The 60,948-nt window shown below is 55.4% G+C and overlaps 1 protein-coding gene across 1 annotated transcript; it reads left to right on the top strand.

Annotated features, from left to right (window-relative positions):
* Positions 1 to 5,199: 5,199 nt before the first annotated feature.
* Positions 5,200 to 36,918, top strand: KCNH2 (potassium voltage-gated channel subfamily H member 2; the record flags this gene model as incomplete). Its single annotated transcript, XM_080818793.1, has 15 exons — positions 5,200 to 5,275; positions 8,080 to 8,310; positions 22,322 to 22,486; positions 23,523 to 23,963; positions 24,487 to 24,698; positions 29,301 to 29,729; positions 30,199 to 30,586; positions 30,927 to 31,126; positions 31,558 to 31,810; positions 32,974 to 33,167; positions 33,422 to 33,521; positions 34,121 to 34,393; positions 34,466 to 34,652; positions 34,920 to 35,097; positions 36,352 to 36,918. 15 exons carry the CDS (start codon positions 5,200 to 5,202, stop codon positions 36,499 to 36,501), a joined length of 3,477 nt encoding a protein of 1,158 aa, XP_080674919.1. The 3' UTR covers positions 36,502 to 36,918.
* Between the last annotated feature and the right edge of the window lie 24,030 nt (positions 36,919 to 60,948).

Genomic DNA, 60,948 nt, shown 5'->3' with positions numbered 1-60,948 from the left:
GGCAGGAGTTGGAGACGGAGGTGGAGATGGGCACTGAGGGGAGATGAGTGGGTGCGGAATGTGGTTGTGTAGAATTAAGGGAATCACTCACTGTTGGGGCTGGAAGGGATCTCAGAGATCAGCTTGTTTGGTCTCCTCATTTTACAGGTAAGGAAAGTGAGGTTTAGTGATCCTCCTAAAGTTACACAACAAACAGGCCCCTTTCCATCACCTCTGACCTCGTTCAAGTCTTTTTTTTCTTTCTTTCTTTTTTTTTTTTTGACCTGGTTCAAGTCTTTGACATCCCTCTCCTGGACTACTGCATATCTCGCTGTAGCAGATTGTAATTTTCCAAGACGGTCATGCCAGGAGATACCGCCAGACTTGTCTTTCTTATGTCATTGAGAAGTGGGGGGGTCTTTGTCCCTCTCTTTGCATCTGATAGGCCATGATTATGGCAGACGTTATTTTATGTGACTTTTGAGGCTACGTTAGTAAAGGTGATACAGCTGTTGCCTGGACCTCTCTTGGGACACTTGCCCATCAACCCAGCCACCATGCTAGGAGGAAGTGAGGCCAGCCACAAGAAAAGCCTTGTAGGTGTTCTGGCCCCAGTCCTAGGTGACAGTCAGCATCAATCACCAGATGTGAGCGAATGAGCTTTTCAGTCCTGATATGCATGGCACAGACACAAATGGTCCTGGCTGAACCTGCCCAAATGACAGGGACTTTGGCAAAATAAATACTGTCATCGATTTAAGTCACTGGAGTTTGGGATGGCTGTTATGCAGCAATAAGTAATTGAAATACCTCCTTTTCGCCTCAGTTTCCCCAAACTATTATGCACATTTCATTCATGCAAGAGACCTTTATCAGCTACTGACTCTATGCTAGAATTTATGCAAAGACAAATATGATTTCTGTGTTCGTGGACAGTTATGTCTGAGCTGCCACCACTGTCCCTGTGCACAGACAATAAAATCCATACTCCTCAGTCCTCTGCTCATGGCTCTGCCTATCGCTCCAGTGGCGACACACCAAACTGTTTTGTCCCCAGATCTGATCTTCATTCTCTGGTCTCGATGCCTTTGCCCATTGTTGTCCCCCTTCCACCTGCCGTGGTTCTGCCCTAATGAAGCACGTCTAGTGAAGCCTAATGAAACCCCATCTCGACCTTCAGAGACTGCTCTGAAATCGCCCCTTGCAGGCCCTCCCAGCCTCTTCCGGTTGAAAGTAAATGACACCTCCTTATAATAACCCCACAGCACTTAAGGCAGACTATACCATTTCTTTCTCAAGCCTGGTTAGACTGGGAATCCCTGGAGGAGGGAGCCTGGCCTATCCCTTCTATCCCCACTCACCGTGGGGTCTGGCGCACAGGGACAGTGTGCAGGAAGCCTCCGGTCAACATACGTTGATGGGGCTAGTAGGAGAACTGGAATTAGAATTCAGGTCTCCTGAGTCCTAGCGTCCAGCGCTTACTTGCTTCTTCTGATATCACCATGGCGGGGAAGAAGTCCCATCAACAGTGGGTAGCAGGTTTGCCAGGAGACCTTGATTATGGGCTGGGGGTTGACAGGATTGCGGCAGGGGGCCTGCAGATGGCGGTGACTGGAGGGACCTCTGGCCCCCGGGTAGGGGTCTGGGGTGGGTCGCCCTCCCTCCTCTGTCCCTCCCTTCCCATCCTTCCTTGCTTTCAGCAAGCTCCGAGTCCCTGCTTCTGGGGGCGCAATATGCTGTTACTCTGATCTTACTTTCCTCCAACCCCAGTTGATATCTGAAGACACCCCTCTTCTCAGGACTCAGTTGCACAGAAAAGTAAGCCCCCCCACCCCCCAGCCTAAGCTTCCCCTTGCATGGCAAGGGACTGCACTCTGTTCTACCTCCCTGGGGGGTTCTGAGGAACCATTCCACCATAAGATGTCTTTCCTGCGCCCATCTGACTGGAACTGTTTCCCAGTCCCTTGTGGATGTCACTTGCTCTCCTGGGCCCTATTTTGGCTGTGTCTTGCCTGACCTGTCCCTTGGGGGTCCACCAGGAAGCACAGACTTCAATTTCTTATTTCCTTTCAGGATGTTCTGGCTTGACTCGCTCACACTGAGCAGGAGCAGAGAGTGGGGTGGGCAGGATGTTTTCCCCGCAGACTTTTCTCCCTAAACTGTCTCTTTCTGGGAGCTGGGAGGAGCCTACTTGTCTTGCTGTCAATACAGCCTCTCCCTTCCCTCAGTCACAGACAGGCTTGGGGGAGGGGAGAGTTCTTGCCTGGAACGTCCTTGCAAATGGCTCTGTGGGCTGGAAGTGGGGTGGGTGGACTCTGGTTGCTTTAGGTTTTAAGGTTGGGCACTTCCCTCTCACTCTCGGATCTGGGGGTAGTGGAGGCGGGAAGATGGTGTGGGCGGGGGTGGGGTGGGGGGTGGACGGCTGCTTCCATCAGCTTCTCTGTTGTCCTTTACCTCTTGGTGCCTGGTACCTGTGGCCCCAAGAAGGATGTCTTCAGAGACACCTCACCCCCATGTCACAGCCTCTCTTGCACATCCTTATCCTTGGCTCTGGGGCGGCTCAGTGGGACTGCCTTCAGACCCTCTTCTCATCCTCCAGGAAGTCAGAAACTTGCATTGGGCTTGACTTCTGAGTGAGAGAGAGAGAGAGAGAGAGAGAGAGTGTGTGTGTGTGTGTGTGTGTGTGTGTGTGAGAAAGAGAGAGAGAGAGAGAGATTTGCCTCTCCTTAGCCTGATGGAACAGCCCTCTTCTCACCTGCCTCTATACTCTCAGGAGGAGGGCTGCTCTGTCTGGTCTCTTCTCTTTTGGGGAATCAAGGATCCCTCTGATTTCTGCATCCTCCCATGGGATGAGAGCAGAGGCCTGTCCCGGGAACGTGGTACCACAGTGTGGACAGCTGGTCAGGCCAGATGACCAGCTCCCTTCCTTTGGCCTTAGTCTGGAAATAAGGGAATGCTGCAGATGTCCCCCCCTCCATGTCCTTTCTCCTGGTGCCTGTCCGTGCTGCAGGCCCTTCTCGGCTCTCTCAATTCCCCAGCCTGGAGGGGAAGGCGCCCAACTCAAACCGGAATCAGCCTGGACTTAGGGCAGGCAACCCAGCATTCAGGAGTGGTCGCGGGGTGGGGAGGCGCAGGGCAAGACCCAGATGCCCCGTCACAAAGGAAGGGGAGTTGTGCTCTGGAAGGCCCAGGGCATCTTGGAGTGAGGGAGCTGCTGGAGGGAGGTGGAGAGGGCCGAGGGGATGACTGTACAGGCAAGAGCCTCTGGTCTTTTTTAGCATCAGCTAGTGGAGCCACCTCCTTCTCTCCCACTGGCTGCCTCCCTGAGTCACTGCCCACCCACCAGCAAATAAAAAGGAGGTGTCATCTGCTGGCCAATGGCCCTGTCTGGCCCCAGTGTTTGCATCTTTTTGCTCCTGGGTGGAAGGTGAGAGTCTGGGTAGGGTGGTCTCACCAAGACCTCTTCCTCTGGGCCTTTCTCCTTCCAGACTCTGCTGCTTCTTTGCCCTTTGTTCCTCCCCTCCCCCTACATCCCATGATGGTTCTCCCGGGTGACAAGACCCACCCCCTTGCTCCAAGGACAGAGGCAGCTGCAAGCCCTCAGGGGCCCCCACATGGCCCCATCCATCTAGCCGGGTCTCAGATCTGGGCTGCAGGGGAGGGGACCCACGGCGGGGCTGGCCGCTCAGCTGCCCACGCCTCCCCACCGGCCCACTCAGCTGTCAACACTCTGCCCCCCCTGCCCTGGCCTTCGCAGGGCCCTGCCTGGCTGCTCAGGCCGCGGACACGGCGCCCCAGAGACCCTCCCTTAGACCCAGGCAGGCGGTGGGCAGGCAGCGGGCAGACACCCTGCCTGCCCTTGAGCATCCTCAGGCCTCGTTGCCTAAATAAGGGAGCTGCAGCTGGAGCGAGCCAGCTGGCCGGGGGGGGAGGGGCCTGCGGCGAGGCCAGGGTTCTCCGAGGGGCTGGGCCGCCGCAGCGCCGCAGGGCCCCGAGCCCGCCGCGGATTGGGCCTGCACCGCGGGCCCGCGCTGCAGAGGGAGGGAGCACAAGGGGATCCCCAAGCTGGAACCTCGCGCTCAGGGGCCTATCTTTGATCCCGCAGCGAGGAGGCCGCAACTCGTGTCAGAATGTTACCTCTCTGTGCAGGAGGGCCCCCGAATAACCCCGGGGAGGGCTGTGCGTGCGTGCGTGTGTGTGTGTGTGTGTGTGTGCGTGCGTGCGTGTGTGTGTGTGTGTGTGTGTGTGTGTTGGGAGGTCGCCCCTGCTCAAGGTGCATGCCCCTCCGGCCTCACCCGTCCTTATTTCAAATCGCGCCCCACCCGGGGCCTATGGATTATCTTGCCCTTTGCATTTCCCGGGTCTCCCCTGGCCCTGGGCTTGTCCTCCCAGGGCCCAGGTCTGGCCCGTGTCACCCACATCAGACTTTGAGCGCATGTTGTGTGTACCCAGAGGGTTTTGGCGTGGTGGGCGACCAGGGCATTAAGGGACCAGCACACTCCAAGTCAGGTTCCTCAGCCCTTCCAGTCGGGGGTGGGGGTGGAACCCCCGGTCCCCTCCCTGGCCGTCTCAAGGCCAGTCGTCGCACCTGTCCTCACTGTTCCCCTACCTAGGGGCCCCTTCCCCCTCTGTGGAGCGCGCGAGTCCCGGGGGCTCCCGGGCTGAGCGAGGGGCTGGGGTGGGGGAGCCCTTGGCGCTGCTCAGCCAATGGGAAGGGCGGGAACGCGGGGTGTGGGGGGGGAGAGGGCGGTGCTGCGGGCGCGCGGCGGGAGGGAGGGGGCCGGGAGGCGGGGGCCGGAGCCCGAGGGGCGCGCGCCGCGTTAACCCTTCCGCCGCCGGGCCGAGCCGCAGGCGCAGCCGGAGCCTCGGGCGCCGGAGCGGCTGTCGGCGCGGCGGGCGGGACCCGGGAGCCCGGCGCTCGGGCGGGCGGAGCGCAGCGCGGGGACGCGGCGGAGCGGGGCCGGTGGCTCGGCGGGGGCCGGCAGACAGGTGTGCGGGCGGCCGGGCGGCCCGAGCTCAGGCGGCTCCAGGCCCGGCCCGCGGTCAGGAGCCGGGAGCCGAGCGGGGACCCCGCGCCCGCAACCCAGTCCCGGCCCCGCCCGTGCTCTGCTTGGCCGCGGGGTGCGGGGATCACGGCCGGGCCGGGCCACCCGAAGCCTGTGTTGGGCCGGGCCGGGCCGGGGTGGGTGGGGGCCCGCCCGGCCCGCCCATGGGCTCAGGATGCCGGTGCGGAGGGGCCATGTCGCGCCGCAGAACACCTTCCTGGACACCATCATCCGCAAGTTTGAGGGCCAGAGTGAGTGGGGGAGGGGGCCGGCGGGGAGGGGGCGCTGGGGGCGGGCCGAGCTCTCCCGAGTGTGAATGGAGGGGCGTGCCCGAGGCCGTGTGCATCGGGCTAGTGCGAGTCAGTGGGGGCCCTTGGCCTCAAGCCGCGGGCCAGGGGTCGTGAGGGCAAGGCTTGATGCCGAGGGCCGTGGGTTTGGGGCCAAGGGGACTGTATTGGGCTGCAAGGCGGGAGGTTCAGCTCAGGCTTTCGGGGATCCGGGAGTGTGTGTGACATCTCAAGTGTGCAGGTATCCCTAACTCCCAGTACCTGGGTGTGGATGGGGCTGTGTGGGGGCAGGGACGGGAGGAGGTAGAGGGTCCCAACCGTGAGACACTTAAGTACTGTGCCTGAGCCATCTTGACTGTGTTTGTGAGAGGCTGAGAGCCAAGAACTTAGAGTGAGCGTCTAACCTGCTCTCGGGATGTGTGTGTGTCACCCGCGAGTTCGGTCCTGCATGGGCAGTGGGGAGGAATCTTCAACAGAGCAACAACTGTGGACTCCCAGGTGAGAGTGTGTCATGGCCTGAAGCGGGGCTTCAAGGATCTAACAGGCCCAAGGCAGTGCCCCCATATTGCTGATTTTCTTGTCCTGAGCCCCTTTATGGGGGCCAAAGCACCCCTAAGGCTGGCCCAGTAGGGGAGGCTTCCAGAAGTGTCCCAGGCTAGGTGAATGTTCTGGCGTGGGTGTTTGATCCTCCCAGCACACGTGTGTCTGTCTCCAAGGCTGCATGTGCCGTGGTGGGTGTGACTGCCAAGGGCCCTGAGAGCAGGGAGCGGGTGACATTCCTTGCCCATGACCCCGTGAGCACAGCACAGTGTGTGCTTGTAACTGTGGGGCGGGGGGGGGGGAAGGGAGGGATCAGTTCGATGGGCAGCATTGTCTGAAGCAGAGGAACAAGGTGATCCTGAGGGGGAGGAGGAGACAGACCGTGGTGGAGGGCCACAAGTGGGGTCTTTCCTTCTCACCAGCTCCAGAAGGCCGAGGCGCTAGGTCTAGGAAGAATCTGGGCTAGGAACTGGGGGCTCGGCTTCTGGCCCCACCTCTGCCACTGACTGCCATGTGACCTTGAGTGACTCTCTTCCTTGTCAGAATCTCAGTTTCCACATCTGGAAAGGAGGGGGTGGCCGAAGGAGCCATTCGGGGCCCTTCTCTAGTGGTATTCCAGGAGCTCCGGGAAGGGGTGGGGGTAGGGCTTGCCTTCGAAGAAACTCGCTCTTCTCTCTCTGGGCCTGGGAGCTGGTTTCTCTTCTCCAAAGCTGATGTGTGTGGCTGAACTGCCTTGGGCTCAGGGGGAGTTGGAGGCCAAGTCAGGGGTCTTTCCATGGGACAGGGAACCCTGACTCCTGAGGTCATTGGCTGCCTGGGAGTTTTGGGGGCCTGGTGAACTGACCTAAAGATGACCCAACTTCAAAAAGTAACTTCCTGGAGCCAGGGTAAGGGAGGGCTTAGGAAAGCAGCCTCCCCGGGTTGGTGAGGGGAGGGGGGTTGCTGCTGTAGCTGCAACCCTTGCCCATGGGATTGCCCAGGGCTGCAGCCGGAGGGCTGTGTCCCCTGGAAAGGGAAAGGGCAGAGTTCCAGCTGCCACCCAAAGCCCCAGCATTAAAGGCCAAAGTGGCCGGAAACTTCTGTGTTTATAAAAAGCTCTTATCCCAGATCATCTTCCCTGGCACCAGCTGGGTCTGCTGCCTGTCTGCGGCTCACCTGCCAGCCTGGGTCTTGGGACAGGTGTTGGGGGGAGCCACGTCTAGCTGAAATGGGTCTATGGGGCACCTCTCCTTGATGGTGCCTCACTTCCCACCAGGCAGTCCCCTTTCCTGGATCTGTCTTCTTACAAGTGGACCACTATCTCAGGTCCATCCCTGGTTCCTGTATTTCCAGGGATTGGAGCTGCGGGTCCCCTTCCTTGCTCCCTATGACCTTGGGGTTCTGCCTGTGACCCTCAGTGTATTTCTTCTCCTGCCAGACCTAGCTTCAAAAGCTGGCTCCTTTAAAAGCTGCAGGATGTGGGCATGGCTCTGAACTTCTTTCGAGCCTCAGTTTCTTCCTCTAAGAAACAAAGATAATGATGAGTACCTTATGGGGTCGTCGGAGTATTAAATGAGAAGAAGCATCGCAGGTGCTCACGTGGTACGCCCCTCGTCCCCTTTGGAGAGCCCACTCTCCAGCCCTGACTGCCCTTGGAGGGGCGCGGGAAGTCCGGGGAAGTACTGACCTGCTGGGTCCGCAGATATTCGGGGGAATGATATCCTAAGGATCCCTCGGGGTAAGGAGTGCTCAGTGAGGGACCCCCCCGCCCCCCCCCCCCCCGCCCCGTGTCTAGAGAGCAGGGGTCAGGAAGAGAATCCGGAGGACCTGGTGCAAAGGGAAGGCTGTCCGCCATCTCTGGCCCTTCTCAGGCTCCCTCTCCAGGCCCAGTGTTTATCCGTCCGCCGCGGCTGCTGACACACGCGTTGCTGACACCCGCCCAGGCTGGCCTCGGCCCCGAGCGCGGAGGGGGCGGGGGGCCGCTGGCAGGCTGCCCGGGGGAAGCCACGCAGCCAGCCCGCGGGCCGGGCGGGGGAGGGGGCGAGTCGCCTGGCTGGGTCGGCCGAGGCACCTGTGTCGGGGGCACAGCTGCGCTCGCCCCCTGCTGGGGACCCCCGTCCTCGCGGTGCTCCCTGGAGCGGGGAGTCCCCGGGCGGGTGGCTGTGTGTGACAAGAGAATACGGGGAAAGGGCTGGGAGCCCCCGAGGCAGGGGTCCCTGCTCACGTGCCTGCTCATCCCCGCCCCCCAGGCCGCAAGTTCATCATCGCCAACGCTCGGGTGGAGAACTGCGCCGTCATCTACTGCAACGACGGCTTCTGCGAGCTGTGCGGCTACTCGCGGGCCGAGGTGATGCAGCGGCCCTGCACCTGCGACTTCCTGCACGGGCCGCGCACGCAGCGCCGCGCGGCCGCGCAGATCGCGCAGGCCCTGCTGGGCGCGGAGGAGCGCAAAGTGGAGATCGCCTTCTACCGGAAGGATGGTAGGCGGGGGCGGGGCCGCGACGAGGGGCGGGGCCGCGAGGGACGGGGGCGGGACTGTGAGGGACGGGGGCGGGGCTGTGGGGGGGCGGGGGAGAGGACAGCGGGATCCGGGAGGCTAGAGGGTAGAGGGGGAGACAAGGCGAGTCCCCTGGGGACGTGACCCCATCGGAGGCCACTGCTGTGGGTCAGGTGGCAGGCGCGGGCTGGGCATTGGGGCTGCAGGACGGCGTTGGTCTCCTCCCCTCACGCACTCTGGCGGGATAATTTTCGTGGTGGCGAGGGGTCTGTTTGGCTGTGGGTCTGGCGCCTTCGGTTTCTCCCTCCCGAGACAAAAGTGGGCAGGTTGAGGTAGGTGGGCTGGAGTTTGACGGGGCCGGGATGGCAGGTGTGTGGACGGAGTCAGGCTTAGAAGGTCAGGTTGGCAGCTGGGCGCCCACCTCCGGCTGGCCACAGGCCTCTAGCTACTCTAGGGCAGCCCCTCCCAGGTGATTGGTCTGGGAGATGTCACGGAGGGCGAGGCTGGGGGAGGGATTGCAGGACTCTGGCTGGCTCTGGGCTGCCCTTCTCCTGCCCCTCTCTCTTTGCTTAAACAGCGCCTGGCGGGAGGTGTGTGCCTCTCCCCACAACCTCAGTTCCCTTTGTCTCATCTAATGAGCGCCCGCCCACCACCCCCTCCCCGCACCAGGTGTCTCGGCTCAGCCGCCGCCTCCCAGCCCAGCTGCTGGGGGCTTCCGGACAGTGGATAAACAGCGCCCCGGGCGGGGCTGCTCCCCGCGCTGTCCCTGCCCTGGGTGGGGTGCGCTCTGCTCAAGGAGGGCAATGAAAAGGCTTTGGAAGCCTGGCAGGTATCCGAGAGCTGGGGAGGTGGCTCCCGAAGTGCCACTGGACTGGTCCCGGGCACCCAAACTGCTACTCACTGTGTGTAACTGACCAGCACTTACTGAACCCCTGTGAGCCAGGTGCAGCCTCAGGGTCTTTTAGATGGAGCAGTGGACTAGCCAGGTGAGGTTACTGTGGGAAGGGAGCGTACCTGCTGCACACGACACTCTCTGCCTTGGCGGACAAAGTGAGCCAGCCGTCTGCGTGCACCTGTCCTGGAAATATGTGCTCAGAGTCGCCTTGCGCTGCCCTGTAAAGGCTTGCCTCCCTCCACGGCCCTGTTTCCGCAGGCCTGTATGGCCTGTGACTTTCCTGGACAGCATCAGAGGGGGCACTATCCCTGGGGCCCTGTGAAAGAGAGTTTGCTTATAGAAAAGTGGGATTCTGGCTGAGAGGCAGGAGCCCGGGAGACCAGATGCAAACTCCGAGGGCAAGGCCTTCCGTCTGTGTTTTTTGTTTTGTTTTGTTCTGTTTTTTTCACTACAGTCTCCCCAGAACCATTATCAGAGCAGATCTGTTTTTATATCTGCGGGGCCGTGGAGTGCTAGCTAGCAGGGGTGGGCGGCTCCCAGTACTGGATGCCCGGCTAAATGTTTCACTCATATTATCTCGTGGAATCTTCACAACTCTGGGACGTACTTACTATTTTTATCTCCATTTTGTGGATGAGGAAACTGAACTTGGGGGAAATTAAGAAACTTCCCCAAAGTCACACAGCTAGAAAGAAAGCGGCAGAGCTGAGGGATGGAACCACATCTGTCCCGAGCAGAGCCCTTCCTGTTCTCACTCTGCTGTCACCTATGAGAAATGACCCCAAGTAGTTACAGGCAGATTATATATTGCACGTTACTTTATGTACAATTTTATTTTGGAAGTTCACAAACCATCGGTATAATGAAAAGAATGCAGATGCCTAAGTCCCGGGTTCAGGTCTAACACCGGAAAGTGTGTGATATGGGAACTTGGTTACTGCCTCGAGCCTGTTTCTACTTCTAGGATAGTGTGCCTGCCCAGCCCCTTGGCAATGGGGACCTGGGTTCTTCTGTCTTCCCCGTAGTGTTTGGGGAGCCCTCCTTCTTGCCCCAGAGAGCCTCTTTGGGGCGAAGATAGCCATGGGACCCCTCCTGCAGAGATGCTAACATGGGATCTTGGTGACCTCGAGGATCACTTAATCCAGCCCACTTGTGTTACAGACGGAGAAACTGAGAAGCAGAGGTCCAGTTACCAGTTAATCAATGGACAAAGTAGGATTAGAATCCAGGCCCCCGGCCCAAGCTCAGATTGTTTCCTTCTTCCAGTTACTTCTCCAAATGGGGCTGCCACCCAGGAAGTTATCTCCGCCTGCCCTCTTGTCTGCTCTCACCTAGTTTCTCCTGTTGGGCCACAGGCTGGCCTTGACCCCCATTTATCCTGGTACTTGAGGTCTGGGAGGCAGGCTCCCTCTGCCTCCCTTCCCTCTGCCTCAAAATGCTTAGTCCCTTGGGCAAATCCCTGAGGCCCTGCCTGTGCTATGTTTGCGCGTATGCGGGAGCTCACACCTTTGTGCGTGGGCAGAGGCCAGGGATGCCTGAGCGGCCCTTGTTTCCGTCCAGGCCTTTTTCTGGTCTCTGCCTGGGCCAGCCACAGGAGAGTGGGTTCCTGGGCTTCCGCCCCAGGGAGGTGGGTGGCTGGGAAGGAGGCGAGGCCTCTTGCTGGCAGGCGCCACTGTGGCCAGCTGTGCCGTGTCGGTGCCTCTGGTCTAGCTCTGTGCTGTATCAGGGCCTGGAGCCAGACAGCCCCATTATTTAGGTGCTGGGACTGCTGGGGGGTGGGGAGGCCGGACTGGGGGTGGAGGGCGGGTGTGAGCCAGAGGGAGAGACTCCTGGGCCCCGTGTCTGTGCCCCTTAACATCAGATCTGGCCCGGAGTAAGGTGAAACTGGGGACAGGGCTGGCAGGCAGTTGTACCCCCTCGGGGCCCTGGGGCCGGGTCTTGGAGGCAGGTGCTGCTGCCGCACACCTGTGTCCTTACCTGGCGGGAGAGGGGGCTGTGGGTCCCTTGGAGCAGGGCTCCTCTTCCCTTGCTCCCTCGTCTGGAGGTGCCCTACTCGGGTCCCTTTTGTTCTCTCTGCTCTTTGTTCTCTCCGCCCCGCCTCCTGCCTCCCCGCGGAGTCCAGCCCCAGAGAGCGAGTCCAGCCCCAGAGAGCGAGTCCAGCCGCCAAGTCCAGCCGCCGACTGTGCTCCTGGGGTCGGCTCCTCTTCTGTCTCCCAGTGTTGGCCTCCCCGCTGACTCCTGCCCCCTCGGTCTTTTATCTCCTTCCCCTAGCACCTGTCTCTCTTCTTCCCTCCCTTCGGCACCCCTGAGCCTTCCTTCTTGCCTCTCTTCCTCTGCCCCCCCCCAGGCTGTATCCGGAAATCTCTCTCTCTCTCTCTGCCTGTTCTGGCCTGGTCTCCTTGTCCCCGTGTCCCCAGGAGCCTGTGCGTGGGTGGGGATGGGGGTGTCTCTAGAGAAGAGTCTGTCGCTTCTCCACTCCAGCTGCAGGCCGGTTGCCATGGTAACAGGGTCAGAGGGCCCCCACTGCAACAGCTGAGCTGTGGGCTGGGGGAGGGGTGGAGACTAGGGGCCAGCCTGCTCTCCAGGGTCCCTGGTGCCCCTAGGGAGCCAGAGCCCCTGCGGTGGCCCCAGACTCACCAGTCTGTGGTCCCCAGACTCAGACCTCAGCTTCCCCGGGGCTTGGGCGGACGCTTCTGGCACCAGCGACCTCCCGTGTACCCCAGGCCATTTCCCCATTTCCTCCCTGTTCCCTGACATCAGACCCCTCACTGTGATACTCCCACACTCCGCCCTACTCCATCTCGGCCAACCCCTCCCCAAGCTCAGACAGCCACCCCCTCTGCCCCGCCAGGTCGTGATCCTCAGGCTCCCAGACCCCCATCAATTTGGTTGCCCGTGAAGGAGTCGCACAGATTGGGTACCTAAGCAGATCAGACGGAGGTGGGTCCCTAGGTGTGTCCCGTGTCCCTGCGATGGAGCAGACCAGAGTGATCCCCGGGGCAATGAGGGTGGACACAGGTAGCACCCTTCTCGGGGGTTGGAAGCCTCAGGAGGGCTCCCTTGGGCCTTCCATTCAAGGCCTGAGCGGCTTGGCGCTGAGGTGCCAGTGAGAGCCCCTGCCCCTTCCCCTGTCCCTGCATGGTTGCCAGGAGCCAGGCACAGGGGCCTGAGGGGCTCTGCTGTCCCCAGCCAGCACTTTCTCTCCAAGGGCCCCAGGGAAGTGTCATTCCTGTGCTGGACTAGGGTGCCCTGGACTGTTTGGGAGCTTCCTGGCCCAGCCCCAGTGCAGGGGTGAGTCGGTCTGCCAGGACTGAGGGTGTCCACCACTTCTAGCCTGCCCTGGGGTCTGGAGAGTGTCGGGAGGGCGGCTCCTCCATGTTGTGTCTGCCGTCGCCCCCGGAGAGGAGCTGTGTAAATATTTGTGCAGAACGTCGTCATCTGCAGTGAGAGCAAAGTTTGACGGTGGCCTTGGGCTCTGGGGAGGGGGGCTGTGGGCATCGGGAGGGCCAGAGTCGGGGTGTGAGATGGGGTGAGACTCAGCCTCTTTGCTGCCCTGAAGTGGCTTCCAGGGTGGTGTGACTTGAGAGGTTCCAAGAAAGCCCTTTTACACTTAAACATCTCCTCTGACGCTGCCCCAAATGCCTCTATCAGGGGAACCTTTGGTTTCGGTGGAGAATGAGCCTTGTTTGTTTTTTTTTTAAAGATTTTATTTATTTATTTGACAGAGATCACATGTAGGCAGAGAGGCAGACAGAGAGAGAGGGGGAAGCAGGGACCCCGCCAAGCAGAGAGCCCGATGCGGGGCTCGATCCCAGGACCCTGAGACCATGACCTGAGCCGAAAGCAGAGGCTTCAACCCACTGAGCCACCCAGGCGCCCCATGAGCCTTGTTTTTGAAAGACGTGTCCTCTCTCTTCACCCTCCCCTGTACGCAGGGAGGAATGTGGAAATCAGCTCTTTCCTGTGAGGGACTTTAAGAGAAATGTCCCTCCCTGACCTGGGCACGAGGGCCCGAAGAGGGTCTGTGGTGGGACACCTAGGACAGGTGACAAGACTGTTAGAGCCTCTGGATGAGCTGCTGTCCCTCCAGGTCCCCTTCTGTCCTTAGTCTGGGGGCCCATGCAGATCTCCCTGCTGTGAACTGTGGTTGGCCTCAAATGGGTCCCTTTTCCCTTCAGGTCACATGCTTGTGGTACTAGAAGTACCCTGAGGGCCAGGAAGTGTCTTCTTGGCCATAATCTCCCTCCCTCAAGTTCTGGGTGAGGTGGGCGTGTCCGGCTTCCCTCTGCTAGATTATGAGCTCCGCAAGGACAGAGAGCAGTCGTGTTTTGTTCTCTGTCGTATCCCTGTCTAGTGCTCGCTGGAGCTCCATACATACTTGCTGAAGGAAGGAAGGAAGGAAGGAAGGAAGGAACGAATGGAATGGATGAGGCGGGCAGTGCAGAAGCCCTCTGCGGGGAGTCAGGGACTTGGAACAGTGTCTGGCTTAGTTCCAGACTTGCACCTGCTTGGCCATCAGCCATGCCCTGCCCCTGCTCGAGACCCCTGCTTGCCTCTCCCTGTCCTTCTCCAGGCTTCTGCTGGCCCCTGCTCCTGCCTCCCCCGCAAATCGCTGAAGCCACGTTTGTGTTCCCTTTCCTGTTCTTTCTCTTTCATGTCACTTTTCTTCTTATCTCGTTCACCTGCCCTTACCCTTCCCTTAGGCAACCATTCGGATGTACTTGTTGGGAATGTGTTGTTTGCACTATTCTCGCAAAATGTGTGTTTTGTCTGGATGCATATAGGTTTAACTTGTGTAAACGAGACGTGCTATATTATATTCTGGTGTTCACTTTCCTTCCATGGGAGTGTGCCTTTAAGTCCATTCAGTTGTTACTCGACATCTAGTTTGTAGCTTCAGTCTTTTTTCTTTTTTTTTTTTTAAAGATTTTATTTATTTATTTGAGGGAGAGCACGAGCTGGGGGAGATGCGGCGGGAGAGGGAGAAGCAGACTCCCCATTGAGCAGGGAGCCCACATGGGGCTCGATCCCAGGACCCAGCGATCACGACCTGACCTGTCGGACGCTCAGGAGACTGAGCCGCCCAGGCGCCCCCACCCCCAGCTTCATACTTGATGGCGTGTGCTGACCTCCGTTTACCTGCCCGCTCTCTTGGGCAGCCATCTCCAGATTTCCTCCATAAATTATGTTGCGGTGAACATCCCCAGCCTCGGCTCCTTTTGGACTCCTGGGAGGATGTCCCTGGGACGCATCCCCAGGGGTGGACTTGCTGGGTGGCGGCGGTACGTGGACACTTAATTCAACTAAGTGCTGTCACACTGGGCCCCAGCATGGCGGCCCCGCCCCGTAGCCCTGCCACACGTGGCGTTATCCACTTTTCTAATTTTTGCCAATCTAATAGGTGAGAGTGATAATTTGCCGCCTTAACTTGCATTTCTTTGATACTGTGTGAGTCCGGCATCTCAGGCTTGATCGCCTTTCCTGTTGACTTCCCTGAGAGTGGTCTGCTTGTGTCCTGGCTCACTTTTCTAGTGAAGCTGCCATCCTTTGTTCTCGGTGATTTGCAGGAGTTGCTTCTGTATTCTAGAAATACAAATGCTTATAGTTAAATATTCAGCGCATGGATTCTAGATGTTAATTCCTGTTGACTCGAGATGTTGCAAGTATCTTTTCCCATTCATTCATCTGTTAAATTTACCCAACAGAGACACTTCATAATGATACAAGTTAGTATTCTTCAGGTTTGTTTGGGCTTTGGAAGTTTTGTTTGAGACAAACTTCACCATTCTGAGGGTGCAGAGGGGTCCGTTTTCTTCTATTAATTTAATTGTTTTTCCTTTCTCGGTTGGCTTTCGTCCATCCTGAGCCTCCCTCTGTGGTGTCGAGTACGGATCAAGTTGTATTTTTTTCCGCATAGTGAGCCAATGTTCCCAACACACCTGGTAAACAGCTTGTTCTTTTCCAATGGTTCGTGGGGCCACCTTCATGGTAAGCTAATTGCCCATCTATCCATGGGTTTGTCTTTGAGCTCTCTGTTCCGTTCTAAACATTTATTTGTCTGTTCTTGCACCAAAACCACACTAGGAGAACAACGGTGGCATTTAGTAGTCTTAATCTGAAAGACAAACCTTTCCAAATCTTCCCTCTTTCTTCTTCTTCTTCAATATTAACTTGGGTGTTTACAGACCTCTCTTCTTCCTTATGAGCTTTACAGAAAGTATCTCGAGTTCTGGGAAAGAAAACCCCCACTAGACTCTTGACTGGAATTAGATTAGTTTTATAGATTAATTTGGGGAGAATGGACATCGATATGATATTTGTCCCGTCCAAGAGCCTGGACTGTTTCTCCATTTATCAGATAGTTTCTGTGCCTTTATTAGTTTAAAGTCCACCCCCCCTTCCCCTGCCCAGCCCCGCAGGCCTTGTGTTTTCTTCGTCAATTCTGGTTACTTTACAGTTTTTGTTGCTATTACGGGAGAGACTTTATTGTCGACTACCTATTCTCATCGCTGTGCTGGTGCAAATACTGTTCCTTTGGTGGCTGACCTTGCATCTGGCAGCCTCACTGAGCTCCCTTATTTGTTCTAATTGTTTATCTGTTGATTTTGTTGGTTCTCTGGGGAGATGATCCTATCATTTGCAGATACTGCCGGTTTTCTCTGTCTGTGTTTGGGTCATTGCCACGTGTTTTGCTGGTGGAACGTTCCACGTGCACTTGGATTTGTTCTTTGGAACGTCCCAGCGTCCTGGGAGCTGGGTGAGTCCTGGAGGGATTACAGCTCTCCCCGTGATTGACCGAGGGACGGATAGGAGAGCTGGAATTGGGGTGGGTGTGCTCAAGGCATCCCCTGGCTCTCTGGGGTACGCTGGGAGCCAAGGTGGGTGCAGAGTTCTGGAGCCTTGCAGAGCCCTGAGGTGGGCAGGAACCCCAGGTTGTTTCCTGTTGGACCTTGGCCCTGTGCCCTTGTTGCCCTGTGGCAGGCTGTGTGGGAGTCACAGTGAAGAGTGCCGGTAAGGGTCTGAGAAGCACCATGTGTTTGAGGCTCCTGCTCTGGTCCCCTGTCCTGGTTCCTGGACCACCAGCCTTCATGTCCCATTCTTTTTTCTTTTTCTTTTTTTTTTTTTTTAAAGATTTTATTTATTTTTTTGAGAGAGAGAGCTAGAAAGAGAATATGAGCAGGGGAGAGGGGCAGAGGGAGAGGGAAAAGCAGACTCCCTGTTGAACAGGGAGCCCGACATGGGGCTCGATCTTGGGACCCTGAGATCATGACCTGAGCTGAAGGCAGACACTTAACTGACTGAGCCACCCAGGCACCCCTGCATTCTGTTGGTAAGTTTTAATAGCACTTCCACAAAAGACACCTTGATTGTCACCGTGGTTCCAGCCACTGTCTAGACTCAGGATGGGTTTGAAATGGGTAAATTCCATCGTGAAAGGCCAGTTAGTCTCCCTGGATCTGAAAGGGAGCTTGCAGGGTGGGGAGATCGCCCTGCCCACACCCACCTACGGGCAAGTCACCGCCCTGAGGACCAGTCCTTGCACACCTGCTTACCCCGCACCTCCTGTGAAGCCAGCCCGGCTCTGGCCTCAGGGCTCTGCCTTGGGTGGGGATGCTGGGAATAAGGAAGCTCACCCCAGAAGCCAGTACACAATTATCTCCGAAATTAGGGATATAGTTTTAGAAATTCTCAAAGAGAAACATCACGGGGGCCACATGGAGCAGGCAGTAATGTCTTTGTAGATGGGAGCCCTGTGGGTCCTAGCGGGATGGCAGGAGCCGGAGGGGAGAGGGCTGGGGCTCTGGGGAGTGGGAGGCCTGGTGAAGCTGGGGTGCACTGAAGGGGCTCAGGCAGCGCGTGGGCCCCAGCAGGGGTGGGAGGGAGGGTGAGCTGAAAGGTCTGAGTTGGCTGGGATCAGGGGGATTTCTGGAGGATTCTGGCGGGGTGGGAGTGGAGGGACAGACTCCAGGAAGTAGGAGGGGGAAGGTAGAGCTTGGAGGAGGAGAAAGAGCTCTGGAGAACGGAGCTGTTGAGCAGCCTTCCGCACGTGAACGTGGCCTGGTTTCACCTTCCCAAGGCCTCAGAGGTCATGGCTCCCAGCTTGTAGATGTGTGGCTGTGTCCCAGGAGGTGGATGGGGCTGGGACCCGGAACTTGTCTAGGAAGGACTCTTCTCTCGAGGCTGTTCCAGCGTCCCTGGGGAGAGGTGGCACAGGCAGGCCACAGGCTGTGGGTTTGCAGGGGCGGGGGTGGCGATTGGGACCACTGCACAGAGGCCCCTGAGGCCCTCTCGATGACCCTATGAATCCCTGGGAAGATGTCAGGCTGTAAGGGCTGGGGGAGGGGAGCCCGTATCGTGGCTCCCCAACCCTTGTTCTGTGGTGGGCATTGTGCTTTGCTCAGCTCCTGGAGTCAGGGGCAGAGGCCTCTCTGTCTCTGTCACACACACACACACACACACACACACACACACACACACACCCCGGCTGGCCTCTCAGGCTTCCCTGCACGTCCCCCGGGCGTGCAATGTCCCTGGCCTTCCCTAGACCCCCAGCTGCCCATGAGAGTGGTGTTAGTGACACGGTGGCCCCTGGCCAGGAGCAGCTCCTGCTGCATCTTCCTGTCGCCGCCACCAGGCTAAATATAACCTGACACTGCACAGCCCTGGGCCGCCGGAGACAGCCTCTCTGCCTGGGGGCGGACAGGGAGGACTGGAGCCCCAGCCTCCTGCCCTCAGTGTGACTTTGGGCCCAGCTCCTCCTGCCGGGAGGCGACTGGGGTGAGGAGGGCTGCCTCCCCGAGGTCACCTTCCCTGCAGGATCCCGGCACCCTGCCCCGTTACAGCTCTGGATGCTTCCACAAGGCCATCTGTCATGTCATCTGGCATCCAGGGCAGGAATCACTTATCCTTGCAGTGCACACGGGGAGACTGGAGCTCAGAGAGGTGGGTGACCTGCCCACCGTCACACAGCAGTTGCTCGGTCCCCCGTTGGGGCCAATCAGCTCAGCTCCGTGGGCTCCTCCCTCTGCCCTCTGCCTGTCCTCCCCCATCTCACGCTGGGCTCTGAACTAGGGTCCTTCTGAGTCCTTGACTCAGTGAGGGCAGGTGCTAGGGTTGTTTTGTTCGTGACACCCCAAATGTTCACATGCATGTGCTCAGGGAGAATTTGTTGGGGACAAAAAGCCATCCTCAAAAAAGCAGGGATGATGTCTGGTTTACAGATGACCAGCCAGAGCCTCTGACCTGAGGAGCCTGTCCAAGGACACTCAGAGTCACTTGCAGTCCTCCCTTTCCCCGTCCGCCTGGTGCCGCCCAGGAAGATAAGGCTTGCCCCTGTTGAAGCAGAACCTGGAGCCACACCAAGGCCAGGGGTGCCCAGAAGTGGGAAATGGGGTTTGGGACTGTGGGTGGGGTCCCAGAGCCTTGGATGGGTTGGGATGGAGGGCAGGGATGTTGTCCCTGGGTGCCCTGCTGGGCGTGGGGTGGCACCAGGGAAAGCCAGCCAGTATTGTGTTCTGGTGGGTGACAGCAGGGAGTCAGGAGGAACTGTACCTGCCGCGCTCCAAATGTGTCCCCTCCCCCACCTGTCTCTTCTCTCCTTCGTGTCTTGCTGGGAGCTGCATAACCTCCACGGGCCATTAGGATCCGAGGCGCAGAGGAGCCTGTCAGAGGGTGACTGTCACTCACCAGTGGACTCCCTGGTCCTCGGGTCCGTCCCCACAGGGGCCCGGGGCGCCCTGTGCTCCAGGAGGCAGGCGAACGCTGGACACCTGCCTTCCAGAGTCTTCAGCTGGGGCTGGGCGGGGGAGGATGTGAGCAGGCTATTCTGCATCAGCCACGCGAACCTGGCTGGCCCAGGGGCCTCTCCCTTTCCTCCTTCTCCCATGTATCAAGACTTACCTGGGGCCCAGCTCCTACTTCACATACATCAGGCCATTCATCCCTCAAGCCCCGTGGGGTGGCCGTGATCCTCCCGTGTCACCAAGGAGCCCCCGAAGGCTCGTGGAAGGCAGGTGACTGGCCCAAGGTCATTCGGAAGCAATGAATGGTGGCCACCTGACTGCACAGACGGTGTGGGGTTCCTACTTCTCCCCTCCAGTTTGTCCCTTCCGGGCTGCTCCTGGCGCCGGTGGCCCCGGGAGTGTGGGCCGTGCCTGCCACGGAGTGGCTCTAGGCGGAACTGCAGGCCGGCCCAGCTCTGGGTCCTGTCGGCCTCTGCTCCAGGGGGAGCTGCGGCCCTGGGGGCCCGCCGAGGTTGGAAGAGGAAGCAGAGCAGAGCAAGCAGAGCAGAGCGACAGGCAGGGCCTGGGGGTAGGTAGGCACGGGGCTAGGGGAGGGCGAGGTGCCGTCTTGTCCTGTGTGCGCAGCGCCAGCCCAGGGGTCCCCCGGAGGCGGCTGAGCCGCCGACTCTGGTCATTTCTTCTCTGCTGTGAAGTTGGGTGAAGGTCAGAGCCCCACCACGCACCGGCTGCATTCCACTCTGTGCTGATGCCCGGCTGTCCTGTCTAACCTTCAGCTGCCCTCAGTGACGCCCACCCCCCATCATGCCAGCCAGCGACGGGATGGGGGCCGCCAGCAGCTCTGGCTGGGGATGGGTGATGGGGCCATTCGTGGAGGACCCGACCGTGGAGGACCCAGCCGAGCTGGCTGGGCGGTGGGAGGCAGAGCCCCAGAGAGTCCTGGCTGACTTGGGGCCACCGGCTCTCCTTCTTCCTTCCATGGCCCCCTGAAAATAGCAGCTGGAGCCTACCCCCCCCCCCCATCCCCACAGCCCTCCGGCAGGACTCCAGTTCACATTTTTGGAATAACCAGGGCTTTGACAGGGTTATTTGAAAGGAAAAATTCCTTGAATGTCGACAAAGGGAGAGGGCCAAGGGGGCCTTGCGTGTGAGTGTGTGTCTGGAGTGGGGAGCTGGTCGGTACTGCAGGGGGGCTCGGGGCTGGAGATTCTGCAGCCCTGCAGGTGGGCTGGCAGGTGGGGTGGCAGTTCGGGATGCCAGCGTCCCAGGCTCCCTGCGATGCAGAATGCAGAGAGGCCTGAACGGAGTGGGCATGGGCCCTTGAGGGCTGGGGTTCAGACTCCTGGGGCTCTGTGTTGGGGGCAGAATCACCAGGCCATCCTGAAGGGTTGGGCTCATTTGGGTTCCAGACTCGTGGAGTTTTCTGAGACCAGTTTCCTTGTGAGGAAGGGGAATCAGGACCTGGATCACTGGGGGTGCCAGGGGTGGGTTTTGGGGGTCTCCAGGGCTCAGGTTTCCTGGTCTCTGGCCTCTCCTTAAGTCCTGATGAGGGCCAGTCCCTGTTCAGGCCGCTGCCGGCCATCACCATATTAGGGCATAAACTCTAGGCGGGCTGTGTGGGTGCCAAACAGTCTCCAGCTGGGCCCGGCCCCCGGCGGCCCCAGCACCACAGCCTGGCTTCAGCCAGGCCATGTCAGAGGCCGGAGGTCAGGGGACCGCTGCTGGAGGGAGACCCTGACAAAGCCCCCAGCTCAGGTCTCGCAGGCCAAGCCGGGAGGGCCAGGATGCGGTGAGTGGAAGGGCTTCGGGGTGGGGCGGAGAATTCCTGGCCAGCCCCTCCTCTGGCCCAGCCCCCCTCAGCCCCATGCTGTCCTGTCCCAGTTGGTTTCAGAGGATCTCCTTCTGCTAGCTCGATCCCACAGCCCTTAAAAGGGCCCATCTGCCTGCCTCTCCCGGCCTCCCCAAGCCAGGGAGCATCTCCCAGGACTCATGCCCTTTGCACCTGGCCTGCTCAGCTGAGGCTCGGCACTCAGGGCCTTGTTGGCAGGCATCAAGCAGTAGCCCAAGTCCAAGGCTGACAGCCCCAAGTTTGTTGGCCTCAGTTCAGCACCCACACTTGTTCTCCGCCCTTCTCCTTCTTGACCTCTTCCCCACTACGCTGTCCCTCACACCCGCTGCCAGGGCCTGCTCCCTGGGGCATGGTTCTAGGTGCTGGCCCCTTCAGAGGGGTGGTAGACACTGGGGAGTTAGGCCCCTACAGTTCAGAGAAGACAGATGAGCACGGGGGAGCCAAAGCAAGGAAAGAAGTCTCTGCCCTAGAAAGAGAGGGAGATGAGGAACTTGTCTGGTCCCTGTGGGGTCCAGAAAGAAGTAGGAACAGGCTGTTTCACCCAGGAGGGCTTCCTGTAGGTGGGGGTTCTGAGCTGGGCCTTAGGCAGAGGCTGAGAGTGCCAGGGTCACTTTCAGAAAGCGACAGAGAGAGGGGTGAGGGGACGGTGCTCTGGACGAGGAGCAGAGGTGGACTGGATGCATTTAGCCTGGGCGACTGACCTCACCCGGAATAGGGGCTCTGGTGGCCAGAGTCGGAGAAAGAATGGGAGGGGAAGAAAAAAGTCAAGGAACAAGAGAGAAAAATGAGTACCGGGAAGACGTAGAAGCAGTGCTTGAAAATTCGTTGTTTAAAGATCGCTTTCTTTATTTCTATATGTCATAGACCAATCCTTTTGTGAAGCACAGACTCACACGCTTGGCAATGGTGGTGATACCAAATTGTGGTAACGGTTTCGGGACCTGTCCTCACCTTCTGCAGCCACCTTGCAGTGGAGTGGCATGGCCTAATGTGGGGACGGAGGGACTGCTAACCCCTCTATCCTGTCCTGGCCACACCGGGGCCTTGCCCTAGGCACTTGGGTGTAGCGACTTGTTTCCTCTTCACAAGGGCTTGAGAATGAGTGATTGTCATTCCCATTTCAGAGGGGAGGAAGAGGAGGCACAGGGAGGCTAAATACTTAAGGGAGGGGGGAGAAAAACCACGAGTGACAAAGCAGAACTGGAATGGGAGCCCGGAGGTCCTGGGCCTGAAGTCTGCGGGCTTCCCTGCGGCGCTAGACTGCCTGGCACAAGGGATAGCAAGGAAAGATCGAGAGGCAAAGGAGGGACGAGCAGAGAGGCCCTGACAAGGAGCAGCACACTGGAGTGGACAGATGGAGGGCAGGAGCTCAGAGAGGCAGGCACATGGCCAAAGGAGGGGTCCGGGCAGGAGACACCAAGGAGGAGGGGCTAGGAAATGGAGATGGGAGCCGTGGGGCAGGCAGGGACCTGTTCCTAGTGCCACAGTGGCCATGTCCTCTGCTCTGCAGGGAGCTGCTTCCTGTGCCTGGTGGACGTGGTGCCCGTGAAGAATGAAGATGGCGCTGTCATCATGTTCATCCTCAACTTCGAGGTGGTGATGGAAAAGGACATGGTGGGGTCCCCGGCCCATGACACCAATCACCGTGGCCCCCCCAGCAGCTGGTTGGCCCCAGGTGAGTGTAGTCGTGCTCTCAGGTCCCTTCCCCGAGGCCTTGAGGCTCCCCAGGGCCAGTGCTCTGCAGGAAGGGGTATTGGGGGGTACTCCTTTCAGAGGCTGGGGAGAGAACACCAAGGATATGGCCCAGTCCCATCTGGCTTGGGATGGACAGACGGGTGGGGTGACAGATTGAGCCTAAATTCACAGGTCCTTGGGACAGGACTCTACCTGGTTTCCTAGCTGCCCCCCGCCCCCCGCCTTGGGTTCCTGGACTGGTCGTGTTGAGCCCCAGGAATGGGGGATTCAGCCTCCCCACATGGCTCTGGTCACCTCGGAGTGGCTCTCCTGCTCAGAACACTCTGTCTCTCTGGGACTCAGCTCCCTCTCCCTGTATTGCTTCTGGCCCCCAGTTCTTGGTCCTGGACTGGCCTGCTGCCTGCTCTGGCCTTGGCCGATTAGGAAGGGAAGAGGATTTGAAGGGAACACTCACCACAGCTAGAGACCTAGAGGCCTTGTCTCATTCCCCTGTAACACAAAGGCTCCCCCTTCCTCCATGATGTCCTTTTTGGGTTTAATTTTAATTTCCCCTCAGAGTCCTGGCAAAAGATTCCAGCTCTCCGTTTCTCAAGCTCCTCTGGCGGGGTACGGCCTAAAGGCCATGACGTTCCTCCTCCGTGCAAATGCGGGCCGTGCCCTGTACCGTGTGACCTCTGGCGCATCTTGAAACTTGAGTCTAAACTGGGGATAAGACACCCACCCGCACGGCTGTAAGAGCCAAGCATAGTTTATGTTGAGCCCACCGTGACCTGCGAGGCTCAAGAAATGGTAGTTAATTATGGTCAGAGCCTCAGATAAGATTGTATTCCGGAGGTCCTCTGAGACTTGAGTTCTGTGCAACCAGAGGTGGGGTGAAGGGCTGCCGGCCGCCAGGGCTCCCTCCCCAACCCCTCCACCTCCCTCCCGTGGGTCGGTGGCTGGGGCTCCGGCTCCCAGGCTTCCCTGCTCTGGGCTGCTCTCCTGGCGGTGGTCACATGCCTCTCCTCTCTCCGCAGGCCGAGCCAAGACCTTCCGCCTGAAGCTGCCTGCGCTGCTGGCCTTGACCGCTCGGGACTCCTCCGCGCGGCAGGGCGGGGCGGGCAGTACCGGCGCCCCCGGGGCTGTGGTGGTGGACGTGGACTTGACACCCGCGGCGCCTAGCCGCGAGTCGCTGGCCCTGGACGAGGTGCCGGCCATGGACAACCACGTGGCCGGGCTGGGGCCGGCCGAGGAGCGGCGTGCGCTGGTGGGCTCCGGCTCCCCGCCGGCCGGTGCGCCCGAGCCGCAGCCCTCTCCCCGGGCTCACAGCCTCAACCCCGACGCCTCGGGCTCCAGCTGCAGCCTGCCCCGGACGCGCTCCCGGGAGAGCTGCGCCAGCGTGCGCCGCGCCTCGTCGGCGGATGACATCGAAGCCATGCGCGCAGGGCTGCCCCCGCCACCGCGCCACGCCAGCACCGGTGAGGGCCCGGGAGCCCTGTGGGGGGAACTGCCCCGCCGCGTTCCGGCCCCCAGGTTCCCCCTCTCAGCCACGGCCACACAGGCCGGGAGATGGAAATCCCATTAAGCACTGACTTAATCCCATTAAGTGGCCTTTTACTCCATTAAATGTCCATTCATCCCGTTACATTCTTCCACTCACAGAGTTTTTGCTGGCTGGTGGAGCCGGCTCTCCCAGGGTGGCTGGATTCGGGATGTCGGTGGGGCATGTGTGAAGGGCAGGAGAGGCCTCTGGGTCCTGGTACCACTTGGCCCTCTGGCCGTCACCCAGTACTGTGGGTCAGACCCTATGGAGGATCTTCTTCCTCCCTCTCCTTCTGCCTGTCTCCTGAGTTGACCTCATTGACTCACGGTGTCCCGTGGCCTAGTTCATACAGGGCCTGGTCTCCACCTCAGCCTGTTCCCCGGACTTGGCCTTCCCCTCCATCCTCCGGTGGTGCGCCCCCCCCCCACCCCCTGACCCGACTTTCCCCTCCACTCCAGGGGCCATGCACCCCCTGCGCGGAGGCCTGCTTAACTCCACGTCTGATTCCGACCTCGTGCGCTACCGTACCATTAGCAAGATTCCCCAAATCACCCTCAACTTTGTGGACCTCAAGGGGGACCCTTTCCTGGCTTCGCCTACCAGTGACCGGGAGATCATAGCCCCCAAGATAAAGGAGCGGACCCACAACGTCACTGAGAAGGTCACGCAGGTAGGTACTTGGCTCCCTGGCTTTCCTCTCACCTTGGAGGAGCTTATAGGGGTGGGAGTGGGGTGATGGGGGGTCTGGTCTGTCCGGTCACTAAGGGCCTCTTGAGGGTGGGTAGACCCACTAGCCAGAGGTGGGGAGAGGGTTTCAGAGCTGGGGTAAGAGAGAACAAGTCCTAAAGGTCTTGAGAAAGGGAGGCTGCAGGGGAGAAGAGGGAAGGGGAAGAACAGAGAGGAAGGGAAGGGAACTTGGGACAGGACAGGTACAGAGAACAGGTCGATGGGGCACAGGGAGGACAGGGCAGTTGAGGCAGGGTGGGCCAGAGAAGGCAGTCCCGGGGGTGTGATGGGGTCTGCTCACAGGGCATGGTGAAGGAGGTATGGGGCAGGGTAGAGGCAGACCTATGGAAGATTTCAAATTAGAAGGGGCCCTGGAGGTCAAGATTAGGGTCCTTGATTCTTCTAGGCCAATGTGATAAGCTAAGTGGGGGGTGGGGATCCTGTGCTAGGGCCAGAATGGCTGGGAGGTACCCATCCCTGTCCCTAAACCATGGGGACATGTCGGGAGGGGAGTGTATGATGGGGGGTGCACACATACAGAGGGAACAGGTCCCTAAATCCCAGGCCAGAGAAGACTGCCCGCCTTTGGAGGCATTGCCCGGTGCCACCACCAGGCTGGTCTCCTGTCCCCTCCTGGCAGCAAGCTCGCTCGCACCATCCCCACCGCGCAGTCCATTCCAACTCATTCTTGATGTCCTGGCCTTGGGGGTGGGTCAGCAGTGGGCATCCCTGCAGTGGCGGAGGAGCCCGGGACCGCGGGGGGCCCTGCTGAGCCTCAGTCTCTGTGGCTCCCTCCTGCCCCTTGCACGGCCGCGCCCCGAGCTGGCCTGAGTGAGGGAGCTGCCCTCTTTCGCTCGCTGTGGTCGCTGCCAGCCTCCTTGGCCCTCCTCCTGGCCCTGCGCCCGCTGCCTCTGGCTCACTGGGCTCCTGCCAGGTCTCCAGCCCCTTGGCCTTGACTCCAGAATGTTCCCCCTCACCCCAGGCCCCCTGTCTGGCTGCCTACCTCGCTCCCCCTCCTGCCTCTGCCTCTCTTCCCACCTGGAGCCCCGGGTGTGTGCCCCGCTCCCGGGCCTGCAGCGTGTGCCTGTCGTGGTGTGGTCTTGGCGTGGTCCTGTGTGGCAGTGCGCGTGTGCGTTCCTGGCTTTGCCTGTCACCAGGCGGTCTCTCCATCTCTGGGTGTCTGTCTGACTCTGGCTGGCTGGGCACTGGACCGGCGGGGCGGGGGTGTCGGGGAGACCATTAATCTGCGGTGACAGGCCTGGCTGCCTGGGGGAGGGGGAGGGGCACGGGCTGCGGGAGCGGCTGCAGCAGGAGCCCTGATCGGGCTGCGGGGGAGGGGGCCGCTGGCCAGCACGAGGCGGGGCGGGGGAGCCCAGTGTGGCAGGGTGGGGGTGGGGACCTGGGAGGAGGGGCCGGCCGAGGAGCTGAGGTTCCGACCGCGGCGCTGCTGCTGGGCTGGCGGCGGGCAGAGCGCGGCACCCTGGCAGCGGGGCCCGCACTGGGGGGCCATGGGCAGTCCAAGCCAGGAGGGCTGCTGTCCACACTCACTGCCGGGGTGACCCTGGCCCTGGGGCCCAGCCCCAGCAACCCTGGCTTCATGCCAGAGGCTGTCCTGGAAGCCAGGCCGCCGGCCTCTGGGGCGCAGCCTGGGCTGGGACTGCTGCTGGGGTGCAGGTGAGGCGCTGGCCGGGCCCTCGGGCTCCAGGGCAGGCAGGCTGGGGGGAGCCAAGTCCTCCATGGCGGCCCCAGCAGGGAAGGCGAGCAGGACAGGGGCTCTGCAGCCCAGGGCCCAGAAAGGCCGGGTGAGGCGGGCCGTGCGCATCTCCAGCCTGGTGGCCCAGGAGGTAGGTGACCCCCCCACCCCCACCCCCAGCCACTTCCCCCTTCCCTCCCTGGACTGGGGCACCCAGACAGGCACTGGCAAGTTGGGTGCGGCCTGGAGGGCTCTGGCTCCTGGGCCGGGCTGGGAGAGGGCTTCTGAGAATCAGGACGGTCTGGGGAGCCTTGGGGTCCGCAGCTCTGCTCATCCCACTGCTGGGCCCTGCTCGCTCTCCTCTAGGCCTGCTGGGCCTGGGTGGACAGTGTTTTTCTTGCCAGGGCTTTCCTTCTTCCGTGGCTTCTGTGGCCCACAGTCCTGGCTCCAAATACAAAAAGGAGAGGGAGAACAGGAATGAAGTGCGTGCCCAGAGAGGGTGACGGTGGGCGAACGGGGAGGAGAGGAGCATGGTGGGACGGTGAGAGGCCTGCCAGAAAAGTTCCGGGTCCCTAAAGCTGCCCACCAGGTGCTGGCGTGGACACTGGGCGGTGGGGAGAGAGCCTCGGGCTGGTTCAGGGGTCCGGATTTAGAGGCTGAGGCTGAGGAGTGCGTGGGGTCAGGGGCCACCGGATGGTGGTGAGGGCAGGCTGAGCTCAGCCACCTGGGTCACTTCTTCCCTGGGGCCGGTGGCCGTGTTGCCTTCCCCCCCGGGCTGATTATTCTGTGGGGTGCTCCTGGGAGTCACCTCTCCTCCCCTAGGGAGCGGGGAGCAGGCTCAGGGTTGTTGGATGGAGGTGGTTTAGGAGTGAGTCTGAGAACCCCACTCCTCTCCCACCTGAACTCCCTGCCTTGGTTCTTGCACGCCTCCCAGCTGGGAACAGGTGTGTGTATGGGGGGTGGTGGTGGAGAATCCCACCCACGGGTGACGACCCAGGATTTGGCTGAAATAAGCTTCAGTATTCTGTGGGACCAGAAGTCAGGGCGGGCGTTGCAAATCTGGGCCAAGGCCATGCGGTGAGCTGGTGGTTGCCGAGCACGGCCTGGCCCCTGTTGGAGGGGGTCTGTGGATCCAGGTCTTGAGTCCCAGGTGTGTCCCCCGAGTGTGCATTTGAGCAGGGGCGTTGTGCTGGTCTTGCTGGTGCAGACTCGGGGAGGGGCATGGTCGTGCCAGGGTCGTGCCAGGGGTGTGGTCCAACACAGTCCCCAGGGGGCTTGGCCTCTCAGGCTTGGGGAGGAGCCCCATCCAGGGGCAGCTACCTTCTGCCCCCCTTGTCTGTGGGGGCCCTGGCTTGTTCTTGTTTTAGTCCTCACTTGACCCCTGAAAAGCCATTGGCTCACACTCTCTGCCTTAAGGAGCAAGCAGCTTGGGCTGAAGGCAAGGAGAAGTGGGGGCCTGGAAGCCCCCATGCTCCTTCCCCTCCCCCAGCCGCAGCTGCTCCCCCAGCCGTCAGATATCTCTGGACCTGCCTTGCCTCCTGCAGGGTGGCCAAATCCCCAACCATGGCCCGTGTTGTCTTCCAGTTACTTCTTCTAAGGAGATGCTCTCCAAACAGTCCACCTGGGGATGGTGGGTCCAGGGGATCCCTGGCTTGAGTGTGAATGGGCATCTTTGGGGGTTCTACCCACCCTGACTCTCCCGGCCCAGAGGCGCGAGGATGTGGGGACCAGGCACGCAGTACTTCCTGGAGTGGGGCCAGCAACCTTGGTTCTCCACAGTGTAGGTGAGGCCTCGGGCTTGGTGTCCTGGGGATGGCAGTGCCAGGCCTGGAGGACCTAGGGACAGAGTCTGGGGTTGAGTCAGATGTCTGTGGGGGAGGATTCCGGGGGGCAGAGGGAGGCAACAGGGGACAGCCAGGCTCCTGGCCTAGTGTGGGAAAGCTGGCCTCGGTTCTTCCTAGTTTTTGCTTGGGAAGAGAAGGGCACGGCTGCTGGCATGTAGTGGGGATGGCAGGCCCGCCTCTGCCTGACCGTTGAGCCTGTGCAGAGCTGGGTAGGACACTTGGGAACATTCGCTGGCTGTGTTCATGTAGGGACGTCTATGGCTGGCTTAGGGCTTCTGTGGGCCTTTGTAGGAGTGTGGGAGGGCAGAGCTTGAAGGCGGCCCTGGGTCTGAGGACAGGGGCTTGGGGGGGGTGGCAGGGGTCTGTGCCTTGGTCTCTCCCCCAGGGAAGCCAAGGGCCTGAGTCTGGGTGGCTGGTACCCTTGGGCCAGCAGCAAAGGGACCTTTAGGCTCTCAGTCCCTGGGACCCTGGGAGTGGCAGTGCCCACCACCATTTTATGTGTTGAAGTTATGCCTCCTGGGGTTGTCACCCAGGCTTGGAGTCTTAGCCCTTGTAGCATTTTCTATACTGGGATCATGGTGCGTGTGAGTGGTGTGTGTGGTGTTTGGGGTGGGGGTTGGGCAAGGTCGTCTCGAGGAGTTATAACCAGGGGGATGGGTGTGTGTCACTGGGGTGGGGTGGGTAGAGTGGGGAGAGCCGTACATCTGGGTATGACTGGCTGGTGTCCTGAGCTCAGGTGGCCAGACGGTAGACCCGTGGGCTGCATGGGGGAAGAGTAGCGCCCGAGCCCCCGGGCGGGCAGGGGCCACAGCCACTTGGTTGAGGGACTGGCCTCCTGACCGATGCTTGCTGGTGTCTCCCTTCCTCGGTCTGGAGGAAGTCTCTTGCTGGCTTGGTCTCTTCTCCGGAGGCCCCAGCAGAGGTGACGTCCACTCCCACCCTGGAGATCCCCGGCGCCAGCCTCCAGGGGGACATGGCTCCGTCACCTCTGCCCTCCCTGCCCATCCAGGTCCTGTCCCTGGGCGCCGACGTGCTGCCCGAGTACAAGCTGCAGGCGCCGCGGATCCACCGCTGGACCATCCTGCACTACAGCCCCTTCAAGGCCGTGTGGGACTGGCTCATCCTGCTGCTGGTCATCTACACGGCCGTCTTCACACCCTACTCGGCTGCATTCCTGCTGAAGGAGACGGAGGAGGGCCCCCAGGCCCCCGACTGTGGCTACGCCTGCCAGCCCCTGGCCGTGGTGGACTTCATCGTGGACATCATGTTCATCGTGGACATCCTCATCAACTTCCGCACCACCTACGTCAATGCCAACGAGGAGGTGGTCAGCCACCCCGGCCGCATCGCTGTCCACTACTTCAAGGGCTGGTTCCTCATCGACATGGTGGCCGCCATCCCCTTCGACCTGCTCATCTTTGGCTCCGGCTCTGAGGAGGTCGGTTGGTGGGGAGGCAGAGGCTGGGAGGGCACCTGGAGGGGGAGAGGAGGCGGTGGGGCACGGGGAGGTAGTGAGAGAAAGGGGGCCACGGTAGGTGCCCCGGCTAAGCCGTGGCCACCGCGCCTTTCTGTCTGTCTGTCCGAAGCGGCTGCCATGTTCAAATCACACAGAAGTGGCCTGGGAACCAGGGGGAGTTCTGGCCAGGTGCCTCAGGGTGGCTGTGGGACCCTTCAGAGTCCCCTTCTCAGCAGGGGACCCCATGAGCCGTCTGGTCACAGGGCTAGCGCAAGGATTAATGGGACCCTGTGCCGGGCTTAGGGAACGGGGGGTGTTTCGGTCATTAGGAGGTTCTGGGAGTAAGTTTGTGGGGATCTTACTTATAGTGAGCCCAGGGCTGCAGCGCCCCCCGACTCCTCCTTTGCCCCCACACTGAAGGTCTCCCCCCGCCCCGCCCCCGCCCCCGCAGCTGATCGGGCTGCTGAAGACGGCGCGGCTGCTGCGGCTGGTGCGCGTGGCGCGGAAGCTGGACCGCTACTCGGAGTACGGGGCGGCCGTGCTCTTCCTGCTCATGTGCACGTTTGCGCTCATCGCGCACTGGCTGGCCTGCATCTGGTACGCCATCGGCAACATGGAGCAGCCGCACATGGACTCCCGCATCGGCTGGCTGCACAACCTGGGGGACCAGATCGGCAAACCCTACAACAGCAGCGGCCTGGGTGGCCCATCCATCAAGGACAAGTACGTCACGGCCCTCTACTTCACCTTCAGCAGCCTCACCAGCGTGGGCTTCGGCAACGTCTCCCCCAACACCAACTCCGAGAAGATCTTCTCCATCTGTGTCATGCTCATTGGCTGTGAGTGTGTCCCTGGGGGTGGGCGGCGGGACAGTGGCAGGTTGGGGGGGGTGGGTGTTGTGTGGCGCCGACTCTGGGAGGAGCCTGTGATGGAGGAGAGGGAGATGCCACATGGGCTAGAGGGGGGCCATGGGACATGGAGGCAGCAGGGACGACCGCTGGGGCAAGTTTGGGGCATGTTTGGGGCACAAGGCAGAGCCCCAGGGCGCGTGGACCTGGGCTTCTGCGTTTGTGCAGCTCTTGTGTGTGCTCAGGCGGAGATGTGACTGCGCGTGTCCCTGAGCCGGGGCAGGGGCGGGCGGGGTCCCCGGCGCTGACGCCCGCTCACCCCCGCCCCCAGCCCTCATGTACGCCAGCATCTTCGGCAACGTGTCCGCCATCATCCAGAGGCTGTACTCGGGCACCGCCCGCTACCACACGCAGATGCTCCGCGTGCGGGAGTTCATCCGCTTCCACCAGATCCCCAACCCCCTGCGCCAGCGGCTGGAGGAGTATTTCCAGCACGCCTGGTCCTACACCAACGGCATCGATATGAACGCGGTGAGGCCCCGGACTCCGAGAAGGGCTGGAGGTGGCGGGCTGAAGGGAGCAAGGCCGCAGTGGGACTTCTCTCGGGGCCGGGAGCACCCTTGACGGCATCACACTCCGCGGTTCAGGGGTCCCAGTTAGCGCTGCGAAGGCCCCTGGGAGAGGCGTTCTCCTCCTCCTGATGATGGAGCTCGTTTGCCAGAGCGCTCTCGCCGCGGGGCAGGCCAGAGCTGGCCCTTGCACAGAGGCGAGGCTTTGAAACCTTCCAACAGCCCCAAGGAGGGATGGGTCTCGACACTTTACCCCAAAAAATGGAGGCTGAGAGCAGCACGGTGTCATCCCCACGGGTGCTTGGCTCGAAGGGGTGGACCCTCTGGTGCTCCTCCCAGGGTCTTGGGCTGGGCAGCGGAAGCTAGGATGCTGAGCCCGGCCCCCACCCCCAGGTGCTGAAAGGCTTCCCGGAGTGCCTGCAGGCAGACATCTGTCTGCATCTGAACCGCTCGCTGCTCCAGCACTGCAAACCTTTCCGAGGGGCCACCAAGGGCTGCCTGAGGGCCCTGGCCATGAAGTTCAAGACGACACACGCACCGCCGGGGGACACGCTGGTGCATGCCGGGGACCTGCTCACCGCCCTCTACTTCATCTCCCGGGGCTCCATTGAGATCCTCCGGGGGGACGTCGTCGTGGCCATCCTGGGTACGGGGCTGGGTGCAGTCGAGGGCGGGGGGACAGGGTGCTGGGCGGGAAGGGCTTGTCGAGGCCTGAAGAGGTCTGAACTCCCCGAGGGGACGGTTGTTGGGGCTGTGGACCCAGGCCTGCCTGCAGGGACCTTGAGTTCCTTTAATTTGCCAAAGCCTAGGCCCTCCAAGGGGGAGAGGGGAGAGGAGCCCCACATGGGGTGGGGCTGCTGAACTCTGGGGGTTCTTGGATTCTGTTCCCCCTCAACACTCTTGCTGCCTTTGAAGGCGGGACCAAACCGGTTACTCCTACGTGGGCAGTGGAGGGAGGTTAAGCATCTGATTTTACTAAGGAAATTTACTAAGTTCCCCGCAGCCTCATGTGACACAGCCCAGCCTAGCGCTCACCATCTCCAAAGCGAAGGGAGACTTGCCCCCCTTCCCCTCTCTTCCTAACCTTCTGTCCCATCTGTACACAGGGCAGGGGTGCCTGGCAGGGACTTCTGCCCTCCGCCTGTCCTTCCCTTGGCCCTGGACAGCTGCGCCTTAGGGCAGAGGCATCACAATGGGCCATACTCGATGTCTGTTTCTCAGTTCAGCACAAACACCTGTACTCACTCCGCAGACATCCCAGACACAACTAAAACCAAAGTTTCACCGCACAACGTGCCGCTATGTGTGACACATTCTGGGGTTACCTGCTGTGTGTTGTGGTCAGCTGTGCTGTGCTATAAACAAAATGTTGGTCTTGTTTCCCCACTGTGTTAGGATCTAAGCTTGAAAAACACCAAGGGCACAGTGATTGGCCAGGAGGGGGTTTAGGACATGGTGTTTGGAGGGTGGATACAAGATACAAGTGGGCTTAGAACCCAAGGAAGCCGGGACCGTGGGCAGAGTGGGCTTTCCAGGCTGGTCCCGCTGGCTGCTTCCAGTACGGGAAGGTGGGGAGACCCACGCTCTCTCCCTCCTCCCCTCATGCCTCACAAGTTCCGCCTTTGGGCGCAGGGGGAAGATGGGGCTGGTGGATGCTTCCCTGGCTGTGGGGGCTGGGGCTGGTGGGTGGGTACTCAGACTGAGGGGAGGCCCTCAGACCCCAGTCCGGGGTGAGAAGGCCAGGAAGACAGGTGCCCTTTGCCTGTGCTGCTGCCCAGGGGCTGAACCCCCACTCTTGGTGGCCTCCAGGGAAGAATGACATCTTTGGAGAGCCTTTAAACCTGTACGCTCGGCCTGGCAAGTCCAATGGCGATGTGCGGGCCCTCACCTACTGTGACCTGCACAAGATCCACCGGGATGACCTGCTGGAGGTGCTGGACATGTACCCTGAGTTCTCTGACCACTTCTGGTCCAGCCTGGAGATCACCTTCAACCTGCGGGACGTGAGTGGGCTGCCCTGGGCAGGCTGCACCCTGGTGGCTGCCCCCAACTGCGTGACCTCTTCCGGCCTCTTTCCCTGCCTGTCACATGGTGTCGGAGGTGGAAGTCCCAGCCTCACTCAGCTTTCCTTCTAGGGCAGAGGTGACATCTGTGCCGGGAGCTCCGGGCCCCACTTGCTGTGTTAATGAGGGGGTGTGGGCTGACCTGGGCAAGGCAGGTGGGTGCAGAAGGGAGCTGACACTGCTTTTGGTTCCAGACCAACATGATCCCCGGGTCTCCTGGCAGCGGGGAGCTGGAGGGCGACTTCAACAGACAGCGCAGGCGCAAGCTGTCCTTCCGCAGGCGCACGGACAAGGGTGAGGCGGGGGCGGGGCGGGGCGGGGCGGGGAGCGGCGGGCGGGGTCCAGGTGGGGCGGGAGGGGGGCGGAGCATGGGGCCAGTCGGCCTGTGGTCTGTGTCAGCTGCGCCTGGGCCCTGCAGACTTTTGCACCCCTACCGTCAGTGTTGCCCACTCTCACCCCAGCTGCCCAAACGTTGTCCGTTCTCTAATGTCCACTTGAACTGGCACCTCCTCCGGGAAGCCCTTCACCCTCCTGGGCCAGGGAGTGCTGGCCTCAGCTTCTTTGGGCCTCAGGTGGCTGGCGCTGCCTTGAACTGATGTCAGGGCGAGGAGACAGTGCAGAGTGGGGCGAGGGGCCAGCGATGGGGGTCTCAGAGAGCCCCGCCCATAAGTGCCACTGCCTGTGCTTGGGCAGTCGGCGGTCAGAGATGACCTGGTCCCGCTCCTGGGAGCTCAGTCCGCTTGAGGTGGGGAAAAGGGCAGAAGAAACAGCCAGGGACAGACCGGGGCGTCCTAGCACAGCCTTCCGCCAGGCCTGCTTGGTCCCCTCCCCTCCCTTCCCCTCCCCTTCCGTGCCTCCTTCCTTCTTTGAGGCCTGTTCTCTGTTTCCCACAGACCCGGAACAGCCAGGGGAGGTGTCCGCCTTGGGGCCGGGCCGGGCGGGGGCAGGGCCGAGTAGCCGGGTCCGGCCAGGGGGGCCGTGGGGGGAGAGCCCATCCAGTGGCCCCTCCAGCCCTGAGAGCAGTGAGGATGAGGGCCCAGGCCGCAGCTCCAGCCCCCTCCGCCTGGTGCCCTTCTCCAGCCCCAGGCCCCCCGGAGAGCCGCCGGGTGGGGAGCCCCTGACGGAGGACGGTGAGAAGAGCAGTGACACTTGTAACCCGCTGTCAGGTAGGGTAAGGGCCGTCTCGGGTGGGCGGGGCGTGGCAGCTGACGTGGCTCAACCCAGTTCTCTGGCTCCAGGGGCCTTCTCAGGAGTGTCCAACATCTTCAGCTTCTGGGGGGACAGCCGGGGCCGCCAGTACCAGGAACTGCCTCGCTGCCCTGCCCCGACCCCCAGCCTCCTGAACATGCCCCTCTCCAGCCCCTGCCGGAGGCCCCGGGGCGACGTGGAGAGCAGGCTGGACGCCCTTCAGAGGCAGCTCCACAGGTGAGGCTGTGGCTCCTGGTGGGCTTGGTGGGCTGTGTGTGATCGCTGGGTTCTCCGCAGTGGGACGCGGTGAAGGGAGGGTGCGTTCTGTGCGTGCGCCACCGTGCCCTTCTTCCATTCGGTGCCGAGACCTGGGCTGCACACCTAGAGACAGGAGGGAGGCTGGGCTGGACCCACCGGGCTGGTCCATAGGGCGGTCCCGAAGTCACAGCTGCTGGGGTCTCCCCACCCCCGAGAGCCAGAGCACCCTCCTCCTTCTTGCCCCAGGCTGGAGACCAGGCTGAGCGCAGACATGGCCACTGTCCTGCAGCTGCTACAGAGACAGATGACTCTGGTCCCACCTGCCTACAGCGCTGTGACCACCCCTGGGCCTGGTCCCACCTCCGCCTCCTCCCTGCTGCCTGTGAGCCCCGTCCCCACCCTCACCCTGGACTCGCTTTCTCAGGTAAGTTCCAAAGCCCTCCCCCTGCCCAGGGCACCCCGGCCTCGCCTTCTCTGGCCCAGTTCCGCCCCAGGCCTGCTCTGCTGTCCTTTGGCTCGGCACTGGGCCGTAGCTTCCTCCCGCCCCCGTTTCTGCCCTCGTCCCCGATGGCGCTCTCGGAGGAAGGCTTCCTCGGGAGCTGTGGGCACAGGGCAAGGCAGGAGAGCCCCCCCAAGCCAAAGCCCCCCAGAAGCGGGGCAGAGGAAACCAGCAGGCTGAGAGGTGTCACCTAAATGACCAGATCTGCTCAAGGTGTCTGTGTCGTGGCCACGAGGGGTCTCCCGAGGAGGGGGCTGGGTGGGCCAGACGCCCTGTGATGGGGCTGAGTGCCTACAGGGTCCGAGCTCCCTGCCGTGACGGGCGCTGCTCAGTTCTGGCTCTGTGGCCAGCCAGTGGCTGTCACGCTGGCTGCCTCGCAGGGCTGTCTGGAGGGCTTTGGCTAAGCCCCAGGGTGGCACTTCTGGCCCGCATCTCCTCTCTTCTGCTGGAGTGGGTCTCTGTTGCCCTTTGTCCTCTCCTGAGTGGACACGTGTGTTCCCAGTCTTCTGACAAGACAGCTGTGCCTGGGCCCCAAGAACGGGGCTCTTCTGGCTCCTAGAGGTCGCCTGGGATCTGCCCCCCCTTCCTCTGGCACCTGCTCCCCCTCCCATATGCTGCCTGCTCCTGTTTGCAGACACCAGGGCCCACGTCAGCAAACGTGCCAGTCTCCCTTCACGGCCTCCCCCGCGGAGATCTCCCAGCACAGTCGGCAGCATCCGCAAACCCCTCCCGCCCGCCCTGGCACTCTCCCTGGCCTTCTGAGGCCTGGCCGCCAGCCTGCCTCTGTTTCTGGGTCCCCGAGTTCTTTCCAAATGGGAGGAAGGAGCCTCATTTCTTTGTGTCCCAACTCAGGGCCCCGTATTCTGGGTCGGGTTTGGAGTCATCTGCTGTGTTCCCTGGGGAAGGGAGTGGCTGCAGCCTGGAGTGCTCCCCGGGGTCACGGATGGCTCCCCGGGCTCCCAGCTGCACAGCTGGGCTCTTGCCCACGGAGAATGCATTTCTCTGCTTGCGGCCTCCGCACCTCCCCTTCATGCTCCACGTGCTGCCCTGTGTGCCTTGGCCCTTCCGCTTGTCCCCTCCAACCCTCTTCTGTCCTCCAGTCCTCTGTCCCTGAATTCTCCTGGTCCTCTCTGCCGCATCCGCAGTCTCCCTCCTCTGCTCACGCTGTGTTCTCTGCAGGTTTCCCAGTTCATGGCGTTCGAGGAGCTCCCCCCGGGGGCCCCAGAGCTCCCCCAAGACGGTCCCCCTCGACGCCTCTCCCTGCCGGGCCAGCTGGGGGCCCTCACCTCCCAGCCCCTGCACAGACATGGCTCAGACCCGGGCAGTTAGTGGGGCTGCCCGGTGTGGACACGTGGCTCACCCAGGGTTCAGCGCACTGCCTGGGCCCCTCCCCTCAGAGGCCCTGCCCGGGAGGCCCTGGCCAAGAAAGGGGAGAGGAACGAAGGCACAGCCCCTCCCCCAGCCCTCGGGACCATCTCCGCCTGCAATCCCCTGGGCCCCCACAGGAGGGGCAGGGGCAGGGGCAGGGGACAGGGCCGGGCAGTGGATGGGGGTCTGTGGTCTCCCCACTGCCCTGGGGGCATTAGCTGGTCTAACTGCCCGGAGGCACCCGGCCCTGGGCCTTAGGCACCTCAAGGACTTTTCTGCTATTTACTGCTCTTATTGTTAAGGATAATAATTAAGGATCATATGAATAATTAATGAAGATGCTGATGACCATGAATAATAAATAATTATCCTGAGGAGACTCGTGCAGTGCTGGGAGACGGGTAGGGGGGCACATGCTGTATCCCATGTTCACACTCACACTCGTGTGCGCACATGCACTGGGGTCTCGGGGACTGGGTGCATATGTGCGCACAGGGCCTGCAGGGGCTGTCTGGAGCGTGCACAGAGGGTGTTCCCTGGGGGCTGATGTGGGTCACCTCCGGGGATTCCTGCTTCCGGTGGCCCTGGATTCGGGATAGCAAAGAACCACCTGGATTGTTTTGAATAGAGGGATCATCCTAGTGGAATGCCAGGCCTGGGTCTAGCCCCTCAGGGTCATGTTTTGCTGGGTGGCATCCTGGCTCCCAGAGCTGGCCCCGCTGACTGATAACACGGCCCTACGCTGGCCTGTTGCCTTACACACTTCACGGGCCCAGCCCACACTGACCCTGACCCAGTGCCGTATTGGTTCCTTCTGACTCACATCCCCAACCACCTGACTTAGCCTTATCTTGACCTTAACCCAGACTCACGCGGACCCAGTATAGTTGGGCCCCCACAGCACCCCAGTTCTGGGCACACTGCTTTTCTAGCCCCAGCCAGAGCTCCCCAGGTGTCTGGCTGCAGACGGGCCCCACCCTGGTCACAGTAGTCTCCTGAGCACCTGTGATCCTTGGCCACAGACTTGCTGCCTAGAGAGGGTGGAATTTTTTGAGTGGCTCATTGCTGTTAGCGGGGGAGCCAGTCACAGTGTACATCCCGGGGCCAGGGAAGGGTTGTGCGCGCACGTGCGCGCACACACACACACACGTGTGCTGCTGGGCTTGCGAGGACACAGCCTCCTGGAGCCGCGGCTGGCCGTGACCATGGCAGGCACCTGCTGGCCAGCAGGAGGAGCCGAGGGGCAGTGGCCGGCTCTGTTTACAGGCAACTGCAGCAGGCCTCTGGAGCTGACGGAGTGGTTCCCTACTTAACCCCCACAACTCCTGACCCTTGGCAGTGGGTTTGTTAATTGGCTTTAAAATCAAATGTGGCTGTTCTCACGGCCCGTGGCTGGGGTGGGGTGGGCGATGGGAGCAGAGAACCCAGTCTCTGAGCAGCCCGGAGGGCTCTTGCTGTGCCCAGAGCAGGGAGAAAATCTCCCTCTGTCCAGGTGACTCTGCCCCAGGGCCCTGGCTCCCCTCCTGGGATCTGCCACACATGCTCATCACTTGGGTGGTCACACACGGGACTTCCTGGTGGGTTGATGTATGTGGTGTAGGGGGTGGGGGGTGGGGGATGGTGGGGGTGGGGCAGAGACAGACCCAAGCGGAGGTGACCCTGAGGCTGCCGCTGAGAAGTGATGTACAGACAGCTCAGTGCCCCTGGCACACCGGGTCCGTGTGAGCTGGGCCAAGGGCCGGTGCGCAGATGTTGACTCGATCCTCGTTACCGTCCGCCCTTGGCCTTAGCGTATCCTCGTCCGGGAGCTCAGCTACGGTTCACACCACTCCGCCCCGGTGCAGGGGTGGAGGCTGGGGAGCCGGGGAGAGGGGCTGGGGCCATCCCAGTGAGTCAGGGCTGGTGCTGGTGGGCGCCTGGTGGGGAGGGAGCACCATGCCAGCCCCCGCAGTCGGCCACCGGCTGCATGTGGGCTTCGGCGCTTGTCTGCGATGAAAGCACATGGGTGTCCCGGGGGGTCAGTCTGCTCAGTCCGTACGGGGTTGCTGCAAGGGTGGCTCGGATGCCCCACGCCAGGTCCCCGCCGGCTGCCACCTGCTGAGGTTCGAGGGTGGGTGGAGGACAACATTTACTGGATCATTCTACCAGTCCAGGTGCAGCTAGGTGCTCAGTCCGTGTGATATTTAGCCCTCAGGGGTGGGATGATGGGTGACCGCACAACCTCAGACCGCACGGGAGGAGTGACAGTGACCCTCCGGGCGGCACACCGGGGCTGACACTCATTGGCCGCAGGACGCAGGCTCAAACCTGGGCCGTGTGGATCCTGAAAGGCAGGCAGGGCTGCGGTGACTGGGAGTGCACCACAGTCTGGGAGCCTCGCAGGGAGACACCTCCAACTCCCATTCCGAGCCTGCTCTGCCCCTTCCGGCTCCGGGTCGGGTGACAGCCCCTCCTCCTGCCAGCCCTGGGTCATGGTCTGCCCAACGCACATGAGTAGTGCTATAAACTACAGCTGTACCTGCAGCCCCGAAGGTCAAGTTTTTGGGCAGGGTCTGCCCAAAGCAGAAGGTGGCCATGACCATCCGTAGTGGGGCCCTGGGTCCAGACTGGCTGCACCTTACGGGGTCCTTGTTGCATCCCCGAGACCTGGGGGTTCTCAGGTGTGTGGGAGAGGGGTGGGTGCAGCTCTAGCTCCTGTCTTCTAGCTGGGAGTACAGCCTAGCGGCAGGCTATGGCCCTCCGGGGGCCACCCTTGCTCTCTGCATCACCCACTCTTTTAATGTCCATCTCATCTAATTTGTTATTTTATTTATTTATTTATTTATTTAATTTTATAGAAACCATCAGTATATATGCTTTGGAAGGGGGATGAAGGGCCATCAGAAGCCAGTAGTCTGGGAGCCTGGTAAAAGGGCGCTTTAGGGGAATCATTCCTGGAGCCCAGAAAGAAAGACAAGAAGGAGGCCCTCTGCACACTAGGCTGTTCCTCTCCTGGCCTGAAGCCGTAGATAGGGAGCAGCATGGGCATGGGGCCTGTTCATTCTGCGGGGCCTAGGACAGTACCTCGCACTGGGATATGCTGTGTTTCCTGAATGGATGGATGGACGGATGGACAGATGGACGGATGGATGGACGGATGGATGGATGGATGGACGGATGGATGGATGAATACAAATACTGCCCTCCTCCCAGGGACAGATACCCTTTGACCAGACAGGCAGGGGCTGGGGAAGGCCTCCCATGATTGGCAGAAGCAGAAAGAGGGCACCTTCCCAGGGCTTTCCTCTCACCTCACACCCTCCCCCGTCACCAAGTTCTCCCCCATGCCAGTCCTCATGTCTGCTCAGCACACCTCTGTGGCCACTGAACGCTGTCCCAGACCCGTTTTCTGGTTTCCCCTGTCACCTGGGCTCCCAGAGCCACAAGGACTTTGGTGGAGGGAAAGGCAAAGGTGAGGGTAAAGTCACCTCCTCTCCTGCAGAGCTGGGCTCCCAAGTGTGGGGGATTTGTGGTCCTGAGCTGAGGGTTCTTCCAAACCAAGAGGGCCAGAAGGGTGGGGTTGGGGCTGGAAGAGGCTGCGGTGGGCAAGGAAAATGATCTGGGCAGGCAGGCAGGCAGGCGGCAGGGCTTGGAGCTGGAGTGTGGTCAGGGGTTGGGATAGGACCTGATGACAGCACGGGACCAGGCTGCCTCCCCCGACCTCCACCTCTGCACCTGAAGGTCCAGGAGCTGAGTGGGGCCCTGAGGGTGTCCTCGCCTGGGAACGCAGCCACTGCTCAGGATCCAGGTGCAAGCTTGGCTCTGCACCTGTCCTTACCTGGATTCTCGCCCCTGCTCAGCCCAGACAGGGGCAGCTCTCACATTTCATGAACACATAAGAGTAACCGATACTCACTGAGCATGTCCTTAGTGGTGAGTGTTATTCCCACCGCCTGAAAGCAAAGCCCAAGAGGCTGAAGTCACTTGCCAGACATCAGCAGCTTCAGACTGGCATGGGAGTGTGGACCCACGGGGCCAAGCCTCCACCTGCTGGTGTAACTCTTGGGCACCCTGCTGCCCTTGCTCTAGGGACAGTGACTAGGAGACCTTTGCAAGAGTCTGGGATTTTGAGAACCTTCTCTCTCCTGCAGACTTGTGTAGCTTCTCCTTTGTCTGGAGGGCCCTTTGTTTGGTGAATTCCTGCTGGTCCTCAGGTGATTCTTGTAAGAAACGCTTGGATCACCCCCTCCCCGGAGCTGGGGGCTCCCTGTGCTACTCCAGCATCCTCTGCTCTCCCTCTCCTCCCCACCCCTGACCCTGAACTGCCAGATCCGGGGAGCTTATTGCCTCTGCTACACTGTGTCCCTGTCTGTTTCCCTCCAGCACCAAGCACAGTGGCTCTCCCAGAGCAGGCACCGAGCTATTTCCTAAAGGAACATTTCTGGATTTGGGTAGTGATTAGCAGTAAAATCCTTAACATCAAAAGGGTCCGCATGCTAGACTCTAGGGAGTTGTGTCTTCCAGGCTTGAGGCATGAGGGGTGAGCAAGTGGCCCAGGGTTTTTGGCACTCCCTGACTCTCTCCTGCTATGAGCAGACGTGGATCTGGTACCCCGGAGGGAGCCCTAAGGGCCTGCGTTCTTTACGTCTTCCACCTCGTTCTCTTGGCTCAACTCAACACTTGGGGTTGGGGCCCTGCTCTGAGTTACAATTAGAGACCTTGTCTTGTGCCCTCTGGAGCTGCAATCTCTGCTGGTGGGCATCTCGGGGCATCTCTGGACATCCCGGGATGGCCCCTGCTCACCTGGGCTTTGGGGAGCCCCTGCTCTACTTTCCCGCACCACCCTCTCGGGTGCCATGTCCCCAGCCTGACCAAACCTTCAGAGGCAGCCATATAGCCTGGCTGATTTTTCTAGGGTCTGTTCTCTGCAGGGCTGGGGAGAAGGAGGTCTAATATCAGGCCTTTTCTGCCACTCGCTTGCCCATCAGCAGATGGACCAGAGTGGGCCAGAGTGGGCCCAGGCCCTAAAGGGAGAGATGGCCTGTTTGCCTGCAGGACACAAGGTCCTTAGTCCTTTCCAGACTCACCTGCCCTCATACTTCCCCTACTCTGTGCCTGACACTCCAGCCACACGAGATCAGGGCCTGTTAACTATGCTTGTGTTCCCCCTGCTTTTGCTCCGTCCTTCCCTCTTCTTGGAAAGCAAACTCCGTTGTTCCTGCTCTGGGCAAATCCATCCATCCTTGAAGTCCTAGCTCAGATGTTGCCTCCTGCAGGGCACATCTCTGGGTGTTTCTGTGGATCTAAGCTTCCGTGTAGCTCTGGCCTCAGACCTGTGTTAGAGTCCCCACCACACTGCACCTGTTGTTTTGTCTCTTTTCCGAAAGGGGACGGGCTGAGTATTGGTCATCTTTACATCTCCTCCAAGACACCTCCCTCGTGGTCCTGGGGAGACTTTGCGGGCACTTTGACAGCATGTCTTGTTCCCAGTGTCCAGTTTCCAACTGGCCTCTGTGTATCGGGCTCCCACTAGTGCTCTCCGTGTGCCTGCCCGTTAATCCTCTGACGGTCAAGGCTGAGGGAGAGTCCTCTTAGGGCTTTTCAGTTCCAACTTCGGGTCTATGGGATACATATTTCCCCCAAGTGGTGGATAGTCCCTTGGGAACTGGAAAGTACTCAGCCTGGCTGCTCACGTGAGACCTTACCTGCTTGTATGGTAAGAGACATCTTCCTCGGTGTCCTGCTGGTCTCACCACATAGGGACCATATCATCTAGCTCAAGTCCTCAAAAATACTGAAACAAATTCAAAGTGCAGAGACTTCTAAGGTGATTATTTTGAGACACTTTTTTTTTCATTTTTTAATAAAGTTAACATATAATGTATTATTTGCCCTAGGGGTACAGGTCTGTGAATCATCAGTCTTACACAATTCACAGCATGCACCATAACACATACCCTCCCAATGTCCATAACCCAGCCACCCCATCCCTATCCCCCTCACCCCCCAGCAACCCTCAGCTTGTTTCCTGAGATTAAGAGTCTCTTATGGTTTGTCTCCCTCCCAATCCCATCTTGTTTCATTTTTTCCCTCCCTACCCTCCATGAACCCCTGCCCTGCCTCTCAGATTCTTCATATCAGAGAGATCATATGATAATTGTCTTTCTCTAATTGACTTACTTCACTCAGCATAATACCCTCTAGTTCCATCCGTGTCATTGCGCGTGGCAAGATTTCATTTCTTTTGATGGCTGCATAGTATTCCATTGTGTATATATACCACATCTTCTTTATCCATTCATCTGTTGATGGACATCTAGGTTCTACCATAGTTTGGTTATTGTGGACGTTGCTGCTGTAAACATTCTGGTGCACGTGCCCCTTTGGGTCACTACATTTGTATCTTTAGGATAAATACTCAGTAGTGTGATTGCTGGGTCATAGGGTAGCTCTATTTTCAACTTTTTGAGGAACCTCCATACTGTTTTCCAGAGTGGCTGCACCAGCTTGCATTTCCATCAACAGCATAGGAGGGTTCCGTTTTCTCTGCATCCTCGCCAACATCTGTCGTTTCCTGACTTGTTAATTTAAGCCATTCTGACTGGTGTGAGGTGATTTCTCACTGTGGTTTTGATTTGTATTTCCCTGATGCCGAGTGATGTTGAGCACTTTTTCATGAGTCTGTTGGCCATCTGGATGTCTTCTTTGCAAAAATGTCTGTTCACGTCTTCTGCCCATTTCTTGATTGGATTATTTGTTCTTTGGGTGTTGAGTTTGAAAAGTTCTTTATAGATTTTGGATACTAGCCCTTTATCTGATATGTCATTTGCTATTATCTTCTCCTATTTGTCAGTTGTCTTTTGGTTTTGTTGACTATTTCCTTTGCTGTGCAAAAGCTTTTGATCTTGATGAAGTCCCAATAGTTCATGTTTGCCCTTGCTTCCCTTGCCTTTGGTGATGTTTCTAGGAAGAAGTTGCTGTGGCTGAGATCAAAGAGGTTGCTGCCTGTGTTCTCCTCAAGGATTTTGATGGATTCCTGTCTCACACTGAGGTCTTTCATCCATTTTGCGTCTATTTTTGTGTGTGGTGTAAGGAAATGGTCCAGTTTCATTCTTCTGCATGTGGCTGTCCAATTTTCCCAACACCATTTGCTGAAAAGACTGTCTTTTTTCCATTGGACATTCTTTCCTGGTTTGTCGAAGATTAGTTTACCCTAGGGTTGAGGTCCATTTCTGGGCTCTCTATTCCGTTCGATTGATCTGTGTGTCTGTTTTTGTGCCAGTACCATACTGTCTTGATGATGACAGCTTTGTAATAGAGCTTGAAGTCTGGAATTGTGATGCCACCAACTTTGGTTTTCTTTTTCAACATTCCTCTGGCTATTCAAGGTCTTTTTTGGTTCCATATAAATTTTAGGATTGTTTGTTCCATTTCTTTGAAAAAAATTGATGGTATTTTGATAAGGATTGCATTAAATGTGTAGATTGCTTTAGGTAGCATAGACATTTTCACAATATTTGTTCTTCCAATCCATGAGCATGGAACGTTTTTCCATTTCTTTGTGTCTTCCTCAATTTCTTTCATGAATACTTTATAGTTTTCTGAGCACAGATTCTTTGCCTCTTTGGTTAGGTTTATTCCTAGGTATCTTATGGATTTGGGTGCAATTTTAAATGGGACCGACTCCTTAATTTCTCTTTCTTCTGTCTTGCTGTTGGTATATAGAAATGCAACTGATTTCTGTGCATTGATTTTATATCCTGACACTTTACTGAATTCCTGTATGAGTTCTAGCAGTTTGGGTTTTCCCCATAAAGTATCATATCATCTGCAAAGAGTGAGAGTTTGACTTCTTCTTTGCCAATTCAGATGCCCTTTATTTCTTTTTGTTGTCTGATTGCTGAGGCTAAGACTTCTAGTAGTATGTTGAATGGCAGTGGTGATAGTGGTCATCCCTGCCATGTTCCTGACCTTAGGGGAATAGCTCTCAGTTTTTCCCCATTGAAAATCATATTCACTGTGGTTTTCTCATAGATGGCTTTGATGATATTGAGGTATGTCCCCTCTATCCCTACACTGTGAAGAGTTTTGATCAAGAAAGGATGCTGTACTTTGTCAAATGCCTTTTCTACATTTATTGAGAGTATCATATAGTTCTTGTTCTTTCTTTTACTAATGTATTGTATCACATTGATTGATTTGCAGATGTTGAACCAACCTTGCATCCTAGGAATAAATCCCATTTGGTCATGGTGAATAACCCTTTTAATGTACTGTTGGATCCTATTGGCTAGTATTTTGATGAGAATTTTTGTATCTGTGTTCATCAAGGATATTGGTCTGTAAGTCTCCTTTTTGATGGGGTCTTTGTCTGGTTTTGGGATCAAAGTAATAATGCTGGTCTCATAAAATGAGTTTGGAAGTTTTCCTTCCATTTCAATTTTTTGGAATAGTTTCAGGAGAATAGGTATTAATTCTTCTTTAAATGTTTGGTAGAATTCCCCTGGGAAGCCATCTGGCCCTGGGCTTTTGTTTGTCAGAAAATTTTGGATGACTGCTTCAATCTCCTCACTGGTCAAGGGTCTGTTCAGGTTTTCTATTTCTTCTGGTTCAGTTTTGGTAGTTTATATGTCTCTAGGAATGCATCCATTTCTTCCAGATTGTCAAATTTGCTGGTGTATAGTTGCTTATAATATGTTCTTATAATTGTTTTTATTTCTTTGGTGTTGGTTGTGACCTCTCCTCTTTCATTCATGATTTTTTTAATTTGGGTCCTTTCTCTTTTCTTTTTGATAAGTCTGGCCAGGTGTTTATCAGTCTTATTAATTCTTTCAAAGAACCAGTTCCTAGGTTTGTTGATTTGTTCTATTGTTCTTTTGGTTTTTATTTTATTGATTTCTGCTCTGATTTTTATTATTTCTCTTCTCCTGTTGGGTTTAGGCTTTCTTTGCTGTTCTTTCTCCAGCTCCTTTAGATATAGGGTTAGGTTGTGTACTTGAGAACTTTCTTGTTTGTTTGTTTTTTTAAGATTTTATTTATTTGAGAGAGAGAGAGAGAGAGAATGAGCATGAGAGGGGAGAAGCAGACTCCCTGCCGAGCAGGGAGCCCTATGTGGGACTCGATCCCTACACTTCAGGATCATGACGAAGGCAGTTGCCCAACCAACTGAGCCACCCAGGAGCCCCCTTTCTTGTTTCTTGAGAAAGGCTTGTATTGCTATATACTTTCCTCTCAGGACCACCTTTGCTGTGTCCCAAATATTTTGAACAGTTGTGTTTTCATTTTCATTTGTTTCCATGAATTTTTAAAAATTTTCTTTAATTTCCTCATTGACTCATTCATTCTTTGTAGGATGTTCTTTAGCCTCCATGTATTTGAGTTCTTTCTAACTTACCTCTTGTGATTGAGTTCTAGTTTCAGAGCATTGTGGTCTGAAAATATGCAGGGAATGATCCAATCTTTTGGTACCAGTTGAGACCTGATTTGTGACCCAGGATGTAATCTATTCTGGAGAATGTTCCATGTGCACTAGAGTAGAATGTGGAGTGGTATAGTAGAATGTGTATATATATATATATATATATATATATATATATATATATAGTTTATATGTATGTAGTATATAGTAGTATAGAGTAGAATGTGTAGTAGAGTAGTATTCTTTTGTTTTGGGATAGAATATTCTAAATATATCTGTGATGTCCATCTGGTCCAGTGTGTCATTTAAAGCCTTTATTTCCAGGTGCCTGGGTGGCTCACTTGGTTAAGCCACTGCCTTAGACTCAGGTCATGATCCCAGAGTCCTGGGATCAAGTACCATATCCCTGCTTTGCAGGGAGCCTGCTTCTTTCTCTCCTTCTGCCTCTCCCCCTGATTGTGCTCTCTCTCTCTCTGTCAAATAAATAAATAATTAAAATCTTTAAAGCCTTTATTTTCTTGTTGATCTTTTGCTTAGATGATCTGTCCATTTCAGTGAGGGGGGTGTTAAAGTCCCCTACTATTATTGTATTATTGTTGCTGTGTTTCTTTGATTTTGTTATTAATTAGTTTTTATAATTGGATGCTCCAATGTCAGGGGCATAGATATTTAAAACTGTTAGATCTTGTTGGACAGACCCTTTAAGTATGATATAGTGTCCTTCTCCATCTCTTATTATAGTCTTTGGCTTAAAATCTAATTTATCTGATATAAGGATTGCCACCTCAGCTTTCTTTTGATGTCCATTAACATGGTAAATTGTTTTCCACCCCCTCACTTTAAACCTGGAGGTGTTTTTGGGTCTAAAATGAGTTTCTTGTAGACAGCATATCGATGGGTCTTTTTTTTTTTTTTTAATCCATACTGATACCCTGTGTCTTTTGATTGGGGCATTTAGCTTATTTACATTCAGGGTAACTATTGAAAGATAGGAATTTAGTGCCATTGTATTGCCTGTAAGGTGACTATTACTGTACCTTGTCTCTGTTCCTTTCTGGTCTGTTACTTTTAGGCTCTCTCTTTGCTTAGAGGACCCCTTTCAATATTTCCTGTAGGGATGGTTTGGTGTTTGCAAATTCTTTTAATTTTTGTTTGTTCTGGAAGCTTTTTATCTCTCCTTCTATTTTCAGTGACAGCCTAGCTGATATAGTATTCCTGGCTGCATATTTTTTCTTGTATAGTGCTTTGAATATATCATGCAGTCCTTTCTGTCCTGCTAGGTCTCTGTGGATAGGTCTGCTGCCAATCTAATATTTCTACCATAGTGTGATAGTGGACCTCTTGTCCTGAGCTGCTTTCAGGATTTTTTTCAGGATTTTCTCTTTGTCACAAAGACTTGTAAGTTTTACTATTAGATGACAGGGTGTGGACCTATTTTTATCAATTTTTGAGGGGGGTTCTCTGTGCTTCCTGGATTTTGATGCTTGTTCCCTTCATCAGATTAGAGAAATCCTCTACTGTAATTTGCTCCAATATACCTTCTGCCCCCCCCCTTCTTCTTCTGGGATCCTGATAATTCTAATACTTTTTTGTCTTATGGTATCACTTATCTCTTGAATTCTCCCCTCGTGGACCAGTAGTTTGTCTGTTTTTTGCTCAGCTTCTTTATTCTCCATCATTTGGTCTTCTATATCACTAATTCTCTCTTCTGCTGCATTTATCCTAGCAGTAAGCGCCTCCATTTTTGATTGCTCATCATTAATAGCTTTTTTGATTTCAACTTGGTTATATTTTAGTTCTTTTATTTCTCCAGAGAGGGATTTTCTAATATCTTCCATGCTTTTTCTGAGCCCAGCTAGCACCTTCATAACCATCATTCTGAACTTTAGTTCTGACATATTACTAATATCTGTATTGATCAGGTCCCTAGCTTTTGGTACTGCCTCTTGTTCTTTTTTTTGTGATGAGTTTTTCCACCTTGTCATTTTATCCAGCTAAGAATAGATGAGTGAGAGAAAAAAATACTAAAAAAGGTAGTAACTACCCCAGAAAAATATACTCTAACCAAATCAGAAGAGACCCAAAACCAGGGGAAAAGACAGAGGGAAATACACACACACACACACACACATATATGTATGTGTGTGTGTGTGTGTGTGTGTATATATGTATATATATGTGTATATATATGATATATAAGATATACGATATATATCATATATATATCATATATATCGTATATCTTATATATCATATATATATCATATATATATATGATATATATATGATATTTTAGACTGATGAATAGAACAGAGCCACACACTTGATTTTGGGTGTGTTTTGGTCTGTTAGAAGAAACTGCCTCCCAAAATTTTAAAGAAAAAAAAAACTTATATATACAAAAATAAGGTAAACACTATGAAGAGATGGAATATGACTCTAAAGATGAAACTTTAAGAAGATTCTAAAAAAGAAATTGATAAGAAGTTGATAGAAAAAAGAAAAAGAAAAAAGAAAGAACAAGATCAGGCTGGAGACTAGAACAAAGCCATGCAATAGATTTAGGGTATATTTTGATCAATTAGAAAAAATTGTATCCCAAAATTTTAAAGAGAAAAAACCTATATGTATACAAAAAATAAGGTTAAATAGAATGAAGGGATAAAATATGACTATAACAATGAAAATTAAAAAAAGATTTTTAAAAAGGGATTGATAAGATTAAATAGTTAAAAAACATTAAAATAGGAAAGAGGAAATATTTTTTAAAAATAGCATAAGAAAAAAGTCAAATTTAAAAATTTAACTTTGAAAGACTAAAGGATCATGGGGGGAGCCATGAATTCTACGTGTTGTTTTCCTCAGCTCTCGAGTTCCGCAGTTCTTGTTGGTTGGTGAACTTGGTCTTGGCTGGGTGTTCTTGCTGATCTTCTGTGGGCGGGGCCTGTTGCCATGATTCTCAAATGTCTTTGCCCCAGGAGGAATTGCACCGCCCTTGCTGGGGGCCAGGCTAAGTAATCTGCTCGGGTTGGCTCTCAGGAGATCTGTTCCCTGAGCGCTTTCCGTAGAGCTCTGGAGGACGGGAATGAAAGTGGCGGCCTCCCAGTCTCTCCCTGGAGAAGCTGAGAGCCCGGGGCCCACTCCTTAGTGTGCCCTGGGAGAAAAGCGCTCAATCCCTCCCGTCTCCCTGGTCTCCGGCTGTGCTCCAATCTCCCCTGGCCTGTGACTGAGTGTTTATGTCTCTGGTGCACAGCCCCGTTTTGAGTCTCCAAACCCACCAGATTCCTGTGATATGCTCCTTTGCCGCTCCTCCCAGAAGAGGAAGGTGAGTCTCCCCAGATCTGCTGCTTGTGGGGTCCCTGCTCGAAGAGCAGTGGTCCGACTGTGCCTCTGATCATGGTTTAAGGTAACCCTGATCTGAAAGCTCACTCTTCGGCTCTGTCTCTGCCACCGGCTTCCCCACCCCAATACCTGGCAGCTCTGCCACACTCAGGCACCACTGGTCTTTCTGTGACCCTGCGGGACCTGAGGCCACACTGTCCCCGTGAGAGCTCCACCCCCGCTTAGCCTCTGGAGGGACGTCCCTCAGTGCAGCAGACGTCTGCAACTTCCCATTTTGGCTCCGCTGCTCCACCGCTTGCCAGGAGCTGCCCCCCTCCCCGCGGTCTCTTTCCTGTATGTCACCTTGGATTCACTTCTCTGTGCATCCTACCTTCTGGAAAGTGGTCGCTTTTCTGTTCCTAGAAAAGCTCTTCTTCTCTTTGATCTCCTGTTGAGTTTGTAGGTGTTCAGAATGGTTTGATAACTGTCTAGCTGAACTCCTGGGACCTGATGATGTTTCAATCTCCTACTCCTCTGCCATCTTGCTCCTCCCCCTCTTGAGACACTTAGAGAATTGCATGTCATCAAAGAGTGGCTGGTGTGAAAGTTAATGATGATTTAGTAAAAGATTGGCTAGTAACAGTTTCCTTAAAGCGGCATGGGTGCATGATCTTAAATCCCCCCAAAACTCAATTTTTCTTGATTTATCAGTGCAGGAGCATTTTTAATAAAGTGATTCTTGATACCATATTTTCTTAAAAGTACAAGTACAGCTCAAGTTTTGTTGTTGTTAACTTTTGTCTTCCAAATTAAAAAAGAATATATTCCGAGACATTTGTTTAATCAGTTTCATTATTTTATAATCACACCTTATAAGTGAGTCGGAAATCTATAAGAGCCATTGCTAAGAGACCAGAGCAGAAGAATTTAGCACAACTGTCTTACCATTATTTTAAAATTAGCAATAGCATAAGGTCTGGCTGCAAAAGACTTAGATGCTAACTGGCAAGAAAACCAGTCATTAGGGAAGCAGTCTGGAGAGGGCTTGCACAACAAGCCACCATATGTATTGGCTTTGCTTCCTCTTCCTGCTCCACCAGGAGCTGAAAACTGGAGAATCAGAGGGAGCTTGATGATTAGGGACACTAGGAAGGTCAAATGGGGCTGTTCTCACCATCTTAAGCAGCCTAAGTGGAATAAAACTCTTGGCAGATGGGAAAATGACTGCGGAGTGCTTATTTTAATGTCAGACTGCCCTAGGCATCTTGCAATTGTGAACGTCCTGCAGAGAAGTTGGTTTTATGTGGGGCACTGAGTGACCATAAAGAAGATTATTCTTGGGGCTGGTGTGAAGAGTGTGGGGAATTAGGATTGGTTAAGAAGCCATTAATGACATGACTCAGCTGCCCTCTGTCCGCCAGCCCTCAGGGAGTGCTTCCCTTAGAATGATAAGAAATGGGTCATGTCCCATCCCACAGAGAAAAGGGTATGCCCAGTGCCTCCCCATGTCTCTGTGAAGGTCCAAGGGGTGAGGCTTCTGCTCTGGGCTAATGCCTCTGTGACTTGTTTCTCTGTGGGAACCTGTCTCATAAGCATGCTGTAGACCCCAATGTCTCCTGCCACCCTCTTCCATGCCACCCTGACTCAAGCCAGACACTTCCTTCGACCCACTTCATCGTCCCAAAGCTCCATTCATGAGAGGCTGTCATTCACAGTCTTTGATTATTGAAGATGTGGGCTTATTGTGGGTAAAGTTATCTCACTGCGCAGCCTGGAAAACACCCGAAAAGATGATCTCAGACATTCCAGTTCTAAATTCTTGGGTGTCTCCTCCCCAGTGTCTTTCTCATTGGCTGACCTCCTTCCTCCAAGACCTTCTTCCAAGACCCTCTTGGTTGGTTCCCATCTTTCTGAAGACAATTCTCTGCCTCTTCTTTTTCCCTACTTCTCTGGCCTGCTCCCAGACATTCAGATCTCCCCTCAATGGTTTGGGTGGATACACTCAAGTTTCTCCAGGCTCTTCTCAGCAGACATTGCCCAAAGCTCTACCCTTCTTCCAAGAGACCCTTCCAAGCTACTGGGATGTTATCCAGATATACATTGATGGACCCAGAGATGAACTAACCATGGCCCTACAAGGCAGAGGTGGCTGAGGAAAGCCCTTTCCTTCCCTCCTTCCCTCCCTCCCACCCTCCTTTCTTTCCTTGCTTCCTTCCTTCCTTCATTCCCTCTGTTCTTCCATGCCTGCCTGCCTTCCTTCCTTCCATGCCCTTCCTCCCTCCCACACTCCTTCTTTCCTTCCTTTCTTCCCTGCCCTCCTTCCTTTCCTCCCTGCCCTCCCTCCTTCCTAATTAGCAAGTCTTTTTCCCACAACAATTAGTGATTCCTAACAAGGCCTCTAGCTCTAGAGGTGGGCACTTAGAGAGGTAGTGAAGAGCAGGCCCAGCAGACAGAGCCTGGGAGAACAGAGCGTGGTCTGGATCTGAGGATGTCTTGGCTCCATTCACACAAGCAGTCCTGGAGGGCATGAAGATAGTGCTTGATTTCAGGCCAGGCTATTTAGCCCAGGTCTTAGGAAAATTTGTTCATGAGCCATTTAGCTTTCTTCTTGCAGAGGCACAAAGTACAACTCCAGCTGAGGTCACTCTCTTGGGACCTCACGCGTTCCCAGTGAAGGAACTGGGCCTGGGAGGGTCTGTAAGTGCCGTTGCTGATTAGAGACCCAAGTCGCCTCAGACCCGGCCCTGAGGTGGGGCTGGGAGCAAAGTCCTGCTTGCAGAGGACGGACTCATGGCTTCCTGCTAGCTTTCTGCCAGCTGACCGGCAAACATCGAATGTTCTGGGTAACTGTCAAATTTGGAGTTTGAAATGAATAAAATGCAGAAAAGCTGCAAGTAACTTTGGTAGAGAGGCAGCTCCTTTGACTAAATACTTGGTATTTTGGAAGTAACTGATCTGATGGGACCAGCACTCCCCTCTCTGCACGTTGTCCTCACTGGACAGCATCTCCCCGGCTCCAGACCCTGGTGTAGCCCAGTCGCTGGGACCAGTGCTACTGGACTTCCTGCCCTGCCGCCTCACTCTGGACTGAGCAAACTGGACTGTCTGCGGTGGTGGTCGCAAGCTCAGGCTCCAGTGTCTTGACTTTACAGCTCAACACAGAGCAGGATCGTTTTCAATTCACATCTTTTTATTGAGCTCTACCTAGCATGGCAGAAAGCCAGGAAAGGCCCGCAGAGAACAGAATTTATCCTTCTCAATTTTCAGTGGAGAATGGGGCCCAAAGTTGCCAAAGGCTGGAGGGTTAAGGGCGAGCCTGCCGCAGGCCAGTAGCTGTGTTGGACGCAAGGATGTTCGCGTGAGACCCAGCCATGCATTTTAGCCTCTTGCAGTTCAGCTGCGAACCCTGGAGGGGAAGGTGAGGGGATGGCCAAGCCCCCACTGCTGTGAGTGGCCGAAGAGCGTCTTTCATTGAGAGTTGAGTCCTCCTGTCTGTGACCCTCTGTGACATTTCTGCGACATGCCCTGCTCCTCTGTTCTGGGCCAGCTCTTAGTTGTGAGAGCTGTGTTGGCCAAGCAGAGCTGGAATTTAGGGGAACAGCTCTCTCGTGTGGATGGAGATGCTCTCCTTGATAATGACATGTCCACTCCACGACTTCTCTGCTGAACACAGGTACGTCTTTTCAGCCCTACTGCATAGAGGGGCTCCCAGTGGGGTTTCCATGGAGGGGGGCGGGGGCAAGCTGTCTAGAATGTGGCAAGAAAGAGCTGGTGCCCGTCCTTCAGCCTATCTGTCATGTGACCTATTCCCAGTTTTCTCAATTCCAGATTTCTCCCCTGGATGCAAGACATCTCCTGACTCTTAAGGAGGTGTCTCAGCACCTTGCCCCTTGCCCAGCTCAGTACTGGTCAAGCAAAGCTTGTAATCTGGGAGACTGTTCGCTCTCCAGTAGCGGAGGCTCCCCCTGACTGTGATGTGTCTCGTTCCAGTCCTTGTCATCCTTTCTCCCCACAAGGAAGGTGGAAGATGCCTCGTGTTGGACCAGGGGTCTGCACAAATTACATCTTGGCACCCAGGTAAACTAGAGTTAGGAGCCATCTCTGTGCAGAGCCACCCAAGGGCCCCCCGCTTACCTGAGACCCGATCTCACCTGTGGCTGTGCTCCCACCCCCCGGTGGTAGGCCCCAGATGACTCTTGAAAGGACTGAACTTGCATTTCTGGCTCAGGCTGGCTGGGGCAGGGGTTTTCCGGGCTGACACTCTTTGCTTCAGTAATTACAGCAATGGCCCATCGTTCTCTGAAATCTTGCCCGTGTAGGGGAGGAATCCACAAATTTGGGATCTGAACTTGGCAGGGTCCCATATGTCCCCCAGCCCCTCAGGCAGGGCCAGTCTGATGACAGTGCAAAGTAAGTCACACACTGACGCATGATAGCAACCTGCACAGTCGTGGGGGGCCACTAGGAGCTATGGCTCGGGGAGGGGGTTTCTCCAAGAGAGAGGGGCTACCAACAGGAGGTTAGGCTCCAGCCCCCAGAGGAGTATGAGGTGCGGGGGGAGTCTTAGTCCGAACGGGCTGTTGTAACAAACAAACCACAGGTCGGGTGGCTTACGAACAACGGAAATTCATTTCCCACAGTCCTGGAGACTGACAAGCCCAAGATCAAGGCACAGTGGATTCCGTGTCTGGTGAGGGCCTGTGTCCTGGTCCATGGATGGCCGTCCTCTCACGCAGAAGGGGCAGCGGGATCTCTTCTATCAGGCATGGATCCCCTTCCTGGGGGCCCCCACGCTCAGGTCCTGCTCCCCTCCCAACGGCCCCGCCTCTGAACACCGTCACCTTCAGCACTAAGTTTCAACATAGGAATTTTGGAGGGGACACAAAGAGCTCACCGCAGAACGGACCAGCCGCCGTGGGACACCCTCACGTGGACCAGAGAGCCACGCACCCTGGCCCAGACAAGAAAGAGCTACAAATTAACGGTGGGTGTGTCCTTTTCATAGTTGAGAATAGGATTTAAAAGCCCATGTTAAGGGTTAAAAATTATGAGCCAGACCTGATGTAAACGAGGTTATTTTGGGGATACATTTTACTGGTTGCTGTTGTGGAGAAGGTGGCATTTTTCACCTTTGACAAAATGAAATAGAAATCTGTGTTAATCTTGTCTTCCTAACACGACTATAAATTCCTTGAAGAAGGGGCTGAGATTGGAGCTGACAGGAAGCGAGGGCAAGTCTCTCACCAGAGAGGAGCCGCGCTTCCTGACTCCTCCTGCGTCCCCTGTCCCCGAGTGCAGGAAATAGAAGCTGAATGCTTTCACGTTGTCCATTTTTGTCCTTGTTACTTGTCGCGGACTGGCACAGGGCTGGGCTCAGGGCAGGCTGTTTGGCTGATTGAAAACGTCAGGGTTGGAAAAGTGGGCTGTGGGAAAACTCAAGTGATGGAGAAGGAGCCGGGAAAGACATGGAAACAGGCTCATGGGGCCACAAGGTCAGAGCTGGAAGACTGGGAGGAGGACTTGGCTCCACGCTTTCAGAGACTGAGCCACTGAGCCCCGGAGAGAACGTGGGGTTTGCCCGACGCCCCACAGATGATCAGTGTCAAGGCCAGGGTTAGAACACAGGGCTTCGGGCCTCTCTGTCTTACCTGATGCCCAGCTCATGAGCTTCCTACCTTTAGGGCAAACCCTCATAAAACCCAGGCTGTACTCTGGGCATGAAGGGAACGCACTAGACTCTCGTCACCTGTGCTGGGAGCCTTTCTCTGGGACTGGGGCAGGGTTGTGCTGAGCTCACTCCAGAGGTGCTGCTTGTCTTTGAGGAGATGGAAAGTGGAATCTATTTCAGTCACCACCCACTTGGATAATCTGCATCTCTTTGGGTATCTGTCATCTAACTTCAACAATTATCAGTTCATGTCCAATCTTGTTTCGGCCATAGCATTCATTCCCCTGACATCGGATGAATTTGCAAATCTGGGATGCAAATACTTACAGTTTCGTCTGTAAGTATTTCAGTATTTCCAAAAGATGAAGACTCTTTTACAAAAGCCCACAATAGCATAACCACACCTAAAATATAATAATTCTTCCATATAATCAAATATCCAGTCAGTGATCCAACTAAGCCCCAAATCCAGAAACCAAATAAAGCCCAAACCTTGCAATTGGTACTTGGGCTCTTTTTTAAAAGACTTACTTATTTGAGAAAGGGAGCCCGAGCAGGAGGGGCAGAGGGAGAGAGAATCCCAAGCAGACCCTGTGCTAAGCGCCCAGCCCTATACAGGGCTTTATCTCACGGCCCCAAGACCATGACTCTAGCTGAAACCAACAGTCGGTCACTCAACCAACTGCACCACCCAGGCACCCCATGGACGTGGGACTCTTCAGTATCTTTTAATCTATAGTATCTTTCTCCATATTTTTTTCCTTGCCTTTTTGGGTTTTGATGAAAGGATTTGGGTTGTTCATCTTTTAGCGTTTTCTACAGCTGGATTTTGGTAAATTCATCTGTGTGATGTATCTTAACATTAGGGTAACAGCCAACCCAGTGTGCTCAGTGCCAAAACTGGGGAAATCATGAGCAAACCAGGATGGTCAGTCACCCTACATTTTTTCCCCCCGTCACTTAATTAACTGTAAGTTAACTGTAATTATTTCAGTATTTCCAAAAGATGAAGACTCTTTTTCAACTCTTTTATAACTACCAAGTCACGGGAGTTAAATCTGGAGCCTTTATCAGTTTAGTTTTTTGGCAGGAATATTCCCTGGCTGGTGGTGTGTTAGTCCATCAGGAGGCCCATAAAAAGTTGGTTGCTTCTCTTTTCACATTATTAGCAGACATGAACCACCATTGTGCAAATCCATTCATTCATTAGGGTTGCAAAATGGTGACGTTCTAATTCTACTTCCCCTTTTCCATTTATTAGCTGGATTTTTTAACAAGAAACTTAGTCTCTGAGACTCTTTGGTTACCCAGAGCAGCAATTCATGTAATGAAGGCACTAGTGTTTGATTCTTTCCCTTGATTTGTTAGTTTTTCAAAATATGTTTCCTTGGCCATGGCTGAGGAGTGAAGGCTGAGTTTCCTTTAGCAGCGTTATAAACTCACAGATTGGAAAGAAATGTTCAGTCTTTTGTAGTTACTCTCCTTGCAATGTCTTCGTCTTTGGCTGGTGGAAACTTACTCAGGTTGGTTCCTGAGTTATTTTGAAGAGCAGTCTCCTTGTTCTATGATTTGACAAGATGTTCTGAAGCAGATGATTTTGTATGTGCTTGTCCCGGTCTTGAGAAGAGCCATTTCTCTGATGAGTTGTGGCCCTTTCTGTTGGGAAATGTATTCACAGACGGAGATGTTCCTTGCTCCTAGACTGCTCACTGTTTCTAGGTCCTTCCAGACCTAGCTATAGCCAGGAAATATGTACTGCTTTTTAAAAAAAATTATTTTTATTTTTTATTTTATTTTTATTTTATTTATTTATTTGCCTGAGAGAGAGAGAGCAAGTGAGCATGAACGGGGAAAGGGGCAGAGGGAGAGGGAGAAACAGGCTTATCCAGTGAGCAGGGAACCCGACATGGGGCTCAACATGGGGCTCGATCCTGGGACCCTGGGATCGTGACCTGAGCCGAAGGCAGAGGCTTGATTGACTGAGCCACCCAGGTGTCCCATATGTACTGCTTTTAAGGGATAAAATATATAGTGTGTTCATGCTGATATTACTAATTCATGCTCAGAACTACAGAGTTTTGCAGTGAACCTCACTAATCTCACGTCTTAATCTCCTTTCCCCCACACCGAAAATCCTGACTCATTATGGCACCACCATAATCACTCATTTGCCTTATTCCCAAACAAGCGCGCACACACACACACACACACCAGTCTCAGACTAACACCACGCACCACCACAGCTAACAACATGATTACAGGAAACAGCTTGTGATATTTTTGAAGTTTTTTTGTCCTTACAGCATATCCTACTAGGGATATACAGTCAAATTACTGTGTTTAAGTCACTGGGAATAATTCCTTGGTTGGTTATATTACAAACTGGTGGTTACATTACATAATTATGGTTTATTGGTATAATTTCCCTTTTCATTTTTCGGGCTTGCCTTTTAAGCTTTATTCCAAAGTTGAACAGAGAAGTCTAGCTTCTGTCCCTGTCTCCTCTGTTCCACTCCTTCCTCCCTCACTGATAACCATTCAGCTATTTTTGTCCTTCCATTTTTAAAAAACAATCAAATGTATGAATGTATCTAGTTCTCCCGCTTTAAAAATCGTTATTATTTATTTATTTATTTTAAGGTGGGGAGGGGGAAGAAAGAGGGAGGAGCAGAGGGAGAGGGAGAGAGAGTGTCTCGGGCAGACTCCCTGCTGAGCACAGAGCCTGATAAGGGGCTCCATCCCATAACCGTGAAATCATGCCCTGACCCGAAATCAAGAGTTTAACTGAACCCTCCAGGTGCTCCCCTATTTTTTTTTTTAGATGAATTAGAACATTCCAGACACAGTTTTCTATTCCTTGCTTTTCCACGTGCTCTCTGGGGAACACGCCACATTAGTAGAAAGAGATGGTCCTTGTTCCTTTTCATAGCTATATAATACTTCACTGTGTGGCCAGACTTTGTTTACTTAACCAGTCCTTGGTTCATTGTTATTTGTTTCCAAAGTTTTGTTGTTATTATAAAGTTGTGCTACAATACATAGCCGCGTGCATTAATCTTTCAAGTATCTGCTGGTTTGTCTATGGGATAGATTCCTAAATTTTCTGGGTCAGAGGTTACTGGTACGTAATTCTGTAAGATATTATGAGATTTCCCACCAGCAATGTGAGAGTACTTTAATCCCCCACCTTGCTGACAGAGTACGTTGTCGCACTTTTGGCTTTGTGCCCAATTTGGTAGGTGAGAAATTGTTTCTCAGTGCATTTTAAATTTGTATGTTTCCGTCACAGGTTGAATTCTTGGGGAGTAGTCTCTGAGACAGAGACTAGCATGCCAAGTGTTTATTAAAGAATGATCCTTGGATGAACACCTGTGGAAGAGACAAGAATGAAATAGGATTGGACAGAAGGACAAATTGAACAACTTCAACAGATTCTTCTGCCAAACCCATGGTGAGCTCTGGAGCCGGGATGGGGTGATGGACGGGCCCCTCTTGCCTCACGTTAACCCATCATTGGATGTGGGCTACTTGGAAAGAGACGTGACTTTGGACAAAGCAGGTTCTTCTGCTGGGGCAAACCCACATGAGGCCTGATAGCTGAGGGCCATCCTTTGAGGGATGTGCAGTAGGTGGGGAGTAAATTTTTCATTTCTGAAGGAAAGTGGGTGGTATGTCACAGCACCCACCTTTGTCTCTTATCTCTCTGTAAGGTCTGCCTTCAGGATTTTGTTTGTTAAGTTTTCTACCTACAACTGTCTATCTATCATCTATCTATCATCTATGGGTTTTTGATCTGTATTTGAGATACTAGATATTGTTGATAATTAAAAATTATGTTTCTGTATATTTCTCCTGTCGTCTCCTACAGTTTCTGCTTTATGAAAGTTGTTGCTAAGTCACTGCATGTAGGAACAGTATTACTGTTACATCTTCATCAGGAATTGCCAACTTCCGGCTTCAAAGTATACGGTGTCCTACTTTGGCTCACTTAATGCTCTTTGGCCTGAATTCAACCTAACTAGATATCAAGATGGCAACTCATGATTTCTTTTTTATTTGCATTTGCTTGTTCTTTTAAATACTTTTAATTTTTTTCTAACCATTTATTTTTAACATTTCTGAATCTCTTTGCGTTCAGAGTATCCCCGATACATAATGTGGTATGAGATTTTGTCATTCAAGCCAATCTGAATATTTTTTTCTTTTAATAGCTGAGTTAAGCCCTATTGTATCTATCGATGTGATTGGTATGCTTGGCTTCTGTCCGCTCACACTGGTTTATTACATACAGGTCTCTATGGGATCTATTTCATGTGTTCTATTTTGGTATTTAGGAAGGTTTGAATTATTGTTTTCATGTGTACATTGATTCAATACTATTACATGATACTGCTAGTGCCCTGGTTTTGCCTTTTTCCTTATGAGTTCCCTATGAGGAACAGTATTAAAATGAGCTAATAACTTCTTCTTGCTCCCCCTTTCTTCACGTGGCATGTAACATGAAGTAACACACTTTTCCTTCCTGCTCCTACCTGTGAGGCCATCAGCAAGCTGATTCTATTTTGTATGTCCCTTCCTTACCCCCTCCCTCCCCCCATTTCTCATAGTTGTATTACAGCTGCAACATCCAGACCCAGGCATGGCCTTCTCTATGGCCTCCCTTACGAGTGTCTCTTACTCTTGGCACCCAGCTTGTTGCCCACCCATACATTGCTGTCTTTCCAGTCATTTTGTTTTTTGAAACTTGTTCTCTAGCAGATTCTTTAGGAAGGGCTCATGAGCGTGATAGTCTCTGAGCTCTTGAGTGTCTCTCTATGGTCTTTGTCTTTCAAGGTTGGCTTGCTCACATGTTCTTTCCTTGAGTATCTTAAATATTTCACTCCTCTGTCTTCTGGCATATAATAAGGCTGTTGAGAATTCTACATGCAACCTGATATTCTGTCCTTTCTAAGCACCTTGGTCTCTCTAGCCAATGTACAAAGGTGGGTTTCTTGTTTTTATTAAATTAAATTAAATTTATTTTCGTGTGTGTGTGTTCCAAAATTCATTGTTTATACACCACACCCAATGCCCCATGCAATACGTGCCCTTCGTAATACCCACCACCAGGCTCACCCAACCCCCCATCCTCCTCCCTTCCCAAACCCTCAGTTGGTTTCTAAGAGTCCACAGTCTCTCATGGTTCTTTCCCAAAGCCCAACAGCTCTACGAGCAGGGTCTCAGCACACAGAGTGCCCATTCAGTCCACTTGTAGGTACGTTTAGTTTAGGAAAAGATGGTCCACACTTTCCTTTGGAGCAGTATTCTGTTTTATAGCTTTAGTTTTCCTCTTGGTAATTCCTGTTTTATAAGTGTTTGATCCTTGCCTGGCTCCTGTTACTTTCTCTGGAATTTTTTCCCGTTTCTCATTCATTCCTTTGGAAGGAAACATTTGCCTTTTCCATCTTTTGTTTCACAGGAGCCAGCATCCATCGTGTGTGTTTGCGTCTGTGATTCCCCTGTGGTACATTTCTAAGATGGTTTCTATTGGGTCGCGTCCCCCAGTCTTTTCACGATGCCCTTCAGTCTGTGCTTCTTTCAGGGCTGCCATCATTTTATTTGTTCCTGCTCATCTTGAAATATTACATGACTGGTTTTCCTCTGTGTTCTAGCTGTGTCCTCCTGGGCGCCTCCCTGGGCCACCAGGCCCGTTAACGGCGTTCTTCATCTCTTTTCTCTCAGACCAACTCGGCGTGATATTTGAATGAAATTCCTTTTGGCTGCTCATGCTTAAGTAAAATGAATTTTCTGATTGGGCCAAGATCACTTTTTGGAATGTCATGACTCTAGAGCTCTCGTTTCTGTTCTTTTCATAAAATTTAGAAGACATGGCCTCCTGCTCCCTGACATCTGTCTTCTCTGATGCCCTTGCCCACTGTGCAGGGCCTTATCTTTCCTTGCCCCCCACCGGCTTGGGCCTCTCAAATATGCCTCTTCTCTGAGCAGCTTCTTCTTGGTGCTGGGTTTGGATTTGAGATTGAGC

Source organism: Martes martes, assembly GCF_963455335.1.
Source record: "Martes martes genome assembly, chromosome: 11".
In the NCBI taxonomy this organism is placed as follows: domain Eukaryota; kingdom Metazoa; phylum Chordata; class Mammalia; order Carnivora; family Mustelidae; genus Martes; species Martes martes.
The sequence above is the reverse complement of the archived record's forward strand: the minus strand, read 5'-3'. Positions and strand labels throughout refer to the sequence as shown.